Source organism: Sceloporus occidentalis, unplaced genomic scaffold, assembly GCF_023333645.1.
Source record: "Sceloporus occidentalis isolate IW3139 unplaced genomic scaffold, rSceOcc1.0.p SCAF_49, whole genome shotgun sequence".
Lineage (NCBI taxonomy): Eukaryota > Metazoa > Chordata > Lepidosauria > Squamata > Phrynosomatidae > Sceloporus > Sceloporus occidentalis.
In genome coordinates this window covers 4,031,782-4,092,729 of record NW_028317029.1, presented here as the reverse complement: position 1 = coordinate 4,092,729, position 60,948 = coordinate 4,031,782, and the positions used below count along the sequence as shown (strand labels likewise).

Sequence of the window (60,948 nt, the reverse complement as noted above, 5' to 3'; positions counted from 1 at the left end):
TTTAAAGAAACAACATTTTGGGAAAATGGTCTTCTCAATAGAAAATTCTACTGATTAATATCATTTCTATCTAATTGTATGAAAAATGAAGCATAGGTGGGAACTCGTCAGATCTGAGTCTCCAGTTGAAGCGCCGCATCCTGGGTCTTTGGGTCACTCACGCTCTGGGGCAAGGCAGGGGTATCTAACCATGTACACTCCTTGCCCAAATCTCCTCAAATTCTCACCCCGTGTATCGCTACGTGGGGGCTACCAATGCTAACCAGGCTCCTCAAGCAGCTGGGTGCCTGGTAAGCCCCCCACGAAGCAACCCCTTCAGAAGAGGGAGATCTCTGGGTAGCCAACAATGAGAAGTTCCCTGGTGTGATATAGAGGGACACATCAAACACTGGCACTTGTATGATGAATTTGATATAGAAAAAACAATCAGAGACAAGCAGGTAAGTCAGAATTATTGAAGGACAAGAAATGTAATGGAGCGGCTGAGTCAAACTCCACGATTAAGACCACACATAAGCAGTAATTGGCGATCAAAGGTGACATTACCAAGTTTTATTATGTTGGATAATGCATACATTTTCTTAATAACTAAACATTAATATTATGTTTTATATACAGGCAGTCTAGATGGGCCAAATAGTTCTTATCTATTGACAAATTCTATTGCTCCATGTGTTTTTTCTGCACGCAGGTTCTCCTTATTAGTTTTGGTTGAAGACCTATGACTAAAAGGGGCAACAATGGGAGAGAAATAAAAATCACACATGGTCAACTACGTCCCCTTTAAATACAAATATATTAAGACCAAATATAATCTACATAATTTAACATGTTAAGATTTTAAAATCTGAAAAATCTATCTAGAAAGTTACTAGAGGAATAAATTGCATTGTAGTTCCATACAGGTTTAGAACCAACGCCTATTCGAAGAACATTAAGGGGTTTATGGACAATGTTCTTTTAAGTGTGGTATTAAGCAAGCAGCTGACCTGTGGCATGCTTTCGTTAATCTGAATCCATACTGTGCCATATTCATTGTTCAGCTAATTCACTTTCTCATAGTTTACCCAAATTGTTGCATATTGGGAACACATTATTTTTTAATACGGTTTAAAATCTAGAATCCCGGTTAGAACAAAATTCTCCCAGACCAATCTGCCTTCGTTCCCGACAATATAAAGCTATTTATGGAGATCCCTTAACTATGTATTTTGAAGTCTCCGCAGTCCTTTGCAGAGTGTTTCACATTAAAACCTGTTCATTGTAAAAAAAAAAAATAAAAAAATTCTAAAATAATTAATGAAGACATTCAAACCTTTTATATGAATACATTATCTGTTATTTTCTCAGTATAGTCAGCAGATGATATTTTCTACCAAACTTTTTTTGCGACATTAGTATATCGTATACGTATACTGAACAGTTTAACGCAGTACTACACGGTAACATTGAGAGAATTCAGTTCTAGAGAGAATCTATGGTTGAGAATGAGCAGATGTAAGTTCACAAGATACCTTATAATTAGCACCTACTCCAGTTTCCAGGATCACCCTTCTTTTACTTTTCTACACCTAAATATATTTGTCTAAACTATTTCCATGACCACATATATCACCTGCACGGGGTTCCCGAGATGGGTTGGCCTCAAACAAAACCAAAAGAGACAAATTCCAATTAAAAATTGTTTAATTGTTGCCTACAAGAAAGAGTCCGACAGTGGTTTTTCACGGGGGGGTACATTGCCAGTGACACAAGGAAAATAAATGTAGGGGTTTCTTTTATTAATAAGATGGGGTTATGAGCTACGGGTACAACAATATTACATTACAATAGGTTGGGTATTCGACCCCATATCACAAACATTGCTTTTCCTACACCTTCATACATACAGAACTACAATAATAATAATAATATTAAATAAATATCAAGATGTGACATTTATGACCTAGGAGAAAAAAATAACTACACTAAACATTAAAAAAATGCAAATAAATAATAATAATAAAAAGATTATTACAAATACTGCTATTCACACTATAAATACTTCCCTGCTGGCTACAGCAAACCTACTGATATAACCATTATAAAAAGGAATCCCGAGATTCCAGAAAAAAATATGTGACCTTATTCCCCGGTTCCCTGCACGTTAGCCACTCGAGTCAAATACAATTACTGTTTCATACGGAAACACCACCAGGTTTACAGCATAAAAAAATCCCAGCCTAGTTAGAAAAAGAGTCACATAAAAAATAACTATTCTTTAAAGCAGAATAACGCTTGATTTGGTAAACTATGCACTATGGATGAGTTGAAACATCTCGTGGACTTCATTATGCATTAGGAACCCTTGCGAGCTTTTATTGCAGGTAGGCCCTGCATTATGTATAATTCAACTGGTGAGTGTTCACTTCCTCTATTCATTAAGCTGGGCTGCTTAACCCCTTGTGTTGGATCAACTCACTGGGACTGGCCCTTCCTAATGTATAGTGAAGTCGTCTGCAGCTGGCGTTTAAGTAAATATGCCAGTGAGAAATACAGAGGCAATATAACAAAGGATTATTCCCAAACTAGCGGATCGTAAAAAAAAATAAGTTAGCACATGAAATAGTGTTAAAGTACGCCATTCGCTAACTATTTTCTAGAAATCCAACAAATTGTGCATAATTTATCACAAAAACTGTTAGTTATGATATTTATTCTACAACAAATAAAGTTCATTTAAGTACATTTGTTACAAAATACTAGCATTTGCACTGAATTTTAGTTTGTTTACTAAATATAGCGATCTGTATTCAAAACTATCAAAGAATGGCCTTTCTTCAAAACTAGGGTCTCAGTAGAACGGTTACCTGTATTTTCAGCCCCAGGCATAAAGCCTCTTTAACCCCCCCCACACACACGCACACCCCTACCAGGTATGACCAGACTGACTGCTACACGTTGGGGGCATTTTTTGGGGTGTCTGTCGGCAGCCCCTGGTCCAGACTGGCCCTGCGTATTCTACTAGAGATGAAAATGTTTTCCAAAGAGCTTTTGCTGTAGAACAGCTGAAATGGAACCCAAGATTTCGTATGCCATTTCAATAATGTGAAGCTCTGCGAAAACCTTGAGGGAGTCAAATATCCCAATACTGGCAGTACTTTGACCAAAAAGGGATATGTAATTATACAGGACAACCATTCAGTTGGACTGCACAAAGCGAGTACTCCATAATACTTTAACAACCAAGAAAAAGGAAATATATCATCCTGGTAGGATCTATGGTGAGAAAGAGGCAAAGCATGGAAGAACCTGGGAATTGCCTTAAAACAATGCCCAAAAAATGTTGCTCTCAGCCAGCACTTAGCCTACTCTATTAAGAGTTAGCTAATTAAGCCAACTGATTTTCCTTGTATATCTAAAATATAGTGGCATTAAAAGGGGATGCTGTATACATTCTTTGGAATATAAGACACGACCTGTAAGACCAAACCTTAAGGAATAGAAAAAAGAAAGAATATAGAATGCTGGTCATTTTTATATTAGTGGGCATTGTGTTCCAAAGAACACAATACATCAGATCTCACAAGCCGCAGGATTTGGGGTCTTCAAGTACCGGTACATCCCAGGGTACCAGAATATGTTATTATTCTATACAAAGCAGTTACGCAGGTATCGGTAGTTTAAGTCTAAACATAGCTGCGGAATATGGCAAATTCCAAGAAAATAGGTTTAAAAGGTTATTGTCCATACAGAAAACTAGAGAGATAAAATGTAGTTACAATATTTGCAACCTTCAAGAAAATCATCAATAAAAAGTGTCACTAATGACATTAAATACCTACCAGCAATGTAGAACATTCTATATATTTAAAAACATGTTATGGAAATTAAGAAATTACAGAGAATTCATTGTGTTTTATTATTTTTCATTACAATCTGTCTGGCTCCTAAAGCTCTAATGTTACAGAACGCAAATGCTTTACATTTCTTTTAATGTTTGGTAAATTTTTAATATTTAGAAATATTTATTAGATTATTTTTATCCTAATGCGAGATATAAAATGATTAATTCATCATACAGCTTTAGGTCGTTTATATGAACTGTTGTTCCAATAAATTACACAGACGGTGAAATTAAATTTGATGGCACAATATAAAGGCAATATTTTTTGGTGTTGTGAGTAACATGAATCTAGTTTAGGAATCACTTCCATTTTAATGAAGAGATGTCTGTAGAACATGGTAAAAAATACACAACAGTACAACCTAAAAATCAGTTGTCCTGAAGAAGGGTTTGCTGAACATAGTCCAGACTACAGTTTTGTTCTTTTAATATATATATATATAAAACAATGCCGTTCACAAGCATTTACAGAATACCCACACCCTATTTGTATCAACACACAGTGTTACACAAATAGTTTAAATGCTATCAAAATTAAAAGGCATTTTAGATACATTTTCAGGCAGAATTTGTCCATATTTTTTTTAAAGCCACACCAGACCAGTTATAATGTAATTTCAATATGTAGAAAATGTTTAAAGTACTCATAACCCATTGACATATCTTGGCTAGGCGCTGACCTAGGCCTGCCTCAGAGCAGCTCCACAGCCACCATGTACCACCTACCCCATGGCTGCTGTCTACCATGCTGAGCAACGGGATAGTCAACGAGGAGAAGGTCACCATGGAGGCATTTCTGGCTACACAAAGTGCTCCATAGTGTATACGACCGGCAACAAGGGAGATCTCTCATCCCCCCCCAACTGGCCCAAGGGGAAGTGGCACACCCCATAGGACAATCTGCGCTGGTTATGCAGCAGAAGGCTTCCAGCCTAGATGAGAATATGCCACTGTCTACAATAGTGAACCTTTTTTAATAGTGGGCAAATTGCTGTCTGAAAAAAGTGAAATTTACTTTAAAAAAGTTTAAAAAAAAACCACCTACAATGATACAATTTGTATCATCAGGTATCATATGGTCCTGAGGGGCTCTGTATAAAATGGTACTATTTTCCATCACTTGTTGGAAACACATTTCCAGTTTCAATTACATACAATATAGTCACCTGTGACTTAAAGATACATTAAAAGGAAGAAGTTCTCAAGCATACCCATTCATAACATTCCGAATCCTATGTATGACAAGTAAAACATTAATTAACCCCTCTCAATTACTCAATAAATTTAAAGGTGCAAACAAATGCCCTCTATATGGTCAGAATAAAGAAGCAAAGGCTCAGCACTCAAATGATAAGGTGAGTTTATTTCACGCAGGCAACGTTTCGACGCACAGGTCTTTTGAGGCTTGAGAAAGACCTGTGCGTCGAAACGTTGCCTGCGTGAAATAAACTCACCTTATCATTTGAGTGCTGAGCCTTTGCTTCTTTATTTTGGATTTATTGAGGGACTTGGTGGTACCCTGGCTCGTGCACCATTTTACTGCTGAGTGCTGCATTCCAACTTTTCTTTTTGTGTACTCTATATGGTCAGAACATTTAATTTAAGTTTCCACTAGACATCTAGAACTTGTTGGGATCAAACACCAGGTACATCATCAATAGATCTGGTATAAGAAAATGACTGAAGTTATTAAACTACCCTTCGTTCATTGTGATGTCATACACTTAAATCCAGGAAGTTCAAATGCATAGGGAGCAAATTTCATTGACTACCATAGTGATGACCACTTTTGGAGCTTCGCACAATAACTGCTTTTTAGTTTAATAAATAACCATTTTTTTGTATGTTATAGGAGTACAAAAAAAACAAAACACAAAAAAGCAAATATATGTATAACTAAATATGTAGTTCTGAGGTCATTTCATTTGAATCCGAGAAAGGGGGGCACCTTTGGTCCAGGAACAAAGTATGGGTATCATTAAACTCAATACATATCCAACTACAGAGGGCATTGTACCACAGGCTGAAACAGAAAATGATAAAAAGAAAATTGTAAAAAAAAAATATATATAAAAAAATAAAACATTTTCAAACTACTAGCAGTTACGGGACATAAAATCACATTCCAAAAAATCTGTATTATATACATATGTTAAGAAATCTAATAAACAAAAAGGAAAATCTAGGCATCTGTTTAGACAGATTTATCTAAAATCAACTATAAAGAGTATAAAATATATATACTGTCTAGCTATCAATCTTGGAGGAGAAAAAAAGTGTGTTCTATTTCAGTCTAAAAATACATTCATTTTTTATTTGGGTTTCATTTTTTATTTTTCATTATTATTTCGTTGAGCGATCTCTGCATCATACAGGCCTCTAGAACATCCCTGAAACCAAGAATCACACGTTTGGAATTGTAAAAACATCTGTAGGATTAAAATACTAGTTAGTATGCTTATTGACACAGTCCAACGATTAAACCCTAGCTCCATCTCAAATTTGGTGTATATTTCCCAACTGTACAGGCCATGTCCACATTAAATTGTAATAACCAATCTCTTCGATTCTATGCAGAATAAAATATCAAAAAATACCACTGAGTAACAAAATATTAGCAATGTTTAAACACAGTGTGGGCCACACGGAAGATCCCATTATACCACAATGAGTTTCATAAAAAAATGTATTAAAAATACTGTAGTTCAGCGCTTAAAATCTTTACACATACATTCATTTTGTTTGCGAGTTTCAGTAATATGTTGATGGATCATTAGCTCCCTCATTCTACCGCATACACACCTGAATTGTGCCTCATTCAGTCGCTATACACAAATGGGCACGCTATCTTGACCTTGCTTTCTAGGTGAAACCACAGTTGAAAAAGGTTTGAGAGTAAAAAGTAGTAGATAGCACTGGTCTATAAGACAGGAATACTGGGTGGCCAGGCACTGGTCCAGAGCTCCATTTTGGATTGCATTACAGGAGGCAGAAGAGGTTGGGTAGTTTCACCCATTCTTTCCTTTGGCCATGCATTAAGCCTTTTGTGCCTAAGGACAGCAGGAATATACAGTGGTTACTGTGTCTGAGTTGTTTTAATGCAGATAAGGCTTCTTATTACCCAGTCATCCAATGAAACCTTGACACAAATAAGTCAGGCAATAGTAAAAATTGCTCTCCATGGCGTACTTCCATTTTTCCTTCGCTATGCTCCAGTGGGCTAAATACCCAGTTAAGCAGCAATAAACGCACCATCGGAAGCTGTCAGACATTTTTGGAACACGCATGAATTTCCGTGATCCTTTCTTGTGCTTTAAAACCAAGGGTCCCATTCATTAAATATTATGGAAGTGAGTAAAACCTCTTATACTGCTCTAAGTTAGTGTCTCTATTTGCAATCTAATCACATAAAACCATATATAACTGAGACTGGTTAAGTGTACGGTATACATGCATGTCTGCTTGAACATATAGTTCTAGATAATACTTAAAATGGGGATATTTCTTGTACCATTACAAATATTTACAGGGAAAAAAAACCTAAATCAAAAGAAAAATAAAAATAGAATAAAAGTGCTGTACTGAAAACTATTACTATATTGTTTCCATTTTTCAGGTAAAATACAATGAAAGTCAGTCAGGCAGTAAAAAATAAATTAATAATAATAATAATATCAGTGCTGTTTGGTCTCGGTTTCATACAAACTAACAAATAATATAAACATAAGAAGATGTTTGTAATGTTACAAATCTGAATTACAATCACTCTAGGTTGCTTGATTAAAGAACCAGTCCCTTTTTAATTTCACCGTATAAAACATCTTAAAATTAAACCTTGAAGCTTCCAGTTCTTTAGGAATGCTAATGATGGCTTCAGCAATTTTAAAGTTTATGCAAATTTATGGCAAAAATACAAATTTAGTAGATTTGTGCCAAACATACACTAAGGCAAAGAATTTATATTTTACGTAGATTTTTACCTATCAAAGTGATGATTGCAAAACTGAAGCCAAGTTTTAAGGCTATGCCGATATGGAAATGAATAAGTATGAATAACATAGCAAAGTTTTCACTATGTCTGCACTATATAGATCAGACATACTAAAGGAAGTAATTCACGCACTCATACAGAGAAATCTTGAAAAAGGGCTGGCTCTTTGGGTCTGTTGTAAAGAAAGACTAACCCCATGGAAAAGTAACAAGCAGAGGATTTTTCTTAAAAAAAAAGTGCTTCAATGAAAACCCCTGATGCACCAGCATATCAAAATAAAAATAAATATCTATGCTTATAAAATTAATGTGGCGGCAGCTGAATGTTAATCTACGGCAACCACAGGTACGTAGTTATCAAGGAAGTTTAAAAAAAACACACGCACAGGTTTTGTTTTTCGTTTTAAAGGTGACAACCCCTTGTGCTCACTTAGAACCCTAGCAAATAAATGCTTGTCTATAGGGTGTTTGAGCAGCAGGATTGGTACATAAATAATACATGGCTCAGTATTTCACATACATGGATTACTATATCACCCCCTTGCTGAGAAGGAGATTACCAATGCTATTGTAGCAAACCTCCTTCAGCATGAGCTGAACAAATGAAATGTACATCACACCGCAAAGGTGTATCATATTTCAATATCCATACTGGGATTTCTCCACCAAGATGGCGGCAGCAAGTTGCTGGGCGTCAGTAACGTGTGGATTTCTCTTCATAACGATTCGCACGAGTTCCGCTGGGAAGATGTTACACAGGTTTATGAAAACCTTTTCTCTAGTACCCTGATATCTTGAAGGTTCTTGTGACATGCCACAGTAAGGGACTCTCCAAGACTGGTCTTGATGTTCAGGTGGGCTTTGGAAAGCAAACTGTTCATAGCACGGTTGTGAGTGATTGCCCGGCATTGGGAACGTCTGACGATATCCATAAGGGTCAACGCCATAATTAGGTCTGTCCCAGCTACCTGGGCTTTCCTGGCTAATGTAGGGCTTGTGGTGTCTCATTGGGGGGCTTTCATATAGGCGTGAATCCGAGACACTTTCCATTCTTGTGGATACCAAAGATCTTCCCATAATTACATTCTTGGAGACTGGGGAATTTTGAGAAATGTTATAGTCATTTGGGCAACTTGACCGAGCTGCAACAGCATGGTGCTGTGGAGGGCCCGACATATATGGAGGGTGTGGCTTGTGATGGTGTTTTGGTTCGGGTTCATGGCCATAGCTTTGAACCCGCGTTAACGATTCATGATAGCCCTGCAAAAATGCTTGTGAACTTGAGCGACTGTGTTGATGCATATGCTGACATTTAAGGTTTTCATCCAGATGGGGATCGGGAGAACTGACATAGGAACGATCATTGTAACCTGCATATGAATCACTGCTACCGCAACTCACACTCCCTTCGCTGCTGCAGTCAGACGCAACTGAACTAATCCTGTAATCAGTATCCAAAGAGAAACGCCTTTCAGGGCTTCGATGACTGCTGAGGCTTAGGTTTGAATAAGCATTCACCATTGAGTAATATCCTACATCTACAGGGGATTCACATTTGGGGTACTGGTCGCACGAAATGGTCCCATGATTCTTTGTTGACATTAGCATTGGAGAATAAAGCCCAGGTGGTGTTGTATCCTGTGTTGGTAAATGTACAACAGAAAGAAGACCATTGCTTGAAGGGGTTGTACTAACTAGCGATGGCACAGACCTGCTTTCAAACTTGTTTTTGGTGGCCAGCTTTTCTTCTAACTCATAAGCTTGAGTGCGTATGCTTGGGTCTGATTGCCTCTTTGGAGTTGAACGCTTCAAATCAAAGCTACTATCCATCCTGGTATTTGAAGGAACACTGTTACTTTTGACCAGTCCTATTTCATTCGACGTTTTGGCTATGGTGCTTCTAGACATGGCACGGAGTTCATCCGCCACTGACCTCTGTGGTTGATTGCCCCTTTCTGGGTGATAATATTTGCACTTATGTCCATAGGTACATTTCTTTCCTAGGAAGGTAAATAAAACAGCTGTAATTGAACAAAAAAAAATTACTGATTTGCTTTAAAAGCCTAACAGTGTCACTTCTTGAACATACCCAAGAAGATTCAGGTGGGTTTGTTTGATCAGGGCTATATTTAAATGAATTAGAAATTTCTGAACATCTTACTATGTAATTCATTTGGGTCATTGTTATTAATTGTAGATACACTTGACCAATGGTAACTCACCATATGGACAAGGCTGCTTCTTATATTCTGGAACCACAGGCTTCTTCCTCAAGAAGTTGTCCAAGCTGGGTCCATGGCGACCTAATGGATCATCAGGTGGCATAAACCTATAGAAAAGTAAACATTTTTCATCCATTGCAGAAGAAAATCTTGTTTACAGATTTTTTCCAACCCTTAACAGAGACCAAATACTGCATCACATTACTTTGAAATTATGTTAAATCAGCACCTTAGCAAGCATTATTTTTTACATTAAGATATAACATCCATGAGGATATAATTCCCCATTTGAGAATGATTTCTGAAATAAAAATGTTATGACTCTATTTAGCCACTGGGGTACCGATTAGAACTTTCATGTATTTTCCTGAAGCATCTCTAATATAATATGTCCAAAATATTTTGGTATGTACCCTGACATTTTGGACAATGCTATGCCTCCAAATTTGTGGGAACAGTTTGGCGGAAGACCCTCTCCTGTTCCAGATCCTCTAATCCTCCCCGGATCTGTGCATTGCAGCTCACACATGCTCACCACGCAACGCTCTGCAGCTGAGCTCCACAAGGTGGCTTTTCTCGCCCATGTCCATGCTCTGGTCCCTCCCACTCCTGGTGTCGGCCCCACCCACTTCTGACTCAAACCTCACCCATTCCCAGCCTCTTGCCACACCCCCAACGCAGGCGTTGGGCGTATATAGATCTATCACTATAATACCACCATGCAGACATACAGTTTTTGCCCCACATACATTTAACACAAAAAGATGCTGCATTTATAGTTTTGTTGACTTTTTTTTGTGGTACTTAGGTATGTTTGTTCCTGTGATTCTGGTATGAAAAACAAATCTCCTACTTACTTGTCATTGACGAATGAATACATTAGCAACCTCTCATCAATGAATTTCTTCCATTCAGGCTTCTCATTGGCTAGATCCCTATAGTTGTCATTGGACACAATGATTCCATCGGATTCAAAAGCCAGCTTCACTATAAAACGGTCATCATAACACACCACCCTTCTACCTTGTACACGGCGAGATGGGGTAAACACGAGAATCTTTTCCTTCTCCAATTTCCTTAAGATTTCTTGATCTACAATTAATAAACAAACATCTAAGAATGACAGACAACATGTAAATTACAGACAAACCATCGAAGGAAACGAGTATACCAATACCCACTCAAAAACTATTCAACTGTTACAACAATCACCTTTATATTTTATAAAACAACAAATGTTGTGTTCTCTAAGCTGTTCAACAGTTCACAACCTACAATTACAGAAGTATAAAATGAACACTGATGCTAGTTAGTCTACAGCAGAAGAATCAAATAGTGTCAGATGCTCATACGTCCTAAAAATGTAGGAGGTTAGGTGGGCAAAACTGAGAGCGTGTAGGATTACCATTAAACCAATCCACTTTTAACCCCCGGTGACCTATGAAATTAGTGATCTCTGTTTTTTATGTTATGAAGGAGAATGAACTCCCTAAGAAAAGCTATTGGTAAGAAAAAACGTTTTTGTTCAGTTTTGGATGATGGAAATTTGGGATTTTGAAGGCTACAAATAAGAGAAATTTTCAATAATCCTACAATTACAAACTACAATTGATTTTTGATAATTGGAATTTTGATTCACGACACCATAAGGGACTTTTCAAGGAAACTGACCACTCATGAAATTGGGAGTGTGCACATAATGTGTCCCTTTTTTGACTTTGGAAGCCTGTTAACCTCTTCTCTTCACAAATGCTTTTCTTTTTAGAAAACGGGCACCAAGACATAAGCTGGAGAAGAAAACTTTCTCCCCCTCTTTTTGGTTTTAAAGGCAAGAAATTAAATGGGCGAGACTTAAGAAGAATTTCCTCTCTTATACTTAGTTGGGAAGTCCAATTATTTTGTCTCAGTTTAGTGACACTATATTGCAGTTATGACTCAACTCTCATGGCATGGCTTGACATAGCAGGTGAGCTGATGTGCTTTGGCCAAAATATAGTACTAAAGCCTCAGTTTTACTTGGACTTCAGTGCTTATTCTTCTTTAATTACCTGCAGTGTTGGATTGCTAGTGCTCAGTTGCAATGACTCTTGAGAAAACACTACTGGCTAAGCCTGAGTTCAGAAGAAACTTGGGTGAAGGTCACAGCCTTCTGAGGTCACAGCGCACTTTACAATAAACTCAACAGGGTGGCGCTTTCTGATTTATTTCAGTTGCCAGATTTCAATATGTAGTAGATCTTGAGGTCTTGAAGGTCTGAGATGAGGTATCATTTCTGAGGTCCTAAAAAGTTTATGTGCCCTGCCATATAAAGCCCCCACACACATGAGCCTTATCTGGCACTTATGACTTCTGCATGAATTAGATAACTCTGGGCTTTGTGATATCTTAGAAAATCTACTCAAAACAAGCAGGTACGTTAATACCATGGGATTCATTTATTGGGGCATTGATTGAAACAGAAAAAAACTTTAAGCGACATGTAGGTAAATTCAAATTAAGTAACTGCTGGTTCTGTAATTATTTCTATAACTAGAATAAAATGGAAAATGACCTCCACACATTCCATTTTTCCTTCTTATCTGTCAACCTCCAAAATGTTAGGCAAAAATGTTTAGTAAGACAAGAATACATATATTTTACTTTCCAATACTTATTACTGTATCAACCATGCAATGAGAAATGATTGATGCATTTTAGCACCCCTGTAAACACAAGAAATACAAAAGGGCTGGCAATGCTTATTTGTGTATAAGAAGACCTCTCAATTCGTTTACTTTCGTGCTCACCTGTAATGAGAGCATCTGGCCGAGACTGTTCTTTTCTCCATGCCGGCACGAACACAGTGACATCTTTATGGCCTCTTTCCAAGAACCAGGTGACAGCTAATTTGATCCCACGACACGAAAACACTTCTTTATTACCATGACTAAAAGAGAAATAGAACCTAATTAGTCAGAGATCAGCAAATCTGGTTGAAAAAAAGAGACCTTCTAATGTATTGGACATTTGGTTTTCATCGGAATGATTCTGGATTCTGCTTCCTGGAATCATTCTATAGGGCACCATATGCCATTTGGGGATATTAAGGCACATTAACTGCATTTCTAGCGTATTTGGTGTTTCTGGGTAGCTGTGAGTAAATACAGATCATTATGTCATTAACCTCTCAGAAAAGTAAAGCTTCCGTACAGTTCATCTAAACCTCTGACCTCAAACCTCTGACCTTGACTTTTACATTATTACATTATACATTAGCTAAGTATTTAAATGTTTCTATCGCTCCTCTTCGCTCAGAGAACACCAACTATAAAATGAGACCTACCATTCGGATATATCAAATGCAGCATCATGGGAAATAATCCATGAGATAACTGGAGGTAATACGTTTTATTTGAAATGTATCTGTCATATTAAATAACAAAGCAGAATACATGGACACACTGTATATACTTGAATACAAATTTGTGGTAAATTAAATCAGAGCTCATTTTGTTAATGAACATAAATTTGGGATTTGTCTTACTTGGCACCCAATTGTAGTGGATTGTAAATCGATTACTGTGCTGGCTGAGGGTGATAAGAGTTTCTTACCACAAAGCACCATTGCAGCGCATGGATGACTCTAGGTTTAGGTCCAGCTCTACAATTTCCAGAAGCAAAACTGTAATTATTGGCTATGTTTCTGAACCGATCCTGGAGATGAATTTGTACTCATTCACCAATCTGCTTGCATTTAGAGAGGACGTCTGAAGGACATAGAGAATCTAACTCGTGCCTTGTAATCAAAAGCAATCTGCTAGTCCCTGATCTCAAACCACCTAAGGTAATTCAGTAGATGAAAAGGAAATTATAAGAGCAATTTGTAGCTAATGATTCCTTGTCTAGAGCAGGCATTCTATTAGAACATTAGCAATTATACCAGTAAAAACTTCACGATTACATACATTTTTGTACCATGAACTGAAGAGATTGAGGCAGAGGAAAGGAATTTAATTAAACATAATGGGAACTATTCAAAGTTTGAATATTCTCCGTTGCAAACACATCTTAGTAATGGCAGTGAACGATTTGCATATCAAATAATATGCAGGGCAGAGCTGCTAAAATATCCTAAAAAATTTGAGAATTGGTTGAAAGTAAGATGGAAGGTATAGTAATCATGCACACGTATTATTATGTTCAGGGACTACATCCAGTCAATAAGAGTTTAGTTTATTTGTTTTTAATAATGTTTCTGTTTTTACTTGCATTTCCAAAGATGACCATGAGGGGGCGTGTAGGGTAATACTGCAATAATCATTAAGGCATGACGCTTGCTGTGCTTTATTTATCACCTATGTTTAAGTACCTGCTTAAATAAATCAAGTGGGTTTTTTCGACATAATTGGCCATGAATTTATTTTGGTTCCTCCTGCCAGTTATAGTTTTACCCTCTAATAACCGATCTGTGAAATAGCTGTAATTTCAAAATGGAAGTCCCTTTATTCATGTTTCTGTTCCATGTTTGATGACATGCATCACTTGAATTCTGCTTAGTGAATTGCATCTTACGATAGGTCTTTTCTACATTTACACCCATCTGGTAAACCAAATCTATTTGTCATAAATGACATTGTTTTAATTAAAAAAAACAAACAAACAGCAACGCAGGCATTATATAGCTTAGGTGTTTTTTATTCACAGGGCTGCATGAGATACTATACTGTCCCTTTAAAGGTCCACTCCATCCATTATATGAACTTGAAATATGTATGGGGTGGGGCATCGGGAAAATTGGTAGAAAATAGGCACAAAAAAGAAACGGGTCTACCACTCAATGCATCCCTTTTGTCTTCCTAGGTTCACGTCTTTGTAATAATTGTGGCTCCTTCTCTCTCTTTCTTGTTTATTGTAGTGCATTGTTATATTATAATCAGGGTTTGTATTTTTTTTTCTTATTTTTTATTTATAAATTAATATAATTTCAGGAGGACTAAAAAATATATATTTATTTTACCAAATATATGAGATTTAATATCATTTTAGAGGGTAGTTAGTTAGTATCCACCATTTAATGGAACATGCAGACATGGGTCATTTAGTACTGCAATATATAAAACATAAAACAAATAAGGAACGTTAACTTACATTATACACATTTGTCAATGCAATCTGAAATTTTTTAAATATTATACAGAAAAAAGTGAGTTTGAGTTTGATACAATTGAATCAGTGTAATGAGATTATAATATATACAGAAAATAAATTACATTTCTTTTAATAATGTTCCAATTACTAACAGTGCCTCTGAAGTAACATCTCCGTTTCATGCATAATGATATGTATAGAGAAGGAGCATCTCAGGAATGTATTATAGGACAGAATCCTGATGAAGTCTAAAACATGATTAACCCTTCTCTCCAGTATTACTGCCTGCCTCATTTGCATGCAGACATGCCACAGGGGTTTACTTCACTCAGCAGTGCGTGGCCTTAAACATGACAGGGATTCAGATTTATTAAAATTATATACATTAAATCTAATATACAAAAAAACCTGCTTCTGTTATGCAGAGAATTAAAGGACAGACATACAGAATTTATGAGCAACATACAGAATAAAGAATATAGGTTCAAAAACAGGTATAGAATATGTATTTATCTCTTATATCTTTATAACGCAGTACTGTGTTTATATATATATATATATATATATATATATATAATATTATATTATATATTATATATATATACACCGTATTTGCTCGAATATAGGCCGCACTTTTTCCCCCCAGTGGGGGTGCGGCCTATATTCGGGGTTTAGCGCCCGACGCCTGGGACATGCAGTTCCGGGCGCCGGGCAGGCAGCAGGGTTAGGATACAGATCCCCCGCAGCGGTGCAAGGGACCCGTATCCTACGCTCTGATACGCTCAGACAGCCTCCCCTGCCGGCACTTCCCACAGGGGGAGTGCCAGCACGGGAGGTTGTCTAAGCGCATCGTGCAGCCGTTCACCGGCAGTGGCGATGACCGTGAACGACCTCCACTGCTGGATTGTCTGCTCGGTGTGCTTTAACAATCTCCCTTGCCGGGAATTCCCACGTTTACGCGCGCATCGCTGCAGCCGGTGAACGTCTCTATGATAATCTTAGACAATCTCCCGTGCCGGTGGAAGTGCTGCCACCGAAAGTTGTCTACGCGTATTGCGTAGGTGTCCCCTGCCGGCCCCGCAAGACACACGGGAGACTGCTTTGGTAAGTCGTGGGGGGGCACCTCTTGGAGGCAGAGTGGCAGCATATCTGGGGGGGGGGGGGAGGGCAGAGTGGCAGTATATATCGGGTGGAGGGCAGAGTGGCAGCATATCTCGGGTGGAGGGCAGAGTGGCAGCATATCTCGGGGGGGCAGAGTGGCAGCATATCTATTCTATTACTAAAAAAAATTTTGCCTTAAAAAAGCACCTTAATTTTACAGTGCGGCCTATATTCGGGTGTGGCCTATAACCGAGCCAATACGGTATATATAAAAAACATGTGTAAATGGGCCAAAAGCATTTCGGACAAATTCCTTGGTTTGCTTTTGGCCCTTTTGGCCAACCAACGAATTTTGTTCCCTGCCAATCTTGTTCGGCAAAAACACTTTTAATTAGAGAATGAAATTTGCTCAGTGTCCCCATTCACTCAGTCTCTCACACTTTCATTCTTGTTCTCTCTCTTTCGTCTCTAAATGTTTCCCTTCCTTCTCTGACCACCACTTCCGCATCGTCTATCTTCGCCCCTTCTCTTCGCTCTTCTATCTTCAATCTGCTATTGTCTTTCTTCGTCCGCATCTCTGCCAAAATGGCTACGCTTGATGTGATCCTCCAATTAGGGGATGGGACGTCACCATAAGCACAGTTGTTTTGCCTTCACGTGAACTGAGGACAATATGTCTCTCTTGGTGACATCCTCTCTCCTAGGAGGATCGGGGACGACGTCACTGCCGACTACATATCAATGTTCATATATACATATATATATACATATATATACATATATATATATATATATATATATACACAAGCAAATATATCTTAGTACACATTATCCAAACCACACACACACACCATACACATACATACATACACACATATACATATATATAGTGATGCTTAAGAATGGGCATTTTATTTCTAGAACCTTTGTAATTTAATATCTTCCTGTATGGGAGCGCTACAATCTTGCCATGGCATCAATTTTTAAATTGCTGCTCTCTCCTCATATAGTTTGATGATTGCATTGCAAAAGAAATTGACGGCGCAAGGGTTTAGCGACAGCCTGATAAAAATACACACAGCACACAGGAAGCTTGTTAAGACTTCCTGCGGGGACTGAAAGTAGGATTCTAATGCAACTTTCACTAGAGCATTATGGGAAACGAAGGAAAATTGCATTTAATATCCAGGCTGTGACCTTGATGGAGGCTTAAAAGTGCTGAAAACTATAAATCTGGATAACTTTGAAATTGGAGAAATAATAGGAACACCACAAGCGATAGATTAACTCAGATGTGATAATTCTACATTAAATGTCACTCTGGGGCTATTGGAAGCCAGTGATATGGACTCAGAGTGGGGCAGGTAATGTGCATGGATTGGAAAACATATACGTAAAACTATTTACTAATTTTATTTTTTCTACTATCCCTGTATTGTAATAACACTATGGAATTTGCTGGTGCTCTATAAAAAAATGTAATGTAACTTGCTCATATGCTCAACCTGATGTGTACTGTGTTTCTTAACAAATGTCAAGTACACACATACAATTATGACACTGAAGAATAAACACATATTAAAGCATAAGTCTTTCGTTTTCTTATAGGAGCAAAATAATAATAACACATTTCCCCACGCTCACTCACCTCATTGCTACATTGCTGCCATCAATCACAATTGGTCTTAAGTTTTCACTGTCATCTATCACCTCCTGATGAAATGGAGACTCTGATCTTTGCGAGTCGGTGGACAATGCCTCCCGCATCACCGGATTGCTGGAAACACCATTCTGATCGCTTTCACTCTTACTGCCAAGCTTGACAAGTTCACCCAAAATGTCATTAATTAAAGCATTTGGACCAAGCTTGTTAAGAACAAGTAGAACCTGTTCTTCTGAGTATCCTAATTTAAGTGCAAAGTCTAGTTTGGTTTGGTATTCTTTGACCACATCGGGTGGTTTCTTTACTTCTTTAGTCCCTGTAAGCTCTTCTTCGGTTTTAAGGTCTTGTAGAATCTCATTACGTTTTAGGATGTATGGCTCAATGCATGGGGATCGGCATAACTGCCGGTGTGCCTTTGGTATCCGACAAGGTTCTGCTCCGAGTCTTTGTGACAGTTCAGACTCATTGTCGGAATTTGTGCTTTCTTCTGATTCACCACTGGAGCTGTAAGTTTCTTCTGAGGTGTCTTTGTCAGAGTCCACCTTCCTGGAATTCACTTTATCCATTGTTGGTTTCCGCAGAATGGTCCACGGTACAACTGCACTTATGTGGCTTTCACTGCTGTCCACATAAAGATAGCCGAGGCTCTTCCCGAAATCATCCTTTAAGCCCATGAAGTTGCCACATGTACCCGACACTGCCTTGTTATTGTTTCTAAAGCTGTGATAAAATGACCTGAATTCCTGAAAAAAAAAAAATAAATAAATGTTAATCTTTCCCAAAAGAAAACACAGAATAAAACATTTTGCCAATGCTGGTGAGGCACCCAAAACCATGTTTCCACCCTTGGTTAATATGGGGCTAAATTTGCAGGTTTAAGCCTACTTGGGCTTTTGGAATATTTAAACTATATATCGGAAACCAACAAAAATGTGGGACATAGAGTAGCTAATACATCTAAAATGTGACATCAGAAACAATAGTAAATACTTCAACTCTGCCACTGGTTCTCAGTGGAAGAAAAAGCCTGTTGGAGGCCAAAGAATAGTCTTATTGATGTACCGCTACTCATACCCCGGCCTTCTCTACTTCTCTCCCTTCTGCTTAATACATTGTATACAACTTTTTTAGTCCAAGCAGCACTGCTAACAAATGAAAACTCGTTTCATATGCATTGACGTTGTCACTGTCTCATATACAGATCTACATTAAAATCAGCCAATTGTATATGAAGCCAAATGGAAACATCTCAAGAAAGGAGGAACCCATGATTTAGAGTGATACATTATCATTATCTTTATACATGCTTTTCTGCTTACAGAATACACTTTTTTTATTGTCAGCTACTCTAACGCTGTCCCGAACCGGGGGAGCAGGTCTGATAGGAACCCAGGTGCAGGGGATACGAGGGGCTCTGTCTGTACCCCACGATGCATGATGGCTTGGGGTTGGTACAGACAGGCGCCGGAAATAAACCACAGACAGAAGATGCGGATTAAGAGTTGTATTGTAGATGATGGTACAACATACAAACAAGGAAAGTCTCTTGGCTGAAAGCCCTCTGTATGGGGCACACGCGGCAGGGAGCCCTCGGGATTGGGGCACACGCGGCAGGAAGCCCTCGGGATTGGGGCACACGCGGCAGGAAGCCCTCGGGATTGGGGCACACGCGGCAGGAAGCCCTCGGGATTGGGGCACACGCGGCAGGAAGCCCTCGGGATTGGGGCACACGCGGCAGGAAGCCCTCGGGATTGGGGCACACGCGGCAGGAAGCCCTCGGGATTGGGGCACACGACACGGCTAGAAGCCCTCTTCCAGGGCACACGACACGGCTAGAAGCCCTCTTGCAGGGCACACGGCTAGAAGCCCTCTTGCAGGGCACACAGCAGGGGACTCGACTTGGGAGTCCACTTAGTGGGGCGCTGGCCACAACTCAGGAACACCTCAGGTTGCCCACTTGCAGGGCACATGGCAGGTTGCCCACTTGCAGGGCACATGGCAGGTTGCCCACTTGCAGGGCACATGGCAGGTTGCCCACTTGCAGGGCACATGGCAGGTTGCCCACTTGCAGGGCACATGGCAGGTTGCCCACTTGCAGGGCACTCGACTTGGGAGTCCACGTAGTGGGGCACTAGCCGCAACTCAGGAACAAATCAGGAACCAAAGCAGGAACAGATCAGGAACCAAAGCATGAACAGATCAGATCATGAACAGATCAGGAACCAAAGCAGGAACAGATCAGGAACCAAAGCAAGAACAGATCAGGAACCAAAGCAAGAACAGATCAGGAACCAAAGCAAGAACAGATCAGGACCCAAACAGGCAGTCCTATAACGTCAATGTCAAGGCCCAGACTGAAGGGCTGGGCAGGTTTATAAAGGCTGTCTTGATCAGGTAATCAACTGCAGCTGGACCTGATAATCAGTCTGAGTGGTTCTGAGTGGCAAGGGCGGCCACTAGTGGCTGGAAACGTAAAATGAGTAGCACCAAGTTTAACCAAGTCCATACAGCGAAGGGTGAACATTACAAACGCAGACCATGTTTCTTTGTGTGTTATGATTCCTCTTAAAACAACAATGCTTGGACATCATTCACACTGTTGCCAACTTTTGACATTTCATTTCCTTCGTCTTCCATTTACAATACTTGGTACTGTATGTGCACACTGGATACAGGTTTGTCACCTCCCAACTTTAATTGTGTATATTTGGTATTTTACAACTACTTAAATCACTTTCTATGAACACCCCATTCTTTCCCCCCAGGTACAAATCCCCCCCCCTGCTTATAAAAACAAAAACTTGGGCTCTCAATTTTTCTACCCAATTACCCAGCAAGCATTTTAACGTAACAAAAAATATCTATAAAATTGTCCTAGAGTATGAAGGCAAAGCGTTTTTAAGATGTTCCAGTAATCTCCTTAACATTTGAAATTCATAAACCAATATTTCATTTAGCATTCAGAAAAAGACGACTATTATTGTTTCAAACAAACAGGTTCACCTTGAAATTGTTCCAAGGCAACAAAAAGTAAGCAGACATTTTTAGTAAATTATGTATTATGTTTTATGAGAAAAGAACACCAATTTGTTCCACGTGTTATTTAAATAAAAACTACAATTACATGTATTTTGAAGAACATGACTGTTCTTGATGTCAAAGCAATAAGTACATTGCCCCAGTCATGCTGTTACTAGTAACGTTCATAAGAACTGAGACATTGGCAAGAATTCATCGTTGACTAAAATGTTTTGGTTTTTTTTTGCAATGGGAACCACTATGTTTGATTTTCTTTTCTGTCGTGTTAATGTTTTATATGTTTAATACATTATATATTTCAGTGTAGCACATTTATATCTTTACGAGTCATGAGAATAGGGTTTTACACTCTTTATTAACAGTTTTCATCATTAAAGAAAGTTATAGAAATTCTTATGTAAAAAAATATGTATTTTCTATTTACTAAACTCAAGTTACGATCTCATATATATATATATATATATATATATATATATATATATATATATATATTTATATATATATATGAAGGCATTAATACAAATTTTGTAAAGTCATTCTTCAAGTGAGATTCAACATTCTGGTTTTGAACCAATTTATATTTTATTTTATTTTTAAAGAAAAAAATGTTTGGATATAATTTCTAAATCTAAAATGTAATTCTAAATATCCCTTTGTTACTAAATTAAATCATACCAACAATTTTCAAAGGGAAGGAGAAACTTCAAAGGCAAATACATTCAATAAATTTCAAACTAATTCTGACACTATCCTAAGAATCTTTTTTTAATACATTCAGCCTTTAGAGTGCATCCAACAAAAAAATAAAATATATATATATATAAATATCTATATTAACAAGAAAAATCTACTAGGAGCTGTGTTGCCCAGCAACCAGCCTCGGGTTGCTAGGATACAACTACTAAAACATACCATCCTGAATTCTATCACAGTGAAAGATTAATTTGGCATGAACAAAGGACCATGGAAAAGACCGGGACATAAGTACGTCTGGTTTACCCCCTGAGAACAATGCAGCTGCCAAGCCAATCTGGAAGCTCCGACATCATTGTTCCATAAACCCCGCAGCGTTCTGAGGGTGGAGGAAGTATATTTAAAAAGGAACATTTTTAATCTGGGCCTGAAAAGTTTGTGGCAACTTGTCTTCTGGCCGAGGTGCCAAACTCTGAGACAACGGGTCAGTCCTCTAACCACTGTGGAAAATAATGCAGGTGAAAACATGCAAACGAAGTAATCTCCATGGAAAAACCAATTAAAAACGCAGAGATATGGGTGTCTGGAAACGTAGATTATGGACACGCTATCTGGAAAGCCTGTTCTTCACGTGGATGAAAAGTTATTAAAAGGACATCACTAGGAACAACGACTTAGGAGTTATCACTCTCATTAATTCTATAAGAAAATGAATAAAAAAAACCCCCAACAAATATAAAAAAAAACTGGCAAAAAAATGTAACAGGGACATAAAAGCAATATGTATTTTTTTGCGGTCATTTTTTTAAATGGTTCAGCAGTTTTACTATCTCCATAATAACATAACTTTGCATTCACTTTATGTCATTTTAGTTTCAAACATTTCTCCTTGTGATTAGCTGCTTGTTTGATAGCCCTTTTAATCCTTGCAATATGTTTATGTTATTTGTAAAGAAATTAGGCAATTATGCCATAAATACCCACAATATAATGTTTGCCATGCTAGGAATAAAATATATTGCTACGTAAATATAAAAAAAATGACAAAATTGGAAAAAAAAAATAAAAAAAATAATGTTTTGAAACGTTTAAGTATAATGAAATAAATAAATTAATATTTAATAATGTATTCTTTTTTTTCAAGGGTGGGATGAAAGGTCCACATTAAGCTTTTGAAATCCATACAGAATTTATTCTTGCTAGAGCCAGGGCAGAGCCCTTGCTGTCCACGTTGCATCCCTTTTAATAAAAGAGCCACACAACAGAATACAATTATGCCAGCATAGAAGCAGTTTGTAGTCTGAATACAAATCCTCTCTTGCACACGCCTTCCATTTACCACTTGATTTAACCGCTGGAGTTCTGGGATTTTCAATATGAAAAGCTTGTGAAATCTGAAACCTTATCATTAAGTCTGGGACAAATGGATTGAGCTCTTGGGCCTGTGGTCATCATGCAAATTACGTGGCCTTGCATATGATTAACAAGCATCTATGCCCCCTCTTTATTCCTTCTGCTATGGGATGCAAAGACCTACCAGCAGCTGCTCCTAATATTTAGATATATTCACTCTTTTGATGAATACTAATAGAGACCAAAAAAAATTCAACCAACTTAGAAAAAAAACTAGTGCTGAAAACAAAACCTGGGTTACTTAAAGGGGTATATAAAACTAAATTCACCCTTTTAAATAAAGCATGCTCATATTTTTGCGCATACGCCACGTAATGTACGTATGGGTCAAACAAAGATGCTGCAAGCAGACCTTTCCAAACGGACCAGCCGAGTCTGGAAACATTTGTATAAAATATTTAGACGTTCCATCCTCATCGCATTAAGTGTGATTTCATAGAACATCCAGCCATGTTCGTATTCTGGTGCACACTCATGATTCCATTGTTCTGCCTTTAATCTGGATTTCTCATATAGTGAAAAAAAGGTGTACTTGGTGTTCTACATTTTGCATTGTATCATAAGAGATGTGTACAGAATGTTTGTACATTTTCAGGCAAGCAAACAGTTAAACTTACAATGTATATAGTGAATCTTTAACATTCCAATTTGATAGGTGTATATGGTTCCTCCTACTTATATGTTACTACATATTTCTCTTAGTCAGTGGGTTATATGCACATAAAGTCAGTTTTACCTTAAAAGTAGGCAAATTAACGTTCTTATTTATTTATTCACAATATACAGAGTTCCAAAAGTGTTTGAATCTCATTACTTTCTAGATTTCTACAATTATGCAAGTTTCACTCTCATCCAACCTACAGAAATCGCTGCTAAACAGCACATGCTGTGGACTTGCTTAGGAAAACTTTCACATACATACATGGCTGTAACACGGGAATGATCTATGAGAACTATACCTCCACGCATCATACCCACCACCAACCACCACCTCAGCTGTAAATATAGCTCAATCTCCTATAGAAGATGTGATATCTGTGTGTATCTGCCCTGTGCGCTTCATGTGTCCCACCATTTGTAAAGAAAGCGTTAGATGCATTGGCCAACTTGAGCTGCTGAAAGAGCACGACAACTTCTTGTATATAGATAACTACTTCCGCTGAACATGGACTTTTTAATCATAAACAGGATGGTTGTTTTCTAGTTTTGTTGTTTTGCTTTTTTACTACAAAAACATTCACTGATGTCCTTAAACTGCTAGTGTTTGGCCAAGGTAGTAACTTGCTGCCCTTGAAGGATAGGGGATTCATTAAGTCTTCTGGGTTCCTAAAGGTCTACAAGATAAGTCAAAGAAATTGGTTCTCAAGGTTCTGGTTACATTTCAGCTCTTCCTATACACTGTATGTAGTCATTCATTTTCATTTAAGATTATTTAAGCTTTACCCAAGTTTCCGCTGGCATTTACGTCACCTGCCGGCTTGTGACACCAATTTGAAACTGGCTGTTTCTTTCCATCCACTTTCAAAGCTCCTCTGGAAGCTTCTATAGAAGCAGGTAAAAAAAGTGACTTTTTCTTGGCAACTAGCGTGATAGAATTTTTGCCCAGGTCTGTTTATAAGGCCGTATCATCAAAACAAAAAAGTGTATAGAAATGAAGAGAAAAGAAATGCTAGGATGCGAGAATTCAGACTGGGTGTGGACATGTTGGATGACTTTAATTTTGGCCAGATCATTTTGAAGTATACATTTACATTTCAATTCCATGCCATGAAGCTCACAGGAAGAGCCCGAGGGTTTCTAGGCCCCGAGGTAAACTATCTCTAGCATGCACTCTAGAGTGAACTCGGTTGCTAAACTAGGACATAAACTCATGGTGGGGGTCTCATTCCAAATGCCCCGGTTTCCTATAAGGTAGGGTATTCTTACATTTTAGAGTTATTTGTGTAAGAGCGGTATGTTAAGCTCATATTAAACTTACAACCTACCCCCAAGTTCTTGCCACAAAATCTCTTTATTTATGAGTTTTTCACCAAATAACACCCTTCATCATTATATGGCTCTGCGGCAGAGAAACGTTTGTAACCCTAGCAGGTAATGACGTGGTTCCGGAACGAGGTCATTAATCAGCAAAGCCCTGAGCCCACGTGCATGGTGGCTTCCCTGGTATATTTTATTTATGGTTACTATTAATAAATACGTATTGTTGGTAAGAAATGTCTTTGGTGCGGAGATGCCTATCCCAGTGTACGCCTGTTTATTTTACCACCTAGTAAAATGGCTGCATCTGTATTGTACCTCCAATATTTTTGTATATTTTTATATTTACTGGCTGTGGTTGGAGGTATGCCATAGTAGTAACCTTTTTTTGCTATTTTATATAAATTTGTATGGAGGCATTCCTTCCTGGCTCCATATATATATATATATATATATATATATATATTTAGTCTTGGCTCCTACACTTGGCTTCTAAACGCTGTGATAGCTTTATGGCATTACCAATGGCTATTTATGGAACATTTATGGAACATTAGGTCAAAAGAAGATCATCGGTGTGTAAAAGAGGGACACCAGTGATTTGGTTATTACTATGTGCGTATTATCGGTTAACACAGAAACTGACATTTTTTCGGAACTGCCATTAATTATTATTATCATTATTTATTGTTTTATATAGTGCCATCAAATTCCATGGCACTGTACAATATCATTATGATATATTTAAAAGCCATACTTTTCTTAGGAGCCACAAAGAGGAGTAGAGCTCTACATAGGTAGGTGTTTTTAATATCCCCACTTCGGCACTAAAACGGTTACTAAATACTGACATACTTAACACTATCACATCCTTACTCCCTGCAGATGAAGGCACAGCAATCCAAAAGCAATAGGAGGTCACTTTATATGTTAATTACCATTCTGGATACCACAATATGTTTTTGGAGTTTGTTTATATGTCTGACATTTTAGGTGAGAGAGGAGAACAAACAAAGTCGGAAACCAAAATGTTTTTTTTTATATTATAGTAAAAATCAAATTAACAAACAAAAATGTCCCTCGACATTTCTTAGCTCCCTCGGTAGAAGTATGTCATAAAAATAAATGTTGTCCACAACCCGATAAAAGTTAAAAATAATGTGTGTGTAAGGGAGCATTTTAACACCCCAAAACATTAAAATGTATGTTTGATATTACTGTACTGAAGCAATGCTATCGGACAGTTGTATATCTGCTTAGCAGGGAGACGTATCCTCAGCAAAACAAGGAAAAACATATTTTCATGTATCAGTGCTAGAAATGCTTTGGTATATAACTATGAAGAAAAATCTATAACAGCCTTGGTCATGAAGGGGTTAAGCCTAACATTACTACACAGTATGTGTGAAGTGGAGATCTGTCCACTCTGAACTTTTCCTGGCATCTGGCGATCAATAGAAAAAACTTTTTCCATCCATAGGCAATTAAAGTGATCTCTTGCAAACTGAGATAAACAAGAGGACACATATACGCAAGCAGTCATTTCACCAAATGCTTACTGGCCAAGTTGACATCCTGATTTTGCTACCAAACATACCAGATGTTGAATACTTTAATATTCTAAAGTTTTGCTGCTAAAGCAAACTCTCATCCAAATCCACAGAAGATGGACTCACAGGACTGCCTGGTGTCCAACGAGGGGAGCAGGACATCTGTGACCCAGAGGACACTATCCATTCACACTACTCCTATCCACTAGGCACAACGCAACAGGGATGGGACGGCTTGTATAATTAAATTTTTCAGTTTACTTAATAAAAATGAAAGTTCAATAGTGCCATTGTTCTATGCATCAAGATGCCACACAGCTCAGCATGATGACCACCCAACTATTCATACGAAGAAATCATCTTCTATTCCAAAAATGCAATCTATCATGTATTAAGTTTTCTATATTGTTATTCTGGCTATATATATTAAAAGTTGTTTAACATCACTTAATTTTATTTATTAATTTATAAATTTAAATATAGATAAAACATAATAAAAAGTTATGTTCTGATGAGACCAGAAAGCATATGTAAAGTAGCAGTTGGAAGCAACTGAATGCTTGTGAACATGAAACAAATTGTAGAAGATTATTTATATAAAATATTTTGATTAGATCATTTTAAAAGACCCAGCCATGCATAAAGTTCCATTTACTTCCTTGTACCCATTCATAGTGATTGCGCAAGAAAGCTCCTCCACATTAGTATTGTTGACCTTCCTCCCTTCTAAGCAGGACATGGGGCCAAATGGGCAGATGGGGGGATCACTGGGTCCAATATTGATCCAAGGGGGTAAATCTTTGGGTGCGTAGCTACACCTGTGCAGGGGTGCTTACCCACAACTTCTGTCTTACTTACAATAGTGGCCATCCGTCAGGTAAGTAACAATCCAGGGATTCACATTGGAAACTGCTCACGTTACAGAGAGGCAGGGACATTGAAGAAAACATATGGGCTTACGTATATAAAAGTGACCCCCTGGAATGTAATCGCATTACCATAGCAACCAATAGGTTTACTGCTGATTACACTATTCCATTGGTTGTTCTGGTTGATGAGGCCACTTGGCACCATAATCACTTCTTATACATAACCCCTTTATTTGGCTTCACTATTCCCTTGCTCTTGATGTCAAGAATGCAGTATATATTAAAATATCGGAAAAAAAGGATAAAACAAATAAAAACAAACTGTATAAATCTGAATTATCAACAGTGTCTACAACTTCCTGCCATACGCATGGCCTATTTTTGAATTGGCAAGAAATTCCCTTGAGTCATGGTAAATATAACATGCTATACACAATGAAAATACTGTATTTTTGGAACACAGGAAAAAAGAATAAAAAAACTAATAATGCCAGAGTCCTGTTCCAGAAAAGGCCAAGTTGTTGGTGATTTTCGTTCACTAATTTCTTACTTTTAGAAAGTTTTGTGCACTCATGAGATACATCCCATATTCCAGAAATAATGCATAATTCTAGCTAGTGATGCGGGATTCTTTTGGTGCCATTATTGTATTTTTCGTATTCTTAGTTGCTTTTTAGAGTGAGCAGAAAAAATAGACCACGCTTTTAAAGAATTCTATGAGATTTGCCAGGAGTTCTGTGTCTTTGATACTTAATTCAGTTTAAAACAGTAGCACGACAGCTTTTCTTGGGAAGTGCATTTATCCGATGCTCAGAGACAATCCAACTAAATAATGAATATGTAATAAATAGCTCTGGCACTGGTTTCTGGGTATTTAATTACTATTGTGTTCTGGCGAGTGCTGTTGTCTGCAAACCTCCATCTAACAAAGAAAAGATGTCCCATTGAACAGATTGGTTAATACTCTGGGGTAACAGATGTCTACCGGAGCTGCAGGAGTCCAGCAACTGGTAGCCTTCTCATCTCCTGAAAACTTTCAATAGCCCAATGCATATGCTCAAATAATAGGGCATGTGGTCCGAATGCTGCCTTTCTTTTAACCCTTTGTGCAGCTGCTTCTTCTACTAAAAGAGGTCTGAAAAGACCCTTGAATTCTGGTCAGCTTTTTAGACGCAAATCTAGTGCATAAAATAAAAGCCAGTCTTTTCGATGGATATGCAAGTTTATACACATGCACACACTTTACTTTTACATAAACACATATACTGTATATACATCAATCTACATACAGCTCTGTACTTTATGCATGTAAATATAGATTTAAAACTATATATATATATTAAAAGTTGTTAAAACATCACGTCATTTTATTTATTTTTATTTATATATATATATATATAATTAGGAATATAAGCTACATTTTTCAAATATGTAAGCAAAATAGTCAATGTTAAGCACATAGCATAAATTATTGATATATATCTATATATACACACACACACATATATATATATATACATACACATTTATATACGCACATACACACATATACATATATACACAGACACACATTTAAATAAATATTTCCATTGAATCACCAAGTAGAATGGTACAAGGTATTCATTTTTCATCCTGTCCTGAAGAGCTTACAATCACTTGCATTTTGAAGCTCGCAACGGCACACATTTGTATCTTTAAGACATCGGTAGAGAATGTAAAAAGACATTTCATCACAACATCTGCACACTGTACACCGAGTGCTGCTTGTCATTTGTACAGAAGGTATAGGAGCGTGAGATTAACCCTTAAGGACCGTTAGCATATCACATAAACACTCTACATCATTTATCCATAAACAGAAAATACATTCTCTTCGCATTCTAACATTCAGCCCCGACTGACCCCACTGGATTTAGATCCAGAGTAGTAGTCAATCCTTTGTACAGCACAGTATAGAAAACAATGAATACTAATAATTCTAACCTAAACAACAGAAACCCCGCAAATCTTTAAACTGAGAAAAAACGTACATACAATTAAATCCAGAAATAGAAATAGCAAAAAAGCTACCTATATATAATTTGTTGATTTTTTTTTAAAACACTATATCTGGTTTTTTTATAGCAGAAAATTATATATGAAATAAAAAAATAAATAAAATTTCATGCAAATACCATAAGAAAAAAAAAATCTCTACTGTTAAAATCCATTCACTTACTTTCGGCGGAGAGCACAGAGACATTGGTTTTTACGGCAGCAATGTTAGCAGCAGGTCCCTTACACAATTTGATCTGCAAGCCTTCCAGGCAGGCACGCTGATACCCAGAACAATGAATACTTGGACAGATGGAGTTGCAATATCTTTGCTTAACCTATTACCGAGCAGAAAGGCAACCAATAGCTGAACAGCGGGCTCGCAATTACTGGGCCAGGCAGATGCAAGGCAACCTCCCCACAGTGTGTCAGGTTTGTAGGTTTCTAAGATAAGCAAGTTGATTTGATTCCCAGGGTCTGCCCCGGGCAGCGTGTGCATTAAGGAGGGGATGTGCAGTAACAATGGCCCATACAAAGGAGGCAGGCAGGCAGCTGCTCTACGAGAGCCAAAGTCATTAGGGAGCAAGCCGCCAACAAGAAACACCTGGCTCTGTGCAGAGTTCGCTTTCTCTCATTGTTTCTAAATTCGTAAAACAAAGAAAGGAATTATCTTGTGGCATTTTTTTTTTGTTTTTGTTTTTTTAACAAGGGGGGTAGAAGTGGCGCATGTACCATTAAAGTCCTTTGTGACTGCATAAAGTGACGACATTAGGATTCCCCGAGACGTATCAGCGTATACTATCGGAATAATACACCGTAGTGTTTAATGGCGAATCCTAACTGTAGGAAGGGAAGAGGGTTCATTATTCATTAAGGACCCTCCTGTAACCGAGGCTCACTCATCGCTGAACTTTCAATGGGGGGGGTATTTGAAAGTGAGCGATTTACAAAAAGAAAATGTGTACAGTACTACGGGATATGTTTGCCTCTTCCAAGTTAAAAAAGGATATTCTGATATCAATGCTTTGTGTTGGTAATAAGTAAAGACTGGTGTAATGTTTTTGTGCCCTGTAGGCTTTTCCAAAAAAAAAAAATTACTGGTCATTTTTCATTGTAAGAGTGCCACATTTGAAAAAAATTACGTATAGACCACGCTTGTGTAGGGTTCACAATCAGGTGTTTTCAGTACACGTCTGCCATGGTGTACCAGAGGCTTTTCTCATGGCAGCCCCGCCAGCTAACCCCCAGCCCTCCCCGTCCTCGTCTTTTCCGCTATACACTTGAATATGATGTCATATCCGGGTGCTCATTCTCTTAAGGACACAAGGTGCGGAGGCTGCGCGTTTTAGAGGCTATGCCAACTAGGCACAGCCCTCCATAGTGTAAATGGGTCTCTGATCTACCCAACCAGTCCATTAATGAAGCGGTGCGCAGCAAAACCTGATGGCCCCATAGGCCAGTTAGCCCTTGGTTTTGCAGCAGAATGGCTGCTGCTTCCCCTGCTTTAGAGCCTTCTACCCTAGGCCTAGTCAGTCTAGGACAAAATGCCCCGCTGCACGTCTGCTTACATTAATACACAGTGCTGGGAACTGACTCCTTGTATGCTCTCTGTCCAAATATTAAAGCACTATAGCTACTGGTAAGTTTCTCCCATCACGGTCAGCCAGCATCTGGGATTCAAGCTGGATGGTTGCAGGTTGCTAGGCCTTTATTATGCGCAAATGTATATAAACTTGGTTAATCTGTGATTGATTTCTTTAGTAAACAGTGATTTGGAAACAGCTGGGAATAACCAAGGGAATTGAACGCGCAATATGTCCATCTTCAAGCTCCAAAGACCACATAGTGACAACAGTTTAGGTATGATTAGATACTATCTGAATCTCACTGAACTCTACAATTATGATTACAATGTAAAAAGGCGTAACAAATATACATGCTCTGCTACAATAGCAGCTGAATCTGTGGGCCTAAAATGAATACACTTATACTACTGGTTAGTATGGCATCTTATATTATCCGATATGGTCAATAACCCAGACTCCAAACATATCCTTCAGCAAACACACACAGCATTCAAAATACACAAACGTATTTGCAAAAGGTGTTCTGTGCCCTTTTTTTCTTTTAATGTGTTCACAGCCCTCATCATTATTTGAGGGGATAAGTTAAACGGTCACGGACTCCTGCAGAGAGGACAATAGGTACAGATAGCAGCTACTGTAGATACCCCTAAGCAAAGCTAAGTAGATGCCCCTTTGGCCCTGTGGACAGTTCTTGTACAGTTTCCTTTTAATGCTTAGGGAATGTTGGCTGATATGATTCTGCTTTTAGATCAGACAAGGGTCTTACACACTGCTTTACAATGGTGTACCCCTTAAATTCCTATTTTCTTCCCTTTGCAAATTCATGGAGGTATTCACACCTGCTTAAAGCAGCCAAGACTGGCTTGGAAAGTTGGGCCATTGTCCATAAGCTTTGGTTATTGGTAGCGCTAGAACAGGTCCCTAGGCTGTCCCTTTAACTGGTTCAAATTATAAACAAACCTTTTTTGTGGTTCAGTACTGTGGAAATAAGGTTACTTTACTGATGACATCTAAACATTGGGTAGAGTAGCAGCAGAGGCTGGTCAACCAGGGTTGATTAACATGTACAAGATTTTTTACATTTACAACCTGCCATAGATTAATTTAATGTTTTATATAAAAAATGTAGTATATTACGTGCACGAGCCTGCACATGCAGGGTATAGTACTCATTAGGACATCAAGTTACTCAAAGAGGAAGGCACCCCAGGCCACCCTGTCGAAGGAAAAGAGAATGTTATGTGAGGTAGTGACACCAGGACCTACCATCCATCTGCTGGAGTGTGAAGGAGGATAATGAATTACCAGGACACCCTTATTAGTCAGGTCAGAAAAGATCTTGTTGACCTGGACTGTTCACCCTCCTTCTGTTTGACAGAGCAGCCTGGGTGCTGCCTGATTGCTGTACTAGACCAGGGTGAACTATTGTTCTAGACTTTAGTGAATGGAGAGATATTTGCATCACAGAAAAAGGCACACACTTCTAGGACAGCACCTAATTAAAGGGAATCCCACATGTTACTGGATACGTCAATTTAATTTTTTTCTGCCATCGTTGGCTTTATTTCTATTAATGTTAAAACAGTAGTAATGTTGAAGCTGGATGGGTTGGCTCAATGTAGGCCCTGGCTCGGGAGTACTACGATGAGTATTATTTGTAGTAAATAGCTGGTTTAAACATTAAACATTACCTCTTTTTGGCCCTACTGTTCCAGTTTAATCAAAGAAAAGATCTTCTGAATCCTGGCCAGTATAGATCACCAGTTATTTTATTGATACTATCAGCTCGCAAATGTAAAATCTGGGTTTAGTTGAAAATCTAACTTTAACATAGATTTAGATTTCAATATATTAGAAGTTTGTGAAGATTTTGCATATAGTGAATTATATATATATATAATATATATATATAATTATATATATACACATACACACACACATATATATATACACTCACTGGCCACTTTCTCAGGTACACTTATTCAATTGCTTGTTAACACAAATAGCTAATCAGCCAATCACATGGCAGCAACTCAATGCTTTTAGGCATGTAGACCTGGTCAAGACAACTTGCTGAAGTTCAACCAAGCATCAGAATGGGGAAGAAAGGGGATTTAAGTGACTTTGAACGTGGCATGCTTGTTGGTGCCAGATGGGCTGGTCGGAGTATTTCAGAAAATGCTGATCTACTGGGATTTTAATACACAACCATGGCTAGGGTTTACAGAGAATGGTCCGAAAAGAGAAAATATCCAGTGAGCGGCAGTGGTCTGGCTGAAAATGCCTTGTTGATGTCAGAGGTCAGAGGAGAATGGGCAACCCGGCACTGGCAATGTATACCTAATAAAGTGGCCAGAGAGTGTATCACTCAATCTCAACATCTCAATGTGGTCTATTCCATAAAGATCACATTCCCTTGAGCACTGTAGACATGCTGTATTTCCTGAACATAATTACAGCTGAGTTGGCCAAAAGTTAAATGTATATTTTTACCAGTATATAATGGTAAAATACTATTTTGGGGGCATTATGAAAGTCAAAAACTGTTGGCAGTTCTACCCTCTTCTGGTTATGGTCGACCCACTCCTGTATAAGCAATGTTTTCAAACAGCTTCCACACATTTTTGCTCATGCTGTGCTGTCTATAACCCAAATATGAAAAGTTTAACAAAAAAGTTTTTACAGGGAGCATCGGTGGCCATTGTTTGAAGGCTAATTTAGTCTAAGAACAGTAATTTTAATCACTCAGTCCTGTGATCAGTAATGAACCACTGAGAGGCATTTGTAAGCAGATCTCACACCCGACCCCTCCTAAAGACCAGTGTTGGGAATCACTGCTTTATAGCACTGGTCATAGTTTGTGTATGAACAGATAAAATAATCCTGAAAAATAAGTTTATTTACAAACATACAACCTATTCATGATTCTGTTTGCTAGATAGCTATATAGCAAAAAAGTCAACCTTTGGGTAAAGAATGAGACAAAGATCTAGAATTTGTAACGGTTCGCAGTGGCGGTGGAAAGATACCAACATTCACAGCAGGTGCTCTGATCTGTAGCACTGGATTAAACTTCTCGGCACGCTGCAAATAAAAGGCCGTGATCCTAAAAAGCTAATCAGTGCCCGCTGTGACATTCAGCCTAGATTAGTTGCTGGCATCAGATAGCGTTAAGAGCATTATAACATCTGTAGGGGAAATAGGGGGTAAGTTGCAATTAATCAACCGCATCCTCTGACTAAAGAAAAGAAAAAGTTTGCTTAGTAACGTACAATGAATATTGTTATAATACCAGAAGTAGATTACAAGACTAGCACCAAAAAGCTGTAAACCCCAAAAATGGCCCTTAAACACTGTTTTTGCTACTTCTTTGTCCTACGCTTTCATACCTTATAGTATAGGTCAAAGTAAAGAATTAATCGAAAGATTAAAAGCTTTGTACCAGCACACAGGATAGCTTGTTCAGTTCTCTCATTCACCATTAGCTGAATGCTCCATTGGCACTGAAATGTGTTAAAACTGAACTCTTTAGTTAATGTTCGTTGCTTTTAGCACTGGCCCAGGATTGGTGACGCACTACATACACTGCAGGAGGGGGTGTCAGAAATACAAGCACTTGCTCTCCCCCTACTAAGTCCTGCTACCCATATATAAAACAACCCCGCTCCCTTCATACAGATGTTAATTCTAATTAACAATTCTAGAAGATAAATGCGGGCGTGGAGCCTAAAATGTCTCCCTGTCCAGGGCAACCAGCCACCAAACTTCATATTTGTTGTCTTGCATTACAAGGCTAATAATACTGATGGAATTCTATTTTGTATAATATAAAATATAAACATGGGTGTCTGGAGGGGAAACTTGGAAATTCCCTGGACCCTGGAAATTCAAAGAGGTCCACTGGAGCAGAAGTAAGAGAGGGAGAAACAGTGGGCTGGTTAGAGTAGGTTAACTAGACATAGAGAACAGGAAAAACACCTGCTAGTCAGCAAAACAAGCTTTTTATTTCATTCCGTACACCCCCTGCTGTCAGAGTGGTTTGGTCTGCTCTCTTTGTCGCTCTCTATCTGGTCTTCTCCCCTTCACTCTGGCAGCTGCTCCTTTACAGGCACAGGGTCCCACCTGGCCAGAGACACAGTTTGCATGCTAAGGACACAAGGTAGTTTATTTCAAACATGTATTGCAGCTAACCTCTTCAGTCCCAAAGGCTTTTGGTACCTCATGTCCCAGAGATATTTTACCATTTTTACCATATGTCAGGGGTGTCCAACCTGCGGCCCTCCAGCTGCTGCAGGACTACATCTCCCATAATGCTCTCCCATACTAAGGGGCTGGCTGAGGAGTATGGGAAATGTAGTCCTGCAGCAGCAGGAGGGCCGCAAGTTGGACATCCCTGCCATATGTGGTAAAAAATCCACAATTTATTGTTTGCTGTACCCAAACAATTTACACATTTTTTTTTTTAGAACAAATAAGGCTTTTATTTAAAACTATAAAAAAATGCAAAAAATAATAATTGCCTGTGCGTAAAAAAGCCAGGTCAATGTGAAATACGTTTTTATTTTTTAATGTTATTTTTTGCACTGTTATCAGTGCAATATGGATAATTTAGGGACCTTTCAAATGTGTTATGTATGCCAATGATCACTTAGCTCACTTAATTGTTTATTTTTCTATTGATTTTATTATTTTTAGTGATATTTTCTAATTAAACTTTTTACACTTATGGGAAGAGGGAGAAACATTATTTCTCTCTCTCGCTTCCCTGCTATCCCCCTGCCCTAATCACACTGTGATCACCAAGCAAGTCTCCATAGTCTTGCATTGCTGATTGTCATCAGTGATGTCTTCCAGAATGGAATGCTTGATCACGCAATAGGCCATTCTTTAGGTAACTGTTTACTTGCACAAACGCCGCAGCCATTACAAATGATCGGCCAGCAATGCTGGCTTCTGCTGACAGGGGTCTGTCCCTAAAGCAGAGCTTTTTAGGACGTAGGGGACTGAAGGGGTTAATGCTCCAGCTGTTGAGACTAGATTTCTTATGACTCTCAGCCAGTCTGTTATGTTAAGCATCATAGGAAAGTGAGTACTCAACAATTGGAGTGCCAAAGGTTACCTTTTATATCATTATCATTATGCTGTGGAATGTACATGTCTTGAGTCTCATCCATCCATTTGATTGGCTGAGCATCATGAGAAATGTAATTACAGTGCTTTGATGTGCCAAATGTTAGCCACAACCACTTACAAAACTCCCGATTGGAGGAGAGCATGAGAGAGTTAACGAGAGACAGTGAGAGTGTGAGTGAAAGGTCCAGCAAATTTCAGATAAAAATGTTTGCTTCATTTTCATCCAGTTCGTGGGTGGTCTGACCTCATTTTTGTGGCTTTGTATGAATCGCCAAATTTGGCAAAATTCTGTACAAGTCTATTAGCTACTACCATGATCATATAATTGTTTCTACTACTGGGTAACTAACATTTGTCTCCCAGCAAAATCCTCTCCTGAGCCAAGGAAAGTGGGCAACGGAGAAGACGAAAGGAGGTATTGGGGTGGGAGAAGGGAATGGTGGGGAGGGTATTCTTGCGGATGTCCATGCATATAAAAATACAGTATATTCTAATGTTACAATTTACAAAAATCATATTGATTAAGTAAGGCTGTTTTTGATGCAAATCATCTGTGAAGCCACAGTAGTACTCTGATAGTTAAGCACTGCTTCAACACAACTGAAGTTTCTGTTAAATTCCCTAGTTAATATATGTGAACAGAAGCACTTTTGTTATCAACATTCTTATGAGTCATCCATCATGTCTATAAGTAGTCGAAATAAAATAGCTTTTGCTTCAATATTAAAAGCACAGGGCTGCACTACTGAAACAAACGACCACACTGACAATCCGTGAATCCTATTACAACCATTGTAAAGCATTGAGGAATATGACAATGCTATATAAATCAATAAATAAGAAAAAAAAACTATACAGTGTTGGAGCTCATAATTGAACCCCTTTCCCGGGACAGAATATATTTTGAAGGTATTATGAAACAAAATAAGGGAAGTTGAAATGGAATTAAAGCTCATTAAGTCTTTGAACAGCCCCCCTCTTCTTCTTTTATAGTTTGCTGGGGTCATGGATGGCCCTGCAAAACCTGCACTGATTGGCTTATTTCTAGTACATATTATGTGAACTTTAAAAACAAGCTAAGCAAAAGTATACTTCTAAATAATTTGTATGGCGCAACATCGTAAGGGGAGTAATTCAGTCTGTGTATTTCAGGTGCTGGCATACAATAATTATTATTATTATTATCTTTTATTTATATAGCGCCAACAATTTACGCTACAATATATATATTCAAGGGGAGAATTGACAGACAAAGACAAACCGATACATTCGGTGGAGAGAGCCCGGCTCGCAAACTTACAAGCTTTAGGGAATGGGGTGACAAACATAAGGCACAGAGAAAGGGTGAGAGGTAGTAATATGTTTCTAATCCTGCATTTAGTTACAAAATAGTTAAATTTAGCAGAGAAGGTGGAACAGAGCTCTAAAATATTTATTATCATACAAGGGCACATGTAAGCCCCCAAAGCAGATTTTTTTTACAGTCCATATATTTTCTGGAACTTGGAAAAAAAAATCAAAACAAGGATCAGATTTGCCTTTACATCTTGGATCTGCTCCAAATCTTCAGTTCCTTTGCATACATTATTTTTGTGACTTATACTACACAGAAAAAGCAGAGTAGCGTCTTTGTTCTCGTAACAAGATGCTGTTAGTGTACCTGAAAATAGCTTCACATAGTAATCAGTGTCTTCTTTGACAAAGACTATGACAAGCAAAGTTCTAGAACATCATTAGCAATAAACACTAGAGCTGAGCTCTTGCAATGACATATTCTGCTCTTTAAGAATATAAGAAAAAAAATATAACATTACCTAAAGGTACAGAAAAGTACATTTCTGTGTTCACATGGGTCTTATTGAATGTGTTGTAAGCAGTGTTCCCTCTAAGCTGTGCGCACATAGCTTTTTTAGAGAGCACACATGTCCAAAAATTGTGCGCACAACAGTTTTCCCCCAAAAAAAAGAGCAAATATGCAAGTTGGACATTTAATAAAGCTTGTGCACATTTGCTACAAAATCACCTGGTGTGCCAGCTCAACTATACAGGGTCATTATTAAATAAACCCAAGAATGGTTGCAGTGGCGTATTCTAGCTAGCGTTGCAGGTCCAGGGGGGCCGCAGCACCTCTGCCTCATAACAGGGAGCCTGATCACCCTACTGGACTATCATGCTCCCTGTAATGCCACCACTCAATGGGACAGCTGTCCCATTAACACTATAGAAGGAACAGTCCTCCATAGTTTACATTTGCGTTGCCCTTCCTTTAAAAGGGGTGGGCCAGTATATGACAATATACCCCAACTGTGGCAGTGCCACATGCTATAGGTAGCGATAAAATAATGTCATGATCCATAACCCAATCATTGACCCTAGTTTAAATTAATCACACAGAAATAAGGACACAGAGATGGATTGGATGTTGATTTAGTTACCAAATGCTGCAACATTTTTTTAATTTAACTTAAATGTACCGTATTTGCTCGATTATAAGACGAGGTTTTTTTCAGAGCAAATGCTCTGAAAAATACCCCTCGTCTTCTAATCGGGGTCGTCTTCTAATCAGACCTCAAATAGAGGTCTGATTAGGAGACTAAGATCCAGATCCCCCGCACCGCTGCAGGGGACCTGGATCCTCCTGTCTCACCCGACTCCCCCCCCCATCATACACACACTTACCGGTGCTTCCTGCTGTGTTGCCGGGGCAGCGGGTTGACGTCTACGCGATCCGCGTAGACAACGTCCGCTGCAGCCGGAAGGAGGTGTGGCTAGCAGCGGGGGTTGTCTGCGTCCGTCGCATAGACCTTCCCCGACTGTCAGAGATCAGAGTTCCCCGCACCGGTGCGGGGAACTCTGATCTCTGACAGCCGGGGAAAGTATACGCGACGGACGCATACAAACCCCCGCTGCTAGCCACACCTCCTTCCGGCTGCAGCAGAAGGCGACGTCAACCCGCTGCCCCGGCTGGAAGCACCGGTAAGAGAGGGGGGAGAGCGGGGGAAGGGGGGGGAGAGTGTGTGTGTGTGTTAGTTAGTTAGTTAAATGGGGGTATAGGGTGTGTGTGTTAAATGGGGGCATAGGGCATTTCTGGAGTGGCGTTAAGGGGGCATTTAATAGAGCACTCTGCCTCCTGAAATGCCTTATACCTCCCTATATGCCACTCTGCCCCATAATATGCCTTTTAACCCCCTAAATGGCAGAGTGGCATATAGTGGTATAAGGCATTTCTGGAGGCAGAGTGCTCTATACAATGCCTTTTAACTCCCTTAATGCCACTCTGCCTCCTGAAATGCCTTATACCTCCCTATATGCCACTCTGCCCCATAATATGCATTTTAACCCCCTAAATGCCAGAATGGGATATAGGGGTATAAGGCATTTCTGGAGGCAGAGTGGCACATAGGGGGTCAAAAGGCATACCATGGGGCACAGTGGCATATAGAGGGTTAAAAGGCATATCATGGGCCACAGTGCCATATTGGAGTGGCAAGCCTGGGGGCAGATGTGCGTAACTGGGGGACAGGTTGGAAAATACAAGAAATAAAAACAAAAAAAATCTTTTTCTCAATCATAGCTTTTATTAAAAAAAATAGTTTACATGAATTAACATTTACTGGTAAAACTTTTTTCCTTTGGGGTCGTCTTATATTCAGGCTTTTTCTTTTTTTCCTAAGTTAATATTCAGATTTTGGGGGGTCGTCTTATAATCAGGGTCGTCTTATAATCGAGCAAATACGGTAATAACTACATGACAGGTAACCATATAATTTATTTTAAAATTTGATCTAACAATGCATCTGCTGACTCACAAACCATTTTGGTCTGTTTTGATAAACCCTCCTCTCTGCCCCTCCAAACGCCACTGGTCTCTATCAACTTCCTAACGGGATTGGTCGGGCCAATAAGCTTACCATCACTTCCATACAGTATCCTTATGAGCATGAATCTATTGTCTATAAATTCTGGTGTATGTGCTAGCTCCAAAACAAATAAAAAGGTTACAAAGTATAAAAATATATTTAATAGATGCTTATTGCATCAATATTTAAAATACATAATTGAACATATAAAAAACAATTGATATAATATACAGTATATAAATGTACAAATGCCAGTGACCTGTTGCGCTTCACCCTCAAGGGGCTTTTTCAGAGGATTTACTCTCGCTCATATTGGGCAGAAGCAGCTCAAATTCACACTCCATTACACTCATTCACACTGGACTCTTGAATCTACTTCTCAATCTTATTTTGCTAGGTAATGAGAGGCCAACATCCAGTGTGACTTGCTATTTATATGCTTTTAACGTTTGAGGATAAATAGGCTCCTCCCCTAACTGCCACAAGAGCAACCTAAGATCCCCGCCCCCAGGGTTCCCTCCCTGGGTGCTAGGCTGGGTCATATGACCTCATCTAAAATATCTTTTATAACCCACAAAGCTTGTATGCAAACTTGAATGCTGTATGATTACATAGTTGAGGAAACTTTATGCTATTACGCAGCAAAATATATCCCGCCGACCTAGAAAATCATTCTCTCCTACTTAAACACAGTTTACTGGCCTTTTCAATATTTACAGAATTAGCATTGGCCTAAATCTATTTTAGCTTTCATTGAAACTTGTATGAACGGTTGACGTTTATTTCTGTCTGCTTGATGGGAATGAAAAGCTTTTGAATTATTTAAATACAATTTTAGATGGACCATCATCACTAGCGGTTTTAATTGTCATAATTGGTATTAAATGCTTTCTAAACAATTATTGCCCTATATTTCTGGCTGTATTTAAAAATAACTCAATGCGAATTGTGCAATATTCATTAAAAAGCAGTAAAAAAATACTGATCTCATGCCTTACAGTTTTTGAATAAGCATTGTATATTTATGTTATATTTAACACCTAAAATGGCCCGTTACATAGCGGTCCAAAAGATGAAAAACATTCTAGCTGACAGCTGTCTTGGTGGGCAATGGCCAGTCCTATACAACCAATATTCATCCATAAGGACATCATGGAAAACCAATCAAGGTCATGCCGCAGCATCTCAACCATATTCAAGTCAGGACTTTGACTCGGCCTCCAAAACTTTCAATTTGTTTATTTTGAGACATTCAGAGGTGGACTTGTCTGTGTCCTTCAGATCATTGTCCTGCTGCATAACCCAACTGCACTTGAGCTTTATGAATTGGTGGCCGGACATTCTCCTGGTAGAGAGCGGAATTCATGGTTTCATCAATTATAGGCAGTCTCCCAAGTCCTGAAGCAAAAGAGCAGCCCCAGACCATCACACGACCACCATCAACCTGTTTGACTGATTTATACCAGATGTAATGGGACCCATGTCTTTCAAAAAATTCCCCTTTTGACTCATCATTGAATATTAGCATAAAAGTCTTGGGGGTCAACAATTTTTTTTTACAAATATGAGAATCATGAATCATGAATACTGATCTTAACTGAGACAAGTGAGTCCTGAAGTTCTTTAATGTTAGTCTGGGTTCTTTTGTTATGTCCCTGAAGAGTTGTCGATGCGCTCTTTAGATCGCGGCATCATGTGCTGCTTTTTCAGACCATTTAGCCTACTTCACTCTGCAAGGCAGGTTCCATTTAATCAATATTTAGATTCAACAATGCTGGTAGTAATAATGCCTGGGTGGGTTTAATAAAATTGAACTCAATTATGGATTAAATTTGGTTAATTGGTTGATTTAGTAACTAAGGTAGCATTTACTTTTTCACATAGGGCCAGGTAGAGTTGCGTAGCTTTTTTCCTTCTTTACATGAAATAATCATTTACAAACTGCATTTTTGGGGTTACCCTTGTCTGATATTAACATTAGTTTAATGATCTGAAACATTTCACTGTGACAAAAATGGAAAAAAAGAAGAAATTCACACAGGGGAGAGTGGGGAGAGATAGCGAGAGAGGCAGACAGAGAGAATTTCTTCTGTTTTTCCATATTTGTCACACTAAAATGTTTCAGATCATCAAACTAATATTAACACTTGTAATATTTTTCACATATTTATATAAATACGTATGCTGCTGCTGTAATGGAAGAACAAATAAAGAAATAATTAAAACTGTAAATAGCCTCCAGAGCAAATCGTTCCGGTAGAGGATACTTGGTAATTGTTTACCTACACATTCAGCCTCAGACACACAAACAGAGGTGTTTAATATTCCATTTGGCTGCTTTAAATACATTGGCTCTTTTCATATTATTCTTACAAATCGGGGTGAATCACTAAACGGTTGTGTTCTCATCAGAACTGGATCTTTCCAAAATACTTGGTTCAGTTATACAAAAGAAAGATACCAATGTATCTTGATTGAACATAGAAAAATAATAATTACACTTCTATATAGCTGCCTGGGAACCTATTACACTAGAGATGTTTAGGACACACATTTCTTTTTCAGTTATTATTATTATTAACTAATTGATTCTTTTTTATCTTTAATGTAGGTACTTCACCCTGTGGTACAATGGGCCCCGTGATGGCTTCAAGTGCATTTCAGGAATTCCTATTGATTTTTACTTTTTCCACTTGCCTTTATTTTTGCAGACCATCATCTTGTGTCCAATCCCCAAATTTGGTATAGAGACAATATAGACAGCACAGATTTATGTTATCAGTTCTAATTTTATCCCAAGTTAAATATTGTATGTAATATTTTATTCAGAGTTTATTCATTAAAGTGATAGTTTGCTGGAGAGTTGCAGTTTCTAATCACAGATTTAAAGATGTAATTTGAAGGGTAAATCTGATCTTCCCCTGCAAATCATCCCTGGGGGGATGATTTTGTTTTATAGCTCACAGTAGCAGATATTGTTTTGGAGAGAAAATCACCAGTTTTAAGTATTTTTACACATTTGTTTACAGAGGATCTGATATACAAATGCATGAAATGCATGAAACCAAGCCCAGAATAGGCCAGGAGAAAAGAGATCTCAACATTTGGGCCAGACCGGTCATAATTCGCTTACTACATTTTCTCAACAAAGAAAAGATTCTGGCAGTATACAGAAAATTACCAGAACGTAAAATACTTTGTAAAATCCTACATGACAACCAGATGCAATTTAACATTGTTTATCCTGCAAAACTGAAAATACCTTTACCTGGACAACTGGAACCTGAGATTACTTCTTCAATTTAGACAGAGTCAGGAAGTTGAGTTCCCTTGGGACACTTTCAGACCCTTGTTATTGTTGTTATATGTAAAGTCGTGTTAAATGGTTTTACATATCAAGACATAACAACAATCATTTGTTCCTTTGCAGGTCTAAAAAAATGGTAAATACAACCTCAGATGAACAACAACACATGACAGCTTACACTGTCATGATTTATTCAACAAAAATAAAGTCAAAATGGAGAAGCCATGTGTGAAAACCTAAATACACCCTATGATTCAATAGCTTGTAGGACCACCTTTAGCAGCAATAACTTGAAGTAATCATTTTCTGTATCACTCTAACATTATCTCACATTGTTGTGGAGTAATTTTAGCCCACTCTTCTTTACAATGGTGCTTCAGTTCATTGAGGTTTGCAGGGATTTGTTTGCTTTCCACTTTTGAATAATCTCACTCTAGAATGATGGACATTAAATTGTATGGAAATAGCCTTATAACCCTTGCCAGATAAACTGGCAGCAGCATTTGCTTCTCTAAGATCATCGCTGATGTTTTTTGTGCTTGGCATTGGGTTAACACACACCTGAATGCTGCATACCAGCAACCTGATAAAACTTTGGCTTTTATAGAGGTGGTCACACTTGTTTGTGATCACTTAATCAGCAGCAGATGCTCACTAGCATCATAATTCCTATTGAAGCAGTACTTGGTTTTTCACACACGGCTTCTCCATTTTGGTTTATTCTTGTTGAATAACTCATGACATGGTGTATTTACCCAATTTTTAGATCTGCTAAGGAACATTTTATTATTATCTCCTGATATGTAAAATTATAGAATTCAAAGAGGGTGTACTTTCTTTTTCACATGATTGTATGCTGTTATTATTACTGCTCTTCCATACAATCTCACACCAAACCCGACATGCCTGAGTCCCACATTTGGGTTTCCCCTAAGACTCTGGGACATGAGGCTCAGACCAATTCACACGTATCATACAACTGGATATTTACCCAAATGCACAAGTACTAAATAACTACAGTGATCAAAAGGACAGTGGAGATTAGTGGAGTATCCTGAGGAAATAATAAGGGTGAACATCACTTAAAAGGCAGTAAGACACCTACTGCAGGATAGGCAGAAAGGTACTGAATTTTCTTGTCTTAATCAAATGACTGCCATGTTTTTTGTCTCTAGTTTGCAGTGGCAAATGAAACACATTATGAGAGTAAATGCCCAACAGACCAACGCACTCACCTGAACAGATCAGATGTTACGTGAACAAAAAAAATGTAGCATGTGGCTGTGCATCTCCAGCCGGATGGGTAGCAAATTTAGCAAGACATGCTTGCCTCCCACTGAAGCCTTAAAAAAGTGGTTTGTGTGTCTTCCGCCTGGGTTTTGACCTTCCAAAAGTAATTCATTACCAAATAGATGGGTTTTATGTAGACTTGGGCACCAGGGGGCTCTTCGTGTTCGTGCTCGTCTTCGGCAAAAAAAAAAACTTCGTATTCCGCGAATATTCGCCTGGTCCTGTCTTCTCTTCGGGCGAATATTCGAGGACATTCTTCGTGTTCGGGTTTTCTTTGTTTTCCCCGGTTAAGGGGTTAAAACGGGGTTAAAGCCACTCTGGCGCCAGGAGTTTAAATGTCCGTATGAGCAACTCTATTGGTCGTCAGCAGGGGGCCCGTCTGCCATTGGTTGATGGCAGACGAGCCCCCTGCTGGCGACCAATAGGGTCGCTCGTTCAGACTGTTAAACTCCTGGTGCCGTAATTGTCTGGCAGATCCCGCTGGTCTCCCTGTTCTATCATTTATTAACTGATAGAACAGGGAGACCAGTGGGATCTGCCAGGTAAGTTGGAGCATTGGGATTTTAAAAGTCTGTACGAGCGACTCTGTTGGTTGTTGACTTTTAAAACCCCAATGCTGCAACTTACCCGGCACATCCCACTGGTCTCCCTCCCTGTTCAATTAATTAAATGTCCGTACGAGCGAACTTAATTTAACTAATTGAACAGGGAGGGAGACCAGTGGCATCGGCAGGGTAAGTTGCAGCATTGAGGTTTTAAAACCCCAATGCTGCAACTTGCCCTGCAGATGCCACTGGTCTTTAACTAATTGAACAGGGAGGGAGACCAGTGGCATCTGCAGGGTAAGTTGCAGCATTGGGGTTTTAAAACCCCAATGCTGCAACTTACCCGGCACATCCCACTGGTCTCCCTCCTTGTTCAATTAATTAAATGTCCGTACGAGCGAACAATAAAGTCGCTCGTACGGACATTTAACTAATTGAACAGGGAGGGAGATCAGTGGCATCGGCAGGGTAAGTTGCAGCATTGGGGTTTTAAAACCTCAATGCTGCAACTTACCCGGCAGATCCCACTGGTCTCCCTCCCTGTTCAATTAGTTAGGGGTTAACTTTATTTTTTAAAGGGTTAAGGGGCCGTGCAAGTGAGCCTATTGGTCGCTTGCACGGCCCTTTAACCTATGGATTTCCGCTCCCGTTAACCCCTTCGATGCTGTGTTATATAACGCAGCATCGAAGGGGTTAACGGGAGCGGAAATCCATAGGTTCGCTGGCAGGGGTTACAAAGACCGTACGAGTGAGCCTATTGGTCACCTGCAGGGTCTTCCTCTGGCATCAACCAATTGGTTGATGCCAGAGGAGGTCCCTGTAGGCGACCAATAAGCTCATTCGCACTGCCCTGTAACCCGTGACGGCGAACCTGCGGATTTCCACTTCCAGGAACTGCCGCGAAGCCGCGAAGACAAGGTAAGTTAGAAGAGGGGGGGAGAATGGTAGACGAAGACGAAGACAATCACGAAGATCTTCGTGGTGTATGTCTTCGTCTTCGCCTACGTTTTACCGCCGCCGTCTTCTCTTCGGCGTGTCTTCGGAACGAACACGAAAACGCACTCTTCGTGTTCGTTTCCATGTTCGCCCGAAGACGAATGCACAAGTCTAGTTTTATGTAGGTCTGTAATGTAATGTAAAATGTAATGTCATTTGAGTCTGGACTTTTGATGTATTTGCGTTGGTTTTGATATATATTATAGAAACACACACATACATAAGACAGCCACTAGTACTTATTACAGCTACTGGTAGTACTTACCTAGAAGTATCTATAAACAAATTAATAATGGTTTTAACCATTAAGCTCAATATTAATTGTATACAACAGTTTATAATTTCTATATTTTAAAAGGTGCACCTCCACTAACAATGTTAAATACCAATACACGTGGATTTTCATTTGAAGAAGTGACCTCTGAGGTCAGAAACATATTTTTCTATGTTGAACCAATAAAGGTTACCTACTTCAACTAAAGGCTCAGTCTTCTCTTGGGCTACTATTGTTTTATCCATTTTACTAACAGTGGTACAGTGTGGTTTTTTTTAGCTATATTGGTATATTTTTATATAAGAGGTTTATTTTTTTTCCATCTACTTAAATGTATAGGTTATGGGTTATCAACCAATAAGTTTTTTTTTTAATCATTTACCTGTTCTGAAGCCACATTCCAGGACATACTAGAGTCCACAAGTAGGGATGGAATAACTTAATGATAAGGAATAATCATTTAAATAAAATGTGGATGTTTTATTGGCGTAAATATTACGTTAAAAATCAATTTCAACATAACACTAACTTTTCAAGAGATGTCATACTAATTTTCATAGTAGAAAAATAAATTATGTAATATTACCAACTTATCATTAGTGTACCTTCCAACATTTCACCTGTGTTGGGGTGGCAAGAATTGTGCAAAGCCAGAGGAGTTGCCACCCACCCACCTTACCTAAAGAAAAGACTCAAGGCGCCCAGCTTCAGAATGTGGCAAGGAGGCCACGTGGGAGCTACAATGACCTACATTGATTTTACAGCTCCCCGTAACCTTACGTATTTTTCTGCATTAGCCAAATAAAATATATCAACTTTGACCAAAGATGCGATTCAACAAACTTGAAGCAATAACTGGGATCAGGTAAGCATGTGATACCTTTGGTACATTAATGAACTGTGGAATGAAAAAACTAACATACACTTTTACCAATTTATTTTCCATCATCAAATTAAATTTATTCTCAAAGAAAATATGAAATATTTTTCAATACTTATCATTTTATACGATTAACTATTAATCATAATTATCATGAAACATTATTTCACAAAAAGACACTGTGTGCATCAATTCTATGTTTCTTAATATTTACATACTGAGCCACTGCATACATACAGTATGTACAAATGCCTATAGCATAGCTGTAACTAGAAATATAATGGTAGTTTATAATGCAGGGTGAAGGGGGCTAATCTCCATTCATTGCACAGTTTGGAAAATCTGACTACTGCTCTAGAACACAGGAATGGGAATATTTTAGACCCTGAGGCTACAGATCACCCAGGCAGGTAGAGTTCACAGAAAGAAGGATTCATACTGTCAGCTGATGATCAAAGTGATGAAACCTAACACTCTACATACACAATCACACTTATTAAACACATTGTTATAGGATCATGACACCCCAATGTGATGCTCAGCCTCAGCAGCAGTTACCTTTCACTGACACATCTGCTCCATGATTGCTGTTGGTTCTTTGATTGCTTCCATTGCAAATATGAACAAACAAAAGTGTTCTTGCTTGCTACATTCATTCCATCATCAGCTCTCAGGACACCAGCAATGCAGCTCCCAGACTCTGCTTCCACATCAGGATAAAGACACACCCCCTATGATATCATATGTCAGTCACAAGCTGCAGGAAGATGTGGACTGGATTCTAAATGCATGCATTAGATGACATGTTGCATGTAACCCTACCTATTGTATACTGGGTATTAATCCAAAAGCAATTGATTACCTACATTAACTATGGCCAACATGCAACTGTGTGAAAAGGTATTTACCCCAGTTTGGGTTTTTTGCACTGTCCTATATTTTTTTGATTGCTTTTGATCAGATCATTTTGGAGGGATGAAAAAACATTTGGGAAATTGAGAAGACCAAAAGACGCCAAAGTGTTTTGTTTTTTTTGGTGCAGAAAATAATGAATTCGGAATTGGAAAATGGAATAATGAATTTGGAAAAGAGAGTAACTTCATAAAACCGAATGAAGGGTATTATTAGGGTCAGCTGTTTGAAGACCATGGTGAACAAGGCCTGGTGTATGCCAGTCATGCCTTATACTAATGGTGGCTCATGCTATGAAACTGAAGTTATTAGAACATATGATTCCAAAGCCACATGATGCCTCGTTCAAAGAACACCTCTGGAAAAGATATTGATGCACATCAGTCTCTAAGCCACTGATGCTTCACCTAACCACTATGGGAACCATATTGACCAAATGAAGAAGGTCTGGGACAGTACTTCATTTTCTGAAAGAGCCCTCTTTCAACTTAGCTAAAGCCAGTGTTCATGACTCCACTATCAGAAAGAAGAACATCACTGCTCATCTCTTGCCAAAACGCTCCTTAAGCAATTGAATGCTACTTCTGAGTTAAAAACCAAATACTACAATGACCATTAAGAACAACATACCAAAGGTGGTGCCAGTGTCATGGTTTGGGGGTGCGTTGCTGTATCAGAACCTAGAAAGCTTGCAATCAAATTCTGCTTTTTATCAGAGGATATTAAAGGAGAATGTAAAGCCATCTGAGCTGAAGTTCAGTTGAATAATGCAGAAAGACAATTGTCCAAAATACACAAGAACGCCTACATCACAAAGTCTTCACAAAACCATCATTTAGATGTTATGGCAAGACCTATAATAAGCAATTCATATGCAAAAACGTACACTATCTTCAAGCAGCCCAGGCATGAAAGGGGGGGGCAAATTTTCTCAATTGCAGAATAAGAGATTAAGCAATAACTACAGAAAGAATTTCATTACCCTTAAACTTCGTGTTTAAATGGAGAGGGAAAACCCCCTAGGTGAGACAAGTGGAACAACTAATTACTAATTCTGCTTAGGCTACCCATGTTAGATTCAGTGTCAGGTTATTCCTCTATAATGCAGGTGAAAGTTGAACACTAACCAATCAAAAATAGGGGTTTTGGTGTGAATGGATCAATCACATTCCTCCCAGGTGTCGCTTTTTAACCCTTCCTTTACTTAGTTTTTAGTGTTGGCTAAAGCATGCAGCTTTTTCAGATTTTTACATTTGCATGCTCAATGATTATTCCCATTTTTATTTTTAGTGTATATTAAAGTGTGTATATACAGTATAGTGTATATTATCTATACTATAAGTGGTATATATGTATCAACAAACTCCGAACCACAAACATGTACTAAACGTGCTAAAAGTGCCCACTGAAACTTTTTATTTCCATGAAAAGTCCCAACCCCCTTAATAAATTGACCAAATGTGTGTAGTTATACAAATATGTAGATTACACACAAAGCTCATGTATGTGACAGTACACAGCATATGACAGGTAAGGCACAGATAAGATATGGTTAAATGTAAAAACAGTATTTTAAAGAAACACATACACACATTTCCACAAGCATGCCTCCTTTTTTAATTAATGCACCTGCTTTTGTGGACTGTGCTCCCATCATCCTCATCAAAGCTCATGTGTCCATTTATTTTATTTAAAAAAGAATAAATAAGTATATTTATAAAATATACGCGAGTTTGTGTTCTTTATAGATTATATGACAAGTGTAAGAGCTTGTTATGGCACAATGATCCTTGTATGATAGTAGGCACTAGACTCTTCTTTATGTTAGCCAGCTGATCGAAGTATAGGGGCCAACATGCAGACACACTTTCGTTTTTTCTGCTACCGATGGCATTGTATTAAGCAGCCATACTTGATTAAACACACTTTTAGAAGATGCTGATCACTGACTGATCAGCAGCATAGCTAGGAAGTCTCAAGGTCAGTTTCTTCCTTCTTCAGGCAGGGGAGCTGCACTTGGTAACGCTCACGCCCTGACCAAGTCTTACGTTCCCCATGCACACTGACACCTACTTAACACCCACTCCCCTCCCACTAATAGCAAACTGGAGCTAGCCTTGCCGGTTGATAGAAGAGCAGCACTGGCTACCCTACGCCTGGAGGTTCCTAGGTTTGAATAGCATAATTCTGTCCCCACAACTCTGCATTAAATGTAAAAATGTCTGCACATCTACACTTAAACGCACAAGATTTCAGATCCGGAAGGCTCAGTGATGTTTTAAGGACTAGATCACTTCTTGGAGCTAAGGTGTGTATGTGTGTATTACAGTGTTCTATAGCTCTAAAACTCACAATAATTTAGCCCCTTAAGGACAATGGGCGGTCCCTCAACCCATTGAAAACAATGCATTCTGAGCCCGTACATGTACGGGCTTTGTCATTAAGGGGTTAAATATAATTAGGAGAAAATGCACTATTTCTTCCATATAAATGCACTATACTTCCATATCAAAAAGTTTCATGAAAAAGTTTTGGTTCAAACCTGTGTCTAACCACACCCCAAAAACAAATATCCCAACAACCTCTGCTTAGCAGACAGGCCGTCCACGGGACCCCCAAATGCTAGCATAGCCCAGCCAACCCCCTCCCCACCACGTACTGTGCATACCGTTGGGCTGTAGAACCGTGCTCCCTCAGTGCTGGAGCATGACAGACGATAGTAAGAGAAAAAGATTTAAAAAAATACAGAAAGAAAGAGAAGTTTGGTTCAGTAAAAGAGATATTTCAAAAGAAATACAATTTCAGAGACTGAAATGGAGATCAAAGGGAAATGAGACTGGAAGAAGTAGAGAGAAGAGACGCTAAAAGGAGAGAAATAGCTTAGAAAAAGGAGAAAGGGAGTTTGTAAAACACAGAAAAGCTTCTTATATTGCTACTTTTCTAGCATAAGCAGATCATTGAGATTTGTTTCTAGTAGGGGCTAGCCCTGGGCATGGCTAACCTGCCAACTCTGGCCAAGACTTTTCCTGTCTACTACATCAGGGGGATAGCCTAGGAAGCGCCCAGATACAGGCCCAGGACCGATAGAACTGCATACTTACCAGTATTGCTGCTCCAGCAGGTCGGTTCCTGCAGTGAGTGGCTACTTTCTGTATATAAACATATATAGGTGACCGCGCCCCTCACACCAAGTGAGTATAAATAATGCAAATAATACCAATTCAATGTAGCTTCAAGGAAATCCGAGCAGTATGTAAAATTCAATCATAGAACAAAAAGAAAATAAAAAAACATCAAAATAATTGTATATAAATATCTAACAGACAAACTGGACCCTTACGTTTGGTGGGGCTTATTCAAGCCCATAAATCGCGTAGGGGGTGAGCGGGAGGGATTGTTTGTCTCCCGAATAGATTTCACTCTCCACCGTGGAATATTTCAAAACTTGGTGATCTCGGAAAGAGAGCGAGAAATCGAGGTCTGTATATGGCTGCGTACTTTTCCAAAACAAACACCAAGTTCCCAAAAGCATGTGGGAAAAAGTGTTATGGTCTGATGAAACCAAGGTTGGACTTTTTTGGCCATAATTCCAAAAGGTATGTTTGGCGCAAAAACAACACTGCACATCACCCAAAGAACACCATACCCACAGTGAAGCATGGTGGTGGCAGCATCATGCTTTGGGGCTGTTTTTCTTCAGCTGGAACCAGGGCCTTAGTCAGGGTGGAGGGAATTATGAACAGTTCCCAATACCAGGAAATTTTGGCACAAAACCTTCAGGCCTCCATTAGGAATCTGTAGAGGAAGTTCACCTTTCAGCACGACAATGACCCAAAGCACACATCCAAATCCACAAAAGCATGGCTTCACCAGAAGAAGATTAACATTTTGGAATGGCCCAGCCAGCGCCCAGACCTGAATCCAATTGAACATCTGTGGGGTGATCTGAAGAGGGCTGTGCAGAAGAGATCTCCTCGCAATCCGACAGATTTTGAGCAGTTTTGCAAAGAAGAGTGGGTAAATATTGCCACATCAAGATGTGCCATGCTAATAGACTCCTACCCAAAAAGACAGATTGCTGTAATAAAATCAAAAGGTGCTTCAACAAAGTATTAGTTTAAGGGTGTGCACACTAAGGCAACCAGATTATTGTGATCTTTTTTGTCCCCCGCTAAAAGATTTCAGTTTGTTTTGCGATTGAATTGTTCACGTTATAGGTCACATTAAAGGTGGAAAAAGTTCTGACTCAATCTTTAACATCACAAGAACCTGGCATTTTAACAGGGGTGTGTAGACTTTTTATATCATATATATATATATATATATATATATATATATATATATATATATATATACACTCACTGGCCACTATTAGGTAGACCTTGCTAGTATTGGGTTGGACCCCCCTTTTTTGCCTTCAGAACTGCCTTCATTCTTCATGGCATACTTTCTGGAAATATTCCTCAGAGATTTTGGTCCATATGGACATAATGGCATCAGGCAGTTGCTGCAGATTTGCAGGCTGCACATCCATGATGCGAATCTTCCGTTCCACCACATCCCAAAGGTGCTCTATTGGATTGAGATCTGGTGACTGTGGAGGCCATTGGCGTTCAGTGAACTCATTGTCATGTTCAAGAAACCAGTTTGAGATGATGTGAGCTTTGTGACATGGTGCATTATCCTGCTGGAAGTAGCCATCAGAAGATGAGTACACTGTGGTCATAAAGGGATGAACATGGCCAGCAACAATACTCAGGTAGGCTGTTGCATTTAAACGATGCTCAATTGGTACTAAGGAGCCCAACTCTTGACAAGAGTGGCACCCGGTGTGGTCGTCTGTGGCTGTAGCCCATCTGCTTCAAGGTTCGACGTGTTGTGCATGCAGAGATGTATTCTGCATACTTTGGCTGTAACGAGTGCTTATTTGAGTTACTGTTGCCTTTTTGTCATCTCGAACCAGTCTGCCCATTCTCCTCTAACTTCAGCAAGGCATTTCCGTCCCCACAACTACTGCTCACTGGATATTTTCTCTCTCGGATCACTCTCTGTAAACCCTAGAGATGGTTGTGCTTGAAAATTCCAGTAGATCAGGAGTTTCTAAAATACTTAGACCAGCTCGTCTGGCCCCAACCCCAACAACCATGCCACACTCAAATCCCCTTTCTTCCCCATTCTGATGCTCGGTTTGAACTTCAGCAAGTTGTCTAGACCACGTCTACATGCCTAAATGCATAGATGCCATGTGATCGGCTGATTAGCTATTTGTGTTAACATGCAATTGGCGTACCTTATAAAGTGGCCAGTGAGTGTATATTTTGTATTATGTATGTTTCCTGAGTCTATCTAAAAATTATGTAAGCAAAACTCACATGCATCTTTTTTTTAATAGTAACAACAAACAGTTTGAATATACCTTGAGGCGATAACCGACTATTATAACTGACATTTGGTATAACAATGCACATAAAACTTGGCCATCACATTACTTACACTGGAGGGTGTTTATTTTGGAAACAAACTAAAACCAATATGAATTATATATTTGCTTCCACAGGAATTAGTCATTTTTCTGGAGGGCCAATTATAGATTACAGTCTTGCATACTAATTATAGAACATGTATCGGTTGTGCTTTATGTGTAAAGCATAGCTGCCGGATGTCCTGAAGTTGCAGAGACAATCACCAAAGACCTGGTTGTTTGCTGTATCTGACAAGGTCCTGCTTATAAAGAATGCAGGCAGTTAAGCAAAACAAAACAACTGGTCTGAACCCCTACCCAGATGAACCCCCTTCTCACACAAGCAAATATGGCACAGAAAGCCATTTTGGGGTACAGACATCATGGAGGCATTGTGGGAGACTAGCAACACCTCTACCAGGACGGGTCACGGTCACCACATGTTATTTCTGCCATTCAGTGACAAAGTGTGGAACTGATAAGATTACACACAGGTATATATTATATAGTAGACTTGTGCACGGGACCCAAAATCACTTTAGACTAATTTTTCATTTTTGGTTTATTCATTTTTGAGCAACGAAATCAATTTCCTGCGCTTTTGAAAACAGTGGCTTTTTTCATTCTGTCTGTTCCCCTTGCACTCTCCCCCTGCTTTGTATCTACCCCCACCTGCTCATTTAATTTTTTAAGCCATTTTCTGGTCTCCTCTGATCTCTCCCTGCAAAAGCAGAGACAATGCTGACAGGAGAGGTGGGAGATTGGAGGAGAGGGATCAGCATGTGAGACAGTATGCTGATGCAGAGAGAAAAAAAAGATAGGAGAAAGGTTTATTGTACTCAGTGCTTGCAACAGAAGTTGCCCTAAATTATAATATAACCCTTGCTTGTCTGTAGAAGTAAATTAATACTCGCTGAAATCATTAATTGTGATTTGCATATTACTTATGCTCCCCTGAGATTTTGACTTTTATTTAATGTAATAAAGTTCTACTTAATGTAAGGAAGACTTACTTTTCTGAGGGAGTGGTAGATGGGTGTAGCAGCTTCCAACAGAAGAAGTGTGAGGTTCAATGAACCCCTGAGAATATTCTTTTCATGATCGTTGCACTTCTCTCTATAAGTTGGTGTTTTAGTTGAGATTTTTTTAAGATCTTATTAATAAGTTTAGCGTGATCTCAGGTGGGATTTTTCAGTATAGAAATCTTTGGCATTGCAATGGTTAGCTGTATGCATGTAACCTCTTGCATTGGTTAGCTGTATGCATGTAACCTCTTGCCTTTGTTTGTTTCTGGGGAGGCATATCTGCGAATACTTAATAAGCAGCACCTGTTACACTTATTGGACTATTGGGTGTACCCACTTTGAACCTATACCACATTTTCTGGGAATGCTGCCAAAAATGCTAATCACAGCTTGTTTGAGCCTGTCTGACCCATCTTGTAATTACTGGCAACCATCCCTGAAAATGTGCATGACTCTCCCTAGGATATATTAAAGAAAAATAAATAGCCCCTACTCTCAAGCAAAGCTGTAGTCCAGCTAAATGAATAGTAAAACCTTGAGTAAGAAAGTAGCCACATAAACTTAACATACAGGGCAGCATATTTTATCTTTACATCTGAGCAGGGCATTGCCCTTGGCCACCGCTGCTGCTTTATAATAATGCTGCTTTATTAAAAATGTTCACCTATTTTACTGGTGACGTGGCTGATGTTATGACTTATCACTCTCAGTCATTAGAAGTGCTGCTACTTAGCAATGTCACCAACAAAATGCTTTTCTATGGAAGACTAATATATTAAAATTAACCAAATAGTTTGGTAATGATCAATTGGGGTGGAAAAAAATAATAGTTGGGTAACATTATCTGTCTTTGTAATAAAAGCTACCCAAAATAATCTGAAAATGAATTGAATGAGGGCAGTACTTTCCTGAGCATTCCTTTGTCTTACACACAAAGGCACGGCTGTAGCAAAGCATGAAAAATAATGGATTGTTATTTTGATTTTTTATGTAGGGCACCTATTTCTGGTTTGCAATTTCAAATCAGGTGAACGTTTTTTTTCTTTCATGGATTGCCCTGCAGATTTTTTTCCTTTGAAGTCTGTTTTCTTTATCTGAGCTTCCGATAATTTGTAACCATAGTATATAACACTGAAGGGTTTGAATAGAGCAAAGGTAATTTGGGTTACTGGTATAAACACGCGGCTCCACATGTAGCAAAAAGTGGGACATGCATAATGTTAACACACTTCCGTTTTATACTAGAATACAGTATTTCTTTGGAATGTATTATTCACCAGAATATAAGACCGATTTTTTTTTTTTAAAGGTTTGCGCTGGGGGGGCTTTCCAGATAGTGTGTTAGGTACAGATGATGGAGGGGTTTACAGATAATTTGTGTGCCTTGGGGTGTGGATGCTGGATAGTGTTGGAGGTTATTTATACAATATTTGCTCGATTATAAGACAAGGTTATCTCTCATCTTATATTCAAGGTCGTCATCTAATCAGACATCAAATAGAGGTCTGACTACAAGTCTAAGATCCAGATCCCCAGTAGCGCTGCAGGGGACCCGGATCCTTCTCTCCGGCAGCCGGTGGAGGTCTGTGCGCTGCTGCCGGCACTTCTGCTGGAGCTTCTATCATAGAGCGCCGGCATCACATGACCTTCCGGGGCTCCACTATAGAAGCCTGGGCAGTGGTGCCGGCAGCAGCGGAGGTTGTCTGTGCGCATCCTGCAGCTGGTGAACGTTTGCGGGATGAGAGCAGACAACCGGCACTTCAGCCGGGGCTTCTGTAGTGGAGCACCGGAAGGTCATGTGATGCTGGGGCTGAGTCATAGAAGCCCTGGCGGAAGTACTGACCAGCAGAAGCAGAGGTCTGAAGCACGGGTCACAAGTAAAGACATGCACTGGTAAGTCGGGGGGGGGGTTGAGAGTGGCATGGGGAAGGTTAAGAGTGGCATGGGGGGGTTCTGTGGTTTTCTGGAGGCAGAGTGGCATATAGGGGGTTAAAAAGCATATCAGGGACGCAGGGTGGAATATAGGGGGTATAAGGCATATCTGGGGGAGTGGCAAATAGGGGGTTCAAATGCATTTCAGGGAGGCAAAGTGGCATATAGGGGGTTAACAGGCATATCTGGGGGCAGAGTGGCATATAGGGGGTATAAGGTATTTCTGGGGGGCAAAGTGGCATATAAGGCATATCTGGGGGCAGATGTGCATAACTGGGGGCAGGATGGCAAATAAAAGGAAATAAAAACAAAAAAACATTTTTGTCAATCATAGTTTTTATTAACCCCTTAATGACAAAGCCCATACATGTACAGGCTCAAAATGCATTGTTTTCAATGGGTTTAGGGACCGCATATGAGAAAATAGTTTACATGTGAATTAATATTTACAAGTAAAACTTTTTTCCTATTTCTTATATTCAGTTTTTTCCCCCTAAATTATTATTCAAATTTTTGGGGGTCGTCTTATAATCAAATACAAATACGGTATATAGAATCTGTGGCAGATCCCATGTGACTGTATTAGAAGGTAGGCATGGCTTCTCTTGTGTCTTACAGACCTGCTCTTCCATTGCGCAAGCCTGCCCTGCTGCCTCATTGCCCCCTGGATCCACCCCCCTGGATGACACTGCGAATAACATGAGACATTGAAAAAAAATCAGTGGTGGACTAGAATCTTATACTAAGAAGAAATTTCCACGTCTGCCCCCCTTTCTAACTCTCAATTGTTGCAAATCTTCACAGGACTTCACTGTCTATTATAGTAAACACGGTGAGTGTGAGGATCCCATGTTGGAGGGGGACTTTGCCCTTTTTCAACCCAAACAAGCAAACCACCTTCACTGTTAATTGTCGAGTGGAGTCTAAATGTGAGTTCTAATGGCAAACACTAAAAAAATGTATTAAAAAAACAAACTGCGCTTCTCACCCTAATAAAGCTGACAACAAATATATATATAAACATAATATAAATAATAACTGTAAAGATTAGTTAGCTAGAACCTCATTACATTGTTAAGTTTAGCAGTTGTGTAATCTAACTGTAAGTTTGGGCTGTTGGTTCTTGAATTTCATTAAATCAAATATGCCGTCGCTTTTCTTTGTTGTTCTAGGTAATAACAAATTCCAGATTTGATGAAGATGAGATAGATGTATTTATTAGTTTAACAGGTTCTAGACTGATAGTGGTTCCCGGGAATAGGACATTTAAAGCGTTTAGAAGATATTTCACTATTTTCCGTGATATCTATATTAACTGAGTTTATTCTGCCATCTGCTGGTTAATTAGTAAAGAGAAAATGAAATACCTAATACTTAAATATTTAATACTTTAAAAAAGACCCCTCAGTGTTCCATACAACCCCATCAATCAGAATGCATAGAATATCAAGGTATTTTGTAAGTGTTTTCATGTACATCTTTTAATCTGTAGGAGAAAATCATACTGCAGCTCCAGAACTTGTTAGACCACCTGGGACACTAATGCAAGGCAGCACTAGGGCTCACTAATGGTGAAAATAGTGCAAGTGGGCTGCTCTCTTGAAGTTATGGGCTAGTGTCAGAAGTTATTTCCCCCTTTTTGGGAGATTCTATGTGTAATTACCAGTATCAGCGCGACAGGGGCATTGCTAGGTCTCCAAAAGATATGGGGCAAGAGCCCACAGCAGATTTTATAGAAGTGGAGTAAAGAAGCTTTCAGTAGTGATGGTAGTGATCGAGCAAATACGGTATATATAAAAATATAGACAAATGTATATATACCGTATTGGCTCGAATATAGGCTTCACCCGATTATAGGCTGTACCCTAAAAGTTTGGGGCTATTTTAAAGATACATTTATTTTTAAAGAAAAATATACACATTAGTGGAATGGTGAAACAGTATTTTCCTATACACAGGAATACATGTATTTTAAAATTTTTAGTATCTATTATGCAGCATAGTCAGCATATGTTATATATAAACAGAATTTGGAAAACCAAAGAGGATTTTAAGGTCCCCCCTTAATTCATAATGCAGCTTACTTATAGATATTCCCCTCTGCTCCCCTGATAAGCCACTCTGTCCCACAGAAAAAAGTGTGGACTATATTCAGGCAAATACGGTACTTATGGTTAAGCAATATTTACACAACATATCTAATTTCAGATTTTTACAAGCAGACACTTTCTGGTCAACTGCTTTAGCCAAATTTAGATTTGGTGCATTTTATGTAATACCTGGTGAATAATGGCAAAGGCAGGCAACGACTACTACTGCTAGCAGAAATACAACTCCATGTGTTTATTTATGTGTGTACGTATGTGTTTGTGTATCATTATTACCCCATATTACACAAAAATCATCCCCTTCCATCAATATACCCAACACTATTTCCCCTTCATGCTCTCCCCCAGGTCTGCACCCAAGACTGTGGTGCTGTCTTGCACGGCGTGTCTGCCCATCAGCGGATGGTCAATCTCAAGACAAGGTAATGTGACTGTGACTGCCTCACAGTGCTGCTGGCTGGATTTGGCCCCTTTGGCTGTAGCTTGGAGACCCCTGCTTTAGCCCCATTGTCTCCAGATTCGGGCTATGGACTTGAAATTTGGTGCTTCAGCCCCAGCAGCCCCCAGCACCGCCACTGCTGTAGGAACAACCCTGGCAGCATATACACACTAACTGGATTGTTGTTCTATATATAGTGCCTTTTGTGTTTGTTAAATAATGCTTGATAAAACAGTAATGTTGTCACGAACCGGGGGAGCAGGTCTGATAGGAGCCCAGGTGCAGGGGATACGAGGGGATGTCTGTACCCCACGGTGCATAATGGCCTGGGGTTGTTACAGACAGGCGCAGGAAATAAACCACAGACAGAAGATCAGGATTAAGAGCTGTATTGTAGATGATGGTACAACTAATTATATATAGATAGATAGATAGTCACTTGGCAGGAAGCCCTCGGGTTGGGGCACACACGGCAGGAAGCCCTCGGGTTGGGGCACACACGGCAGGAAGCCCTCGGGTTGGGGCACACACGGCAGGAAGCCCTCGGGTTGAGGCACACACGGCAGGAAGCCCTCGGGTTGGGGCACACACGGCAGGAAGCCCTCGGGTTGGGGCACACACGGCAGGAAGCCCTCGGGTTGGGGCACACACGGCAGGAAGCCCTCGGGTTGGGGCACACACGGCAGGAAGCCCTCGGGTTGGGGCACAGACGGCAGGAAACTCTCGGGTTTGGGCACACACGGCAGGAAGCCCTCGGGTTGGGGCACACACGGCAGGTAGCCCTCGGGTTGGGGCACACACGGCAGGTAGCCCTCGGGTTGGGGCACACACGGCAGGTTGCCCACTTGCAGGGCACACACGGCAGGTTGCCCACTTGCAGGGCACACACGGCAGGTTGCCCACTTGCAGATCAGGAACCAAAACAGGAGCAGATCAGGAACCAAAACAGGTAGTCCTCTAACATTAATGTCAAGGCCCAGACTGAAGGGCTGGGCAGGTTTATATAGGCTGGCTTGATCAGGTACTCAACTGCAGCTGGACCTGATAATCAGTCTGAGTGGTTCTGAGTGGCAAGGGCGGCCACTAGTGGCTGGAAACGGGAATGAGCAACTCAAAGTTTAAACAAATCCAGCCAGCGAAGGGTGAACGTTACAAATGTGTTGCCAAAGCATTTTTTTGGGTCAATCTAACACTCTATATATGTGGATAGTAGATAATAGTCCAGCATACGTTGAAACACATTTTATTTTCCGTTTGTTTCATGCAGTTAGATACTATGTGTCTTTGGGACCTTTGACTTGAGATGATATTGCAACTATATAGTTTTGCCCTCCAAAATTGGATATCACTCTAAATATGATGTAGTTTTTTCTTCCATTGAATAATTAAATGAAACTCTAAATGTCCTATATTATGTTTGCTGGGACCTTGCTATTTGTTACCTACGTATTTATTAAAATGGTACGTTATTTATAATTACTTCTTTGAAAATCCTTAAGGGGCCCGTCTTTTTTAATTAGTATATCAATGAATGTGATAGAAAATACTTAACTGTAGGTTTTCAGACAGAGAGTAAAACCAATGATGAGAATTTATATGAGTTTGTTGAATATGTCATTTGTGGCTGAAGCTAAGG

At 39.2% G+C, this 60,948-nt stretch overlaps 1 protein-coding gene across 1 annotated transcript; it reads right to left on the bottom strand.

The window, feature by feature from the left end:
* Positions 1-8,515: 8,515 nt before the first annotated feature.
* LOC149288927 (putative ribonuclease ZC3H12C) lies at positions 8,516-18,663 on the bottom strand. Its single transcript, XM_089491256.1, has 5 exons — positions 17,975-18,663; positions 12,885-13,024; positions 10,956-11,190; positions 10,099-10,205; positions 8,516-9,876 (listed from the first exon to the last, which is right to left on the bottom strand). The coding sequence occupies exons 1-5, from the start codon at positions 18,661-18,663 to the stop codon at positions 8,516-8,518; spliced, it is 2,532 nt and encodes an 843-aa protein (XP_089347382.1).
* Between the last annotated feature and the right edge of the window lie 42,285 nt (positions 18,664-60,948).

Bases quoted from the DNA above. Each gene is read 5' to 3' on its own strand.
- LOC149288927 (XM_089491256.1), bottom strand. From the start codon at position 18,663: ATGGGCTTAAAGGATGATTTCGGGAAGAGCCTCGGCTATCTTTATGTG. The intron at 11,191-12,884 runs GTGAGCACGAAA...TATTAATTGTAG, and splicing joins GCCAGATGCTCTCATTACAG to ATCAAGAAATCTTAAGGAAA. The intron at 10,206-10,955 runs GTAAGTAGGAGA...ACTTTTCTATAG, and splicing joins TATTCATTCGTCAATGACAA to GTTTATGCCACCTGATGATC.